Consider the following 71,202-nt stretch of genomic DNA (forward strand, 5'->3'; position numbering starts at 1 on the left):
AGACGGTGTGGAGTTGGAGGGCGTTCCTGGTGGAGAGGAGGGGGTAGCGTGGTGTACGGGAGAAACAACTGGAGAGGCATTGGCTTCGGATTCTGGGGGTGCGGTGGAGATCCCGAAGGTGTCTGTAGTCCCGGGAGGCTCTTCTCAGGTGATGGCTCCTGCTCGGGATGATTCTTACAAGCGTAAAGGGTCTGGAGAAGAGATGACGGGGGAAGAGATGGAGTTTATACAATCTGAGCAGAGGGATAATAAAAAGAACCTGATAGCCAAGAAGAAGAAAAGGGTAAAAGATCTATCATGACGGACTGGATTGATTTCCTTCTCTTTGTATCCGTTATGGTGAGAGTTGTCTCTATCAACACCAATGGACTTCGTAGCAAAGAAAAGCTAGAGCTGGTGTTGGAAGCCTTCTGTGCGGACATATTATGTCTTCAGGAGACTCACTGGACTGAGCCGTATATGGATAATGTAAGACAGCGATGGAATGGACAAATGTACGTGAGTAATGGTACTGTGCATGCATGTGGAGTAGCTATTTTGGTTAAACAAGATGTTGTGACTAATTTAAGTTTGTTATGTGCTGATAATGAAGGTCGAATGGTGGGAGTGGGTTTCACGTTTAAAGATGTGGATTATTTATTGTACAATGTGTATGCTCCTAATACTGAAATTGAGAGAAGGGTTTTGTTTATGTCTATGGGGGGATTATGTGGGAGAAACCGTCTGCTTGTTGGAGATTTTAATGTATGGATGGATAGGTTGGATGCCTCAAGTAGCGCACATTTTTGCTCTGACTCTTCTCGTGGCGCGCTATTAAAGGTAATGCAGGATGAGGATTTGGTGGATATATGGAGGGAGAGGAATCCAGATAAGCGGGTGTTCTCTCGCAGACAAGTGGTGAGGGGAGAGCTCAGGCAGTCACGCATAGATTTGTGTCTTGCTCATAGAGCGGTTGTGAACTTGGTTGTGGGGGTAGAATATTCCCACACATTTTTTTGTGACCATGATGCTCTGCTTTTCCGGCTGGGTGCGTCGAGGGAGGGGAGGGTGGGGGGGTTGTGGTGTCTTAATGCCAGTCTGCTGAAGGATGTGGGGTTTAAGGGAGCAGTGAAGGTGTGTGAATGAGGCCATGTCAGATCCTCTGTTTGAGTCTGATGTGTGTGTGTGGTGGGAAGGTTTAAAAGGGGAGTTCAAGCGGCTGGCAATATCTTTTGCAAGACAGGCTAGTGTGGTAAGAAAGAGGGAAGAGAGGATTCTTAAGTCCCACCTGTTATTTGAGTTAGAAAAGATAGAAAATTGTCCAGGATATGATATTGCAGAGTACCTGAGGCTGCGGGAGGAGTTGAAGGTCTTAGAGAGGCATAGGTGTATGGGGGCAGTGGTGAGGAGTAGAGCGCAGTATGTAGTGGAGGGGGAGAGGAGTACTGCTTTTTTTCTGGGGTTAGAAAGGCAGAAGCAGGAAAGGAGTTTTCTAACTGAGCTTTTAAATGAGCGGGGGGAGAGGGTGACAGATTTGGAAGGTATTTTGAATACAGTGCATTGTTTTTATAAAGGTTAATTTACTTCAGGCGGGGTGGATGAGGTGTGTATGAGAAGTGTGCTAGAAGCAGTGGAGGTAAGGGTGTCAACTGATGATGTGGAGATGTGTGATGCCGATTTTACATTGGCAGAGGTTAAAGCTGCAATCTTAGGCCTGAATTTGAATAAGAGCCCAGGTTCAGATGGTCTTACTGCAGAGTTTTACCGTGAGTTTAGTGACATACTAGCCCCACTGATGCTGCGTGTATTTGAGTGCATGGAGGAGAGGAGGGAAGTCCCAGAATCATTAGCTTTGGGGGTGTTGACTATGGTGTACAAAAGGAAGGGGAGTCGACTGAAACTTGAGAACTACAGACCGATAACCCTTTTGAACTCTGACAATAAGGTGCTTGCTAAGGTAATGGCCAATAGGTTGAAAAAGGTGATGGGTAGCATTATAGCACCTACTCAGGCCTATGGGGTACCGGGGAGGGATATAGTTGACACCCTCTGCACTATCCGGGATGTAGTGAGGCATATGGGGGATGTGGGTGGGGTGGTGCTCTGTCTGGATCTGAATAAAGCCTTTGATCGGGTGGAGCATCGGTTCCTGTTAGAGACCATGGCAAGATTTGGGTTTTGGCCTCGTATAAAAGAGTGGGTGAAGCTGTTGTATGGGTCAGCTTGCAGAGTCGTTAAGTGTAATGGTGTGCTGACTGATCCCTTTCCCCTGGGCAGGTCTGTTAGGCAGGGTTGTCCACTGTCTGCTTTGCTGTACAGCATCTCAGTTGAGCCTTTGGCTGCTTTTGATAAGCGTGATAGAGGAGTGCATGGAGTAGACCTGCCGGGGGGTGGCGTTAGTGTGCTGCATCATTACGCTGATGATACCACCTGTACTGTGCGGGATGGAGGGAGTGTGAATTGTCTGATGAAGTGTTTTGATGTGTATGGGAGAGCTTCTGGGGCTAAGGTGAATGTTGAAAAATCTCAAATGTTATGCGCTTCTGATACAGTTGTGTCTACATGAAACATTCCTTTTAAGACTGTTACGGAACATTTGAGAATTTGGGGTGTGAATATTGGGGTAGATGAGCTGGAGGTCGAGGGACTTTACTTGGACAGGGGTGATTAATAAAATGAAGTCGACTTTGAATTACTGGAAACAAAGGAAATTAAAATTGAGGGGGAAAGTGGTGGTGGTGAATGCTCTGTTGATGTCAAAATGTGTGTATACTTTAGGGGTTCTGGACATGCCTGTATGGGCTCTGAAGAAAATTAATAATGTAGTGTCTGGGTTCCTGTGGGGTGGGAAGGGTGTGAAAATTGCTCGTGATGATAGCAGATGATAGGGGTGGGTTGAGATTAGTCGATCTGGAGGTTAAGTTAAAAGCCATACGGGTTAAGAGAGTGAAACGGTTTTTGTATGGGGAGGAGGGTCAGGGATGGAAGGAGTTTTTCAGGCATTGGTTGCATAGGAGTGGAGGATGCGGAGATTATGGGTTGTTAATGTGTCTAAAGCCTAGCATGTATGCAGAGGTGCCTGCGTTTTATCAGGAGGTGTTCAGGGCCTGGGCAGAGTTATTACCGCAGGTTAGCTATGAGTGTGACTATTGGGGTGATTTTGAATCTACCGGTTTTTATGAACCCATTGCTGAAATCTGAGGGAAAGATACTGGAGAGTAAGGTGCTTATGAGGGCGGGTATGATAAGAGTGAGGGACTTTAGGTATGAGGTGGTGCCGGGGTTCCTGCCTGATCAGGCGATCTTAGATACTGTCTGGGGTGTAGATGAGGATGTCAGGAAAGGGACAGTGTTGAGAATGTATGAGAGGAAACAGGAGTGTTTTCCAGGGGAGTGGGTGAGGCTGCTGGACAATCACATGAGTAAGGGGGTTTTAGAGACCTTGCCTGAGATGCAGGTGAAATGTGGGGAGTCTGTGCAAGCCTTATCCTCTACCCAGGTGAGGGCCTTCTACTGGGCTCTTCTTACCAGGAAGGCTTACTTGAATGTACACATTCTGATTTTATGTTGAGGCACAATTGGGTTTTTACCAAGGTGGTGTTACATCAGGTAGACAGGGCAGTGTCTCGTGTGTGTGACGTATGTAGAGTTATGGATGAAAATCTGATGCACATGATGTTTGAGTGTGTTGAGGTAGCTGGGTTCTATGTGATGTTGAGGGACATGTTAGAAAGGTACTGGGGAGTAGAGTTAATAGGAGGGGTTGATTGGAGGTGTTTGGTATTGTTTGGAGTGTATCAGCATGTGAAGGGAGTGAATATTCACTTATTGAATTTTATGCTGTCACATGCAAGGTGTGCTGTATATTTGAGGAGGAACTTGGCAAGGTTTGAGGGCAAGAGGGTGACAGTGTGGAAGGTGTTTGAAGGTATGGTCAGGAAGGATGTGGGATTGATGCATAGGTCTAGGCAGAAGGATTTTGAGTGTGTTTGTGAAGGATTGTGGATTCATTGCTGTGGGGGAGTATGGTGGTTTGGTGTATGGGTTTTGATGTGCAAAGATTTGGAGAGATATCATTAATCATTTTAAAATAATTGTTTTGATAATTTCTTAGTTTTTATTTGATAAGGGGTTGCTTTTAACCTCTCTAATTTCATGGAATTTGTTTTATCTTAGTCTTGTATGCAATGTTTGTATGTAGTTGGTTTGGTATTTTTATTTTGTTTGGTAGTGGGTAAATTGGTTGCCTACCTATGTTTTAGTCTTGTGTTGATTGAATTGGTTTTGCATATTGAATTGAAAATATTGTAAAAAGATGTTTTATAATAAAAATATTAAAAATTAAAAAAAGGTACGCCCGATCTCGTCTGATCTCGGAAGCTAAGCAGGGTCGGGCCTGATTAGTACTTGGATGGGAGACCGCCTGGGAATACCAGGTGCTGAAAGCATTTTGTCCACTAGGGTGTGCTCTTGCATTATTTCATCAGCAACACTGCCTTGTTGTAAGCATTTAATGATGAATTGACTAAATGCAGCTTCTATGGGCTAGTCTTTCCTGCCCTTTTAATAGGATCAAAGTTCCTTGTGTTGTCAGTTAGCGTCTGCCTTGTATTTATAAGAGAAATAAGAATATTGTTACTGAATATTGTTACTTGCAGTTCTGTTGCTTGGGGGTGAGTTTGAGACTTTTTCCTGATTTCTTAATGACGGACAACATGGCAACGAATAATGGAACGGATAAAGACCAAGGCAATACACAACGGACTAAACATGGACTGGAAGGTGGCTTAAAATACGGCAAGGAACGAACAGTGGCAGTGGAATTGATGGTGGAAGACAAGATAACGACAATGGAATTACTAAGATCAATTAACATGTTGAGGACAGACGTTCCGCTAGCGGAACCCCGTTCCGCCTGCGGAACCCCTAGCCAACAGCCAATGGCATCGCACGGCGCGAAATACAAAACCAACTAAAATACCACAATTCAATTTTCTCAAACAATCAACTATTTTACTCCATTTTAAAGATAAGACTCTTGTTAATCTAACCACATTGTCCGATTTCAAAAAGGCTTTACAGCGAAAGCAAAACATTAGATCATGTCAGGAGAGTACCCTGCCAAAGATAATCACACACCCATTTTCCAAGCAAGCAAAAAGTATCAGATAACCTTAAACATTCTAACTTTCACCCTTACCTTAATAATTAACACTAACCTTAACCCTAACTCTAACCTTAACAGGCAGCCTTGGCCATTTTCTTCAACGACATAAAAGTAGGCCCAGAATGAAGCCTGACCTAAATTTAAGGTGCTTTTGGGTTAAAGCGGCCAATCCGTTGAGGCTAGAAACACAATTCAACCACAGGAATGTTTTTGAGGTCCTCCTTATCTACTCTGATCATGTGAAATTAACTCTTAACAGTGAATAAATTCCAAAATGTACCTTACTTTTCTCTTGACTGCTAGGTCCGTCGGCTTGAAATCTAATGGGACTCAAAACTATCCATTAACCTGTGAGGTTCTAAATATTATAGTAAGAACTTGACAGACAAATATTCTCAGAACCCAACAAACCTCTGTTTAAAATTGAAAACTATCATTTCTGTAATATGTTTAGCCATGCAAGTTTGACTGAAAATGTCAGGTCCTCAAGGGTAATTTTATGATTTCACTTCTCTGTCATTGCACAAAGTAGAGAGGGGGAAAAACATGTGTGAAAGTAAATAAAATAAATATACATCAATACAGTTGCAGCTGTCATCCTGCCAGATGTATATTTTTACTAACGTGTCAAATCGGCCTCTGATTGGGAAGAGAGAGAATGGATTACTCCCTTGACAAGCTAACCTTAAATGCCCAAGGTTAAAAGGCCCAAAGCCAAATCATAGTTATATTATTTTTATAATAATACAAATCTGTCAAGCCCTTTTTACATCAGCAGTTGTCAAAGTGTTTTACAGATACCCAGTCTAAAAATCCAAGACCCATATATGCATATGCCGAGAGAGGATCGATTACATAAAGTTAATATTCATCTGTGATGGCTGAGAGAGATTTGGGTCACATGTGCTGTTTTGAGGGGTTAAAAGGTCACATCCCAACATGGGCCCTGTTGGGTTGTTGGACACCGTCCCGTCCACTAGGCTGCACTCTTGCACATTGATACACGGCATGTCTGGCCACGGTGCTGCTGTTCATCCCAATTGTACCATTGACTTCCCGTGTAGCACGGGGGTTGTGGGACAAGTGCCGTCACTCTGACCCAGCCGGGACAGAGGGGACCACTCCTAACACAGGGCCCGGGTCACTCTGACCCAGCCGGGATAACAGGAAGGTTAAGCACATCGGTTATCAGCACAACAGGTTCACCTCTGTCCCAGTCTAGGTACTTAGTGCAATTGTAATATCCTCGGGTGACGTTTATATCAAATGGGATGAGGCTATTGTCATTGCTCTTCACCATACCGGAACACACTCCTCCCGCCATGTCACCAAAGTAGGCCGTGATGGCAATAGCTCCTACAGTAACTTCGGGTCTATTTAGGGATGATATTAGCTGCTCTTTAGAGACGGAGCCCCACCACCTCTCGCCCAGCCATTCTAACAGTGGAAGCCAGGATCCGTTCAATAGAGGCCAGTTGCCATATTTCTTTTGGTTAGAGACACAGAATGAGTTGAATTGTCTTCTCTCCACATAGGCCATCTTCCAACCCAGTACCTATTTCGCTATATGTGTGTAATTGGTATCATAGTTATTTTGATGCAGCCATTGTAAGTACTAGGAAATTGGAAGCATGCCCCAAGCAGCACACGGTCACCAACCCCATGAAAAGGGCCTCATGTTTCTAACTGTTGCTCCTAATGATTATGAGGACATGTAGCTTTCTCAACAGCTGTCACCTCTGCACCACCGTGCCTAACAGTAACCCAACCCACCGATGGAAAGGTGTTTAACCTGTTGGGGATAGGGGACAGTATTGACACGGCTGGATAAAAAACATACCCGATTTAATCTGGTTACTACTCCTGCCCAGTAACTAGAATATGCATATAATTATTGGCTTTGGATAGAAAACACCCTAACGTTTCTAAAACTGTTTGAATGGTGTCTGTGAGTATAACAGAACTCCTATGGCAGGCCAAAACCTGAGAAGATTTCAAGCAGGAAGTGGCCTGTCTGAGAAGTAGTGTTTCATCTTGGCTCTTTTTATTGAAGACTCAGGATCTGTGCAATAACGTGACACTTCCTACGTCTTCCATAGGGTCTCAGAGCCCGGGAAAACGTTGAACGATATCGAGGCAGGCTCTGGCTGAAACACTTTATCGCTTTTGGCAAGTGGCCACTCAGAGTAAGCGTCCCACCTAGCCCATAGAGGTTAACAGCCAATCATAGACCTCGATCTCCTTAACTCAAGCAATTGTGCATTTCTGAACTGTAATGATGTCAGAGGAGAGAAACTGACAATAGCGAGCTGAGCCCGGTAAGATACATACACACATGATTATATCATACTCTATACACACCTTGTTCATAGACCATGCTAACCATAGGCATTTAGCTTGTACTGATTCTGACACTCATCTCTACTCCACAGGCATCTACCATAACCCTGAACCGTTCTGTAGGTACTCGGACTGATTGACACTGACTATGTTTGATATCCTTTAAATCACTGTTGTAAAATATACCATGTATATGTGATATATATCCCATGCCTTTAATATACATTCAGGAGAGCAATTACATACCATCTTCAGACGAGGAGGGACCTAGGAACCTTGTCTTGGAACAAGCTCCTCCACTGTTGCACCCAGAGGTCCTCAACCATGAACAACCTCAACCTCACCCAGCATTACCTCCTCTTCCCCAGCTGAACAATGCAGAAGATGAAATGGTAGTGTATACTGTGATTACACTTTGGTTGTGTGTATGACTTGTTTGTAATGTGGTTATGTCTCTTTCTTTCAAGTATATGGCCGATGATGAGGATGGAGATGACTAGGTTGCAATGTGTTGAGACCTAACTACACATTTTATTCCTTTTTGGGCAAAATAGAGGGTGTGGTCATTGAAAATGAATGCTGCCACTATGTCCTGGTTGGGTATGGATGTATTGAAATGTAATGTTTGTAATGTAAATGTGTTTGTCAATAAATGTGACCTGGTATTCTTGCTCAGAATATTATTGTCTTTATTCACATAAGGATATGGACATTGAATAATACATCACAAGCACTTTGTAATGGCACATTTACCAAGCGATATGACAGAGATTAGATATGCTCTCCACCTATATCTTTCCTACTCTAGACAGTGTGTCTGGCATCTGGGTGACGTTCCAGGTCTTCATCCCCAAAGATGTGGTTTGTTGGTCGGGCTACAAAGGTTACATTTTCAAGGCAGCCGATGCGGGAAAATACAGATGTGATCTCTGAAAAGCGTGCACCTGTCCCAATCGTAAACCCAAGTTATCAAACGCCTCCTTGAATCTCTTTCCCTTGGCAGTTACAATATCAAACAGGTATCCCAAACTGTCCTCATCCATATAATGGATTGCGGCAACTGGGTTGGTGTACATGTTTGTCCTCATTCGTAGAAGCTCTATCACTTCACCATGTGGTGGGGACATTCCCAAACTGAGGAATGCAGCTCCCTACCATGAGCCTTTCATCACCTTTACCATATAACACATCTCATCCACTATATGTGTTATAGCAAAGTATATGGTGTTATGAGCCATTCCCGTGGGTCTACGTAGCAAGTGTCCTTCTCCCAGTTTACGCACCAGAACTTTCATAATGTCAATAGGAGTTGAAAATAGACCTTGTACCATATCGGTACAGATGTACCTGCCTCGACTAATAACAACAGTAAAGGTCATGACTGAATCCTGTGTCTTCACCGTAATCGAACACACTCCTCCTTGCATACCACCGAAGTGTGCTGCGACGACAATGTCCCCTTTGCGAATCTTAGCTGTATCCATGAATGTGATAATCTGCTCTTTAGAGACTGATCCCCACCAGCGCTCACCCAGCCATTCTAGGAATGAATGCCATGATCTGTTCAGTATAGACCAATTAAGCATGCTTTCCATCTGCTGTTGCTTTCTCGAATCTTCCACAGCTCGAATCGAGTCGTGACCATCTTGACAGTAAACCTGTACCTCGCTACCCTCTTCATCGTAGACTTCGTAGCTGTCCACCACCTCGTCATCGTACACGTCGTCACAGTCCACCACCTCATCATCGACTTCTTCATATTCCACGACAGCGCCGGTGCCAACCTCTTCGCCGTAGACCTCTTCGCAGTACACCACCTCTTCGTCGTCAACCTGTTCACAGTAGAGCTCTTCACTGTCAACATCTTGGATGTGGACCTCGTAGTCTGACACCTCAGAATCGTAAACGTCGTATTCCGCAAGACTATCGGTTGAATGATACTGGGGACTAGTTTCAGCCTCCTCATCTGGTATCCTCCATGTCAGCACCGGGAGTCTCTTGGTTATGTGTATAGTCCTCTTGACAATAGTCATGATAATCATCAGTCCTCGTAGTCACCTGACATTGCCGCTCCCAACTGCTTTCGGAATCAGATTAGTTGGCGCCTGAAGACCTAACTGCTTGTGGTCCCAATCTCATAGACCTTGCAGTAACCATAACAAGACTGAGTCTGAGGCCTCTTGACACAAACAACTGTCTGATAATGGTTCCGACTATTCTCCAAATATATGCCCTGCTTAGACACCTGTAAACCGTTAGATCTGTATTCAATCCAACGGTTGGTATGGTATGTATATATGCTTACACCCAACATGTCTGCTGCGGCATGAATCTTCACTTCGGTTGCCCAACTACCTAGACAGTTCATGTCAGGACAGCGGAGTCAATCACCACCTTCCGGAGACACCTGAAACCCCACCTCTTCAAGGAATACCTGGGATAGGATAAAGTAATCCTTCTAACCCCCCCCCCTTAAAAGATTTAGATGCACTTTTGTAAAGTGGTTGTTCCACTGGATATTATAAGGTGAATGCACCAATTTGTAAGTCGCTCTGGATAAGAGCGTCTGCTAAATGACTTAAATGTAAATGTTGGACTCCGTAATATACTTTGACACTGAACGGTAACACATTCTCAGGATGGTCCTATACGTATGTTGTTTGCTCTGCTGCTGCACCACCGCATTTCGAGTTGGTTCATGGTACTCTTCTGTACCACATAGTGCTTCACTGACCGCTCTGAAGAAACAATTTCCGTCACCTTTTATGTTCACATTCTTACAAGGAGCAACTAACACACCAGATGCAGTATGACTGAGAAACATCTTCTTGCACTGCACCTTCAGCCTCGTGCACAGCAACTGGGCATCTTCAACTGTAACAGGGTTGAACTGCAGCTCTCTGCCTGTGCTGCCACTAACAAAGTCAACGTCTGAGTCGTCGCTACTGTCATTTCCCTTTGCTGTATTACAATATCTGAGTGTATGGAAAGACTGATTTCCCATGTGCCATTATACACTGTATTCTGCTTCTTGAGAGGCATCAGTATAGTCATTAATATATTGCTTTGGGCCCTATTGCCAAAGACCCACAGTTCTGCAGACTGAGTGATGATGGGGCGGGCCTAAAGAACGCGTCATCAATCACACAGTGCTTGACAGAAGCCACAGGAGCCTATAATGGCTTCCATGCTTGCTGACTGAGTCATGATAGGGCGGGCCTAAGGAAAGTGTCAATCACACAGAGCTTGACAGAAGCCACAGGAGCCTATACTGGCTTCCATGCTTGCTCACTGTGAGGGCTTGGGTATGAGGCTGTTAATGACATGTTAACCACTATGCTCTAGGTAATGACTTACATGGAAAGTGAAATGTACAGTTCCACCTGTCAATAGCACCACTACACTAACACTATAGCCATGTAATGGTTTATAATGCTGTTGAATGCAAGTAAAATAAATTATGCTCAAGCAACTGTCAAGTGCTACCACTGTCATTTATTGATAAAAGAGGTCCACATCACCATATTACCAAATTAATGCAATATAACATTTCAACTGTTAGGATTATAACATATCCCCCATACTTTCACGGAGCAGTGTCAGATTCAGTGAGACCGATCCCAGGTCCATCATCCTCACACCTTCAGTCTTCAGTACACTGAGACCCAGGGAATGTAGTCTGGCGCCAGTGTTCACGTTGTATCCGGTACAGTCCACAGGACAGGCTGTGCAGTAAGGACGATCTACCAGGGCTGTTCCGGGGCCATCCATGTATCGTCCAGATGCACAGTTCCACAAGATCTGTAGACCTGCCTTGTATTGTGATCCACTGGCTATTAGAGACTGAGTAGACGTTGTCTTCCAGTTAAACACCACAGAGAACACTGAGACGTCAGGCTTTCCTTTTCCGTAGTAGCACACTAGAGTGATAGGCAGACATGTACCATCAAGTTTATACACTTGGTATGGTTTCATCAATGTCACCCAGTAAGTAACTTTCCAGGTGTCAAATTTCCTACAAATGTTCCTGTACCAATAACCTTTCTCTACCCCAATGAGGTCAGGCATAGAGTGGTCACTCCAACCACCTTGGATAGAGCGGGCCACTCTAGATCTCCCTTGTAATCCGGGTCTGTCAAACTCAAGGCCTCCGTTCACAACCCTGTCTTCTCCGTCAAACTCAGGTCCCCCATCCATACCCCGATATTCTCCGTTAAGGTCAAGTCCCCCATCCACACCCAGGTATTCTTCTTCAAGCTCAGGTCCATCACTGATGACACTGTGCTTTCCGTACAGATGCACACATAGAGACAAGTGCATTGTTGTAACAAAGATGAACAGGTGACCCGTAATAGTCATGCTGGATATAGCTGATACCTCTTCCCAAGTGTTGATACATGTAAACTGTTGTAACAACTCAACCTGACATATAAGTACTTCCCTGTATTAGTAAGTTGGATACAACATCAAGTGTTGGATAACTGAGACGTGGTTGCCTACACTACTGATAGCTGGATGTATTGTCACAGCCTCCACATTCCATGGACAGGATACAACATCAAGTGTTGGATACCTGAGACGTGGTGGTGACTCAGAACTCACAGACTCAACATTCCGGGGCAGGGCACTGTGTGCGAACGGCCCAGTCTGCCCTCCGTACTGCCCTTGGGCCCCGTGTGAGTTTGGGTATGGATTCTAAAAATGCCCCCCCCACTACACTACCTTCCCTTGGTTGTGGATATTGTGCCTTTTGGGTATGGTGGTTGTTCCCCTCTGTCCCCGGGCTGGGTCAAAGTGACCCCGGGCAGCACTGTCCCCATGACCTCCGTGCTACACAGGGAGGACAGCGGTGCATCAATGTGCAAGAGGGCAGCCAAGCGTGCTGGATGGCGTCCAACTACCAAACAGTGCCGAACGAGCAGACAGGGCCGAGCACCACGTGCCTCGTCCATTCGCGTGGCCCCTGTAAGCTGGCCATAGAGAGGCCAGCTTAGGAGGACCCTAACCCTAACCACCCGCGGGAACCCGGCCTAGAGTGCACAAAAAAAATCTGTCCTTATCAGTTTAATATCTGATACGTCCCCCCCATCGGGGGACTACGTATTAAATGGATTTTTCGAACAGGGAGTTGGAAATGGGGCTTGCTCTGTCCGCTCCACGCATCGACTCGGTATAGCAGTACCTCCGGAAATGGTGCAACACTTTTCTCCCATTGTATTGAAAAAAAATACACAAAGCTATGTAAACAGCTAGCGGAAGAAGAGAAAAAAGAAGAGTGAAACGCCCTTCATGGGGTCCCCTGTTTCCCTCCATAAAATATATATTTTTTTTAATAAAAAAATATTGTCAAGGATTGTGTGTGCGTCTGTTTTTGACTCCCCCCCCCAAAAATACAATCACTTCACCAGGATTGTGTGTCTGTCTGTGACTTTTTACCCACAGCCCTCGAAAACTTGGAAGAGTGGGTTCGGGGACCCCCCGCGGGAACCCGGCCTAGAGTGCACAGAGTGTCTCAGGCCCCGACCTCTGACTTCCATACGAATCTGGTTTCTCTTCATTACGCACAAGCCTTTCACCTTTTACTTCTGTGGAGAGGAACACTTACGTATTTTTCCACTCAAAGTAGTCACTTGGGCAATTGAGTTCAAGCCTGACGACTGCCGTATTTGCCGGGCTTTGAACAAATAGTCGCACTAGGCGTAAAGAGCTAGTGACTTAAAGACGCATTTGCGACTTTTTAAAAGAAACACCTGCCTGTCGCAAGGGAAACGTTGGGTGGGGAGGAGCCAACTTTTGTCAAACCACTGAGGTCTGCCGAGACCCTCGGGTGCCCAGCGGGTGCAGGGGTCAATTTGTGGGTTATCGCTTCTCGGTCTTTTGGCTTAGCTCAAGCTTGGTACCGAGGTGCCCCAGAGCTCGCTGAGTCGAAAGGTCGAAGGTAGGTGAGCGGGAAACATTTTCTAGGTGGGGAAAAATGTTCTGTTTACAGTTTATTTTTCTACAGTGGCTTCTGTTTAAAGAGAGCTTATTTTTTTGAGGGAGTGGGTCATTTTTTCTGGAAAAATGGCTCTTATATCACCAGCAAAGATGCCTGGGATCGGGATAGCAAACACGGTGAGGTTTGCCTGGAGAAACAAGGACATGGAGCCGTTCGGGAGGGAGACTTTCGGGAGAACAATCCTGATCGGGATCCTAAAGTTGGAGGTGGGGGATGTTTTGTGCCTCCAGGCGAATCCAGTGGAGGTGGCTTTCGACGTGACGCTCCACAAGGAAGAGAAGTACGAGGAGGTGCTGAAGAAGGCCAGAGAGGTGGGAAAGGACAGACCGATGTGCCATTATGAGGTGACCAGCCTGGGAAAAAGCAATTTCCGGGTGGTCACAGTAAACATGTATAACCCCCATGTGAAGGACGAAGAAGTGAGGACTTTTCTGGGGTGGTACATGGACAATGTATCCTCGGCAAGGCTCTTCAGGGACACCCTGGGCTTCTGGAATGGGAGGAGAGGTTTCCAGGCGCTGCTCAGAGAGGACCCAAAGGGGTTGGGTGGCTACCTCCATTCTCCGGCGATGTTCTCCCTGGGGGCTGACAGGGGGACGTTGTATTATGCCCGTCAGCCTCCGTTTTGCAGGCGCTGAATGGCCTACGGTCACATTCTCACCTCGTGCAGCACAAGAAAGTGCAGATTTTGTGGATCTGGGGAGCACGAGGCGAGGGACTGCGACGTGCCTAAGGCGTGCCACGGGTGTGACTCGTCAGCACACCTGTTGCGGGAGTGCCCGGCTCGTCAGAGGTCATACGAGTCTGCAGCTGGGGGGGAGCAGGAGAGGGGGATGGGGGAAGAAGAGGGGAAGGAAGGCCGTCTGCAGCACGGGCCCAGAGGGGAAGGACGCACGGAAAGAGGAGGAGCAAGGAGCTTTAGCAGGAGGAGAAGGGGAAAGACAAGACACGGGAGCAGAAGAACTGGAAGGGGAGGAAGGAAAGGAGGCGAAAGGAAGCAAGGGAGTGGAGGAGCAAGAGAGAGCAACAGTGGAGGGAGAGGTGGTGGAGGGGGGTGCCGGTGGCAGGGCCTGTGGAGGAGGGGGTGGCGTGGTGGAGAGACAGCATGTCGAGCGCCCTCGTGGAAGAAATGAGGGGATTGGTGGAGGAGCTGGCGGGGAAGGGGGGTGGTGTCTCCCCGTTACCTCCAACACCGAAGAAGAAAGGGAAGAGGGGGCGCTCGACAGACAGTGAGGGTGGCCAAGCGAGTGATGGGGGAGGGAGAAGTTTCTTTGTCCTTGCTGGTTTCCGCAGCCCTTCAGCACTTGGTGGAGGGTGACTCCCAAGGTGTGGCTCAGGGCTGGTCGTCGGGGGGGGAATCTCAACTCCTGTTTGGGGAGACGGGGTCCCCTATTCTCAGCCCGGCAGGCTACAGGGAGGGAGAAATTGAGGTTTTTGGTGGGAAACCCAGGATGCAGGGCACTCAGATGCCTAACACCATGCCTGCATCCTGGGTTGGAGAGATGGAGGAGGACGTGGGGACGTCAGGAGAGAAGACGTCCACGCCGGATGAGATGGAGCAGGGGAGCATCGGGTGAGTCTCCTGTTTTTGTTCTGGGTTTATTTTTGCTGAGGGAGGGTTTTTGTTTTAATTTATAAAGGATATTTCTGTTACTTTTGTTAATTTAAATGTAAGAGGTTAGAGGGATTTTGTTAAGAGGAGGGCGGTTTTCAGTTTTTTAGAGGGGGTGGGTTTTGATGTTTGTTTTTTACAGGAGGTTCACCTGAGGGATGGTGGGGATGTAAATAGGTTTAGGAGGGAGTGGGACAAGGGGGAGTCAGTTTGGGGTATAGGTGGGGTTCATTCAACGGGGGTGGGGATTCTGTTTGGGAATAGGCAGGTGAAAATAGAGGGCACTTTTTTGGGGGTGGATGTCACTTTTAGGTATAGGTTAGTGGGGGTGTATGGGCCACAGGTGGCGGCAGACAGGAGGGAGATGGTGGACTGTCTGGCACTCCTGTGTGTTACAAATAGGCACTTGGTGATAGGTGATTTTAATATAGATTTAGGGGTAGGGGGGATAGCAGTGCAGGCGCCATCACCGGGCTAATGGCTTGCCATGGTCTGGTTGATGGAGGGCTGCACACTACTCCGACAATGGCTGGTCCCACTTGACGCAACTCCCGGGGGGTTGCTCGGAGGCTTGACTACATTTTTCTATCCAGGTCTTTGGGTCAGTTGTCTGGGCGGCTGTTGCCTGTTTTCTTTTCAGATCACGACGGGGTGCTCCTGCAGGTGGGGTAGCCAGTCTGCCTCTTCGGTAGGGGGTACTGGAAATTAGATCAGGATGTGCTGGAGGAGCAAGCTTTCGTTGATGCCTTTTTGGTTTCTTTCGGGGGCTTGAAGGCCTCCGGTCCATGTGTGAGGGGGTGTTAGAGTGGTGGGATTTAGTTAAGGTAAGGATTAGGGTTTTTATAATAGGATATTGCAGGAGGAAAAAAGGGAGGGAGGTTGATCATATCCAAAGGTTGATCGAACTCGAGTACGAGGCAGGCAACCTCAGCGGGTCGATTGACTGGAAGAGATCCGCAGCCCTGAAGGCGCAGCTCAGGGAGCTGCAGGAGCGGAAGGCTCGAGCTTTCCTGGAGTGTGTGCATAATTGCTTTCTAGAACACAATGAGACTTTTTCCACTATGTTCTTCAAGTCAGTTAGGGGCAGACAGAGTAGGAAGGTAATGCATGGGGTTAGGGAAGAAAATGGTAGTATAGTCAGAAAGCCGGAGGAGATGGTCAGGGTGACAACTGACCATTTCCAAAGGTTTATTTAATAAGGAGAGGGAAGTACATTTAATTTTTTTTTTTACATTTTAGTCATTTAGCAGACGCTCTTATCCAGAGCGACTTACAAATTGGTGCATTCACCTATAATATCCAGTGGAACAACCACTTTACAATAGTGCATCTAAATCTTTGTAGATGTAGAGCAGGGAAATGTGTTTTTAGAACACTTGTACCGGCAATTGCCAGAGGACATTAGAGAAGCGATGGAGGCTCAGATTTCCCTAGAAGAGGTTGAGAGCGCTCTTAGGAGGATGGGAAAAGGGAAGGTGCCTGGGATGGATGGGTTGCTGGCCGAGTTTTATCTCAAGTTTTGGGGTATACTTGGACCAGTAGTCCTCGAAGTCTTGAAGGCCATCCTTGAGACGGGGTTCCCGGAGGGATCAATGGCTGTTGGTGTGCTGTCCTTTCTTTATAAGAAGTGTGAAGTAACAGACCTTGGCAACTGGCGGCCGTAGATTACAAGATACTTGCAAAGGTTTTAGCAGACCGGTTGCACACAGCCCTTCCCTACGTCGTCCACGAGGATCAGACGTGCGGGGTAGAGGGCCGCTCTATTAGATGGAACCTACAGTTGATTAGGGACTCCATCGCTTGGGTATAAGATAGAGGGCTGCCTTTAACCTGGTGTGGTATAGGGGGCAGTATTTCCACGGCCGGATGAAAAACGTACCCAAATTAAACAGCCTACTACTCGGGCCCAGAGTCAAATATTTGCATATTATTAGTAGATTTGGATAGAAAACACTCTAACGTTTCTAAAACTGTTTGAATGATGTCTGTGAGTATAACAGAACTCATATGGCAGGCAAAAACCTGAGAGGTATCCAGCCAGGAAGTGGGCACTCTGAGGGTTGTAGTCATTTCAAATTAAGTTCTATTCAAACTACAGTGTCTGTGATGTCATATTGCACTTCCTAAGGCTTCCACTAGATGTCAACAGTCATTAGAACCTTGTTTGAGACTTCTGCAATGCAATTTGATTGAATAATACCCGGAACAGTAAGTGGTCTGGCTGGGGTCACTTCATTATCTCATGTGCGGTCACGAAGGGTTAGCCATTTTCTTTTTCTTCTGTAATGAATGTGCTATTGTCCGGCTTTAATATCGCAATTCTACGTTAAAAACACCCTAAAGATTGATTGTGAACATGGGTTGACATGTTTCTACAAACGCTGAGGGAACTTTTTAACTTTTCGTTGACGGTGGAGAGACGCGCTTCATGCATTTTGGAATGGTGATCTGGACGCGCCAACAAAGCTGATTTATTTCCACATAAATGAAGGACTTTATCGAACAAATGAACATTTCTTGTGGAAGTGGGAGAGTTTTCCGAGTGCATTCAGCCGAAGATAAGCAAAGATAAGAAAATATTTTAAAACATATTTCATAGTTTTGTGGACGCCGTGGCTGGACGGCTAACTATTTAGCTTGGATTGATGATGTGGCTCAGTACTCAGAATATTGAAGAATGTGCTTTCTCCGTAAAGTTATTTTGAAATCTGGGTTGCGGTTGCGTAAAGGAGTAGTTTCTAATTTTTTTATTAATTGTTATATATTTTGTCAACGTTTATGATGAGTATTTCTGTAAATTGATGTGCCCCTTCACCGGAAATTTTGGGGTGAATACATTTTCTGAATGTCACACGCCAATGTAACATGGGTTTTTTGGATATAAATATGAACTTGATAGAACAAAAAATGCATGTATTGTCTAACATAATGTCTTAGGAGTGTCATCTGATGAAGATCGTCAAAGGTTAGTGCATAATTTTAGCTTGTTTTCTGCTTTTGGACGGCTACCCTTGCTTGGAAAAAGCTGTGTTGTAGTTTTTTTGCTGGGGTGGTAGCCTTATTATGTCCTAACATAATCTAATGTTTTGCTTTCACCATAAAGCCTTTTTGAAATCGGACAATGTGGTGTGATTAAGGAGAAGTGTATCTTTCAAATGGTGTAAAATAGTCGTATGTTTGAGAATTTTGAATTATTAGATTTTTGATGTTTTGTACTTCGCGCCCTGCTATCCCATTGACTGTTGGCTAGGGGTTCCGCTAGCGGAACGCCTAGAAGCAAGATGTTTTAACTTCTTTGGTATAGGGGGCAGTATTTTCACGGCCGGATTAAAAAACGTACCCGATTTCATCTGGTTACTACTCCTGCCCAGAAACTAGAATATGCATATAATTACTTGATTTGGATAGAAAACACTCTAAAAAGTTTCTAAAAATGTTTGAATGGTGTCTGTGTATAACAATTTGAAAATTTGTTGTCCTTCTGTTGCATCTCTATCGACATTACAGCATCTGTGCTGTAACATGACACTTTCTAAGGCTTCCATTGGCTCTCTAAAGCCGCCAGAAAGTGGAATGGGGTGTCTGCTGTCTCTGGGCAAAGTACAACAGCAGAGTTTGTAAGTGGTCAGCCTGGGGACAGTGAGACTGAGATGCGCGTTCACGAGACTTCTCAATTTTTTTCTTTCAGCCTTTGAATGAATACAACGTTGCCCGGTTGGAATATTATCGCTATTTTACAAGGAAAATAGCATAAAAATGGATTTTAAACAGTGTTTGACATGCTTCTAAGTACGGTAATGGAATATTTTGAATTTTTTTGTCACGAAATGCGCCAGCGCGTCACCCTTCGGATAGTGACCTGAACGCACGAGCAAAACGGAGGTATTTGGATATAACTATCGATTATTTGGAACCAAAACAACATTTGTTGTTGAAGTAGAAGTCCTGGGAGTGCATTCTGACGAAGAACAGCAAAGGTAATCCAATTTTTCTAATAGTAATTCTGAGTTTAATGAGCCCCAAACTTGGTGGGTGTCAAATTAGCTAGCCGTGATGGCCGCGCTATGTACTCAAAATATTGCAAAATGTGCTTTCGCTGAAAAGCTATTTTAAAATCTGACATAGCGATTGCATAAAGGAGTTCTGTATCTATAATTCTTAAAATAATTATGTATTTTTTGTCAACGTTTATCATGAGTAATTTAGTAAATTCACCGGAAGTTTTCGGTGGGTATGCTAGTTCTGAACAAAACATGCTAATGTAAAAAGCTGTTTTTTGATATAAATATGAACTTGATTGAACAAAACATGCATGTATTGTATAACATAATGTCCTAGGAGTGTCATCTGATGAAGATCATCAAAGGTTAGTGCTGCATTTAGCTGTGGTTTTGGTTTTTGTGACATATATGCTAGCTTGAAAAATGTGTGTGTGATTATTTCTGGCTGGGTACTCTCCTGGCATAATCTAATGTTTTGCTTTCGTTGTAAAGCCTTTTTGAAATCGGACAATGTGGTTAGATAAAGGAGAGTCTTGTCTTTAAAATGGTGTAAAATAGTAATATGTTTGAAAAATTGAAGTTTTTGCATTTTTGAGGTATTTGTAATTCGCGCCACTCTATACCATTGGATATTGGTGAGGCGTTCCGCTAGCGGAACATCTGTCCCTAACAGGTTAGACAGAACAGCAAAAATTGTACTTACAGAGTGCATCAAACATGATTTAGACCTTGTTGATGCAAAACTGTTTATTTCTGTATTTCATGATTGCAACTTGCTGAAAAGTGTCCACAGTGTTCCTATCATTTACTTTAAACAGAACAGCAAAATTGGTACTTACAAAGTGCATCAAAAAATATTTAGACCTTGTTTATGAAAAACTGTTTATTTCTGTATTTCATGATTGCAACTTGCTGAAAAGTGTCCACAGTGTTCCTATCATCTAGTGTACAGCAATACAGCAAAAAAGTACAGCAAAAATGGTACTTACAGAGTGCATCATACATGATTTAGACCTTGTTGATGAAAAACAGTTTCTCTGTATTTCATGATTGCAACTTGCTGAAAAGTGTCAGTGTTCCTATCATCTAGTGTAAACAGTACAGCAAAAATGGTACTTAGAGAGTGCATCAAACATGATTTAGACCTTGTTTATGAAAAACGGTTTCTCTCTGTACTTCATGATTGCAACTTGCTGAAAAGTGTCCACGGTGTTCCTATCATCTAGTTTAAACAGTACAGCAAACATGGTACTTACAGGGTGCATCAAACATGATTTAGATCTTGATTATGAAAAACGTTTTTTTTCTGTATTTCATAATTGCAACTTGCTGAAAAGTGTCCAGAGTGTTCCTGTCATCTAGTGTAAACAGTACAGCAAAAATGGTACTTACAGAGTGCATCAAAAAATATTTCGAATTTGTTTATGAAAAACGGTTTATTTCTGTATTTCATGATTGCAACTTGCTGAAAAGTGTCCAGTGTTCCTATCATCTAGTGTACAGCAATACAGCAAAAAAGTACAGCAAAAATGGTACTTACAGAGTGCATCAAACATGATTTAGACCTTGTTGATGAAAAACAGTTTCTCTGTATTTCATGATTGCAACTTTCTGAAAAGTGTGAACAGTGGACCTATCATCTAGTTTAAACAGTACCTAAAAAATGGTAGTTACAGAGTGCGTCAAAAAATATTTAGAACTTGTTTATGAAAAACTGTTTATTTCTGTATTTCATGATTGCAACTTGCTGAAAAGTGTCCACAGTGTTCCTATCATATAGTGTACAGCAATACAGCAAAAAAGTACATTAAGAGTCTCAGAATAGAAATGTTGATATAGGATCAATTTTGCATTTTGAGAACATAGTAAGGAATATATGGATATTGGGACCTGATCCTATATCAGCACTCCTACTGAGATACTTTTTGAATACAGGCCATAATATGTGTGAAAGTTTGAGTTAGCCAGCTACATTGGGATCTCATGATGGAAAATGTCCGACTGTGATATTGCAGTCATTTTTATTCTACTTGACACACCTCTGCTGTATCATATTCATATTGTTACATGCTTGTGAAATTCAAACATGAGTGCAAATCTAGCATTGACATTGCATGACATACACGAAAGTCTCAGTGTGTCTCAAGTTGGTATTCTGCAAATCCTCTCCATCCATATGTACAGCATCCATGTTCTGAGTCTACAACCAAAACTCCAATATCCTCATTCAAGCCTCCAACCAAACCTAAAACTAGGATAAAAAAGCTTGGCCTGAGGCCTACTATATTATTCAGGTCTGATCTGATCTCAGCTGTGGGCTAATTTAACATGTTGGCTCTAGACTTCCCTGGAAGGGCTAATCTTCCAAGGTTAGATGGGGAATGCATGAGTACGGCTCTGAGGGATACTATCATGCTGATATAATACGAGGAACACTGAGACGGAATGAGAGATAATACATGGAGAAACATAACTCATAAGAGTTAACTCATGGAATTAACTATTTTCTTGTCGATGACAGGGAAAAGGTTTAAATATATCAATATTACCGACACGGAACTAAACCAATTTGTTGCGATCAACAGTGTGTGCTCTTCCTTTCAGCAAAACATGTTGAGAAAAGATCTAAGCTACCGTGTAATACCAAAATAGATCTCCATCTCTATATCTCTGGGTATATTAAATTACAAATAAATCAGACCAAACTAGCCTCAGTCTTCTCTACATCACACAATTCGAGAGCAAAAATAGTACAGTACAAGGAATCATATTGGAGCGTGAAATTGACATCATTCCCATTGTAGACTGAAGGCTATAGAGATGACTCTAGTCTATCCTTTTTGTAATCTATACATTAGTTGTACAGTACAGACCAATTCCAACAGAGATCCTATTAATTGAGTTCCATACCGTATGTAATTCTATGGTGAAAAAAGGGCACAGAATAGTGTGTTGTATTTGATCTAGTATCACATATTGTTCTAAGGGTTGTACTGGAGAAGTCCAAGTTCTTGAAGTAGGGAGGGGAGTTAGGATGGAGGATTGGGGGGGATTTAAAACAGCCTTTTATTATTTGAGCCTCTCCTTCTGCCCTCACACACAAAGTATAGAAACCACACATTGTCTAGAAAGAGATAAAAAGCCATTTTCCTCTTCCCCTGATTGCTATTGATTTCCTATTATCTGTGGTGACTGAAGTTGAGGCAGTGGCTGGAAATTGAACTTTAACAATGTGTTTCATACCAACATAACCTTTTTCTGAAAACTGTCTCTAAAAGCATGTAATAAAGAAGTGGTAATAAGCACCCCATCTCACCAAGCATTCTTTAAATCACCTTTTGTAACCATGAACATTTGTCATTTGATTATCCTAATGGAAGAAAAGGGAGACTCCATTTTCTAAGATTAAATGAATTTTTTATTGGATTTTAGTGGCAATAGTTTCCTCTCTCAAGATTACATTATTAGCAACATTCCAGTTACTGTAACCAACTCACGATAAAAGGCTAAATCAAATCATCAACCTCATTTGACGAGCAAAAATAAATGAACAGGTGAGATGATTTGATCAGTTTGAATGGGGTGATTGTGATAACTTTTTCATTCCTTTTTCAGGCCAGGTGACTTAGCCGTTGTGGCATTCAGAAAAATACCAGCTCTCACAATCAATCAGACTCAGTTCTTGCACATCTTTTGGTATAATACAAGACTATAAAAGGGGACTTCTCCATTCAGTCTGTGAACAGAAAGACTTTGTGGATACACTGAATGGTTGACAGTGCCATAAGGTATGTTTAATGTCATTGTGGTCTTTAAAGGCCAAACAGATGAAATCCTTCTGCATGGGAGTTGAATTGACAAGGTCTCTACACTACCGAGAGTTGTAGTACAGTAAGAGTATGTGGTACTGCTGACCTGAAACACTAAAAACATTGTATTGTATATACTTGTCCCCCCCAACCCACCAAACACAAACACACACACACACACACTTTCTCACATGCACAAACACAGTCCCACCCCTCACCTTCTCAACATCCCCCATCTACACCTCCATTCCTCCATGCACTTCTCCATTTTTCTGCTCTAATTAAATACGTGTAGGGTGAAAGCATTTTACTTTGAAAAGGAAGGAAATAAGAAGGGCGGGGGGCAGGAAGAAGAGGGGGAGTGGGCTTCATAGACAGACACACCTTTTCTCTCTGCTCGGCATACCTGACAGCTCAATCATGATTTATTTTACTTCAGCACCCCATGCCTAACTGGGAGAAACACTGACTGTGAAAACACACATGAAAGAAAAAATGAAAGATCTCCACTCCCATCTGCATCGGAGGGCAAACTGGGTGTTTGAGGGTGAGGAGTGCAAGTGTAATTACAAAAGAAGCAGGTCCACAGAAGCATGTCTTTTCAATTAATTTGCAGAGGTTTCTATCTGTGATTTTGTCAACAGGAGAGGATAATTGACACAAAGTGGAGAGTAAATAATGACTGGGATACCTGAGATGTGCTGGGGAGGCTGTTGTGACGTTCGTGAATCTTGAGCGCACTCCTGTGGTTCATTTTGGTTTCACGTCTTTGAAAAAAAATGTGACCTCTGTCTACAGAAGTGTTTACTGTGGTGTATTACCTTGTTCAGTGACACAATCTTATGGTATGATATAGGAATGGTAGAATGACAAACAGCACTTTCATGCACAGTGGGTTAACTCTGTTTATTAGGTATTAGTCATATCTTGATTGAGACCTATGCACATAATCACAATACATTTTTTTCTATCGTTTTTTAACCAGGGGCCATCAAGGGAGACACTAAAAGAGTGTGAAGCAAAAACATGTTTGCTGAGTAAACTGGCACAAATCATATTGTTGTTGATGCGTAATGCTGTCAGCTATTTATTTTAGAAACGCACCTTCCCCATAAGTTGTTTTGATTGCGCTTTTATGGAGGTAGCACTTTCATTGATGCTGGTATGATTGCTACTTTGACAAATTGCTCCTCTACTCTCCTGAGTGTAAGCAAATAGGCCTCGTTTCATCAACGGTCGTTTCTCTGAAAATCCCCCTTCTCTCTGTACACATACAGTAACATCACACCTGTAGGCTCTCCCTTTGTAACCTCATTTTCTTTGTGCCTCCACCCGAGACAAAATCCATCATTTCTATTTGATGGTGCAGTCAGCCGGGTTTCTGGAGGACGCTGGGCTGACATTGATGCGTCTCATTTCGGCTCTGCTGAGGACGCCAATTACCCTTTGGAGAGTCTCTAAGGTAGGACTATTGTTGTCACTGTACCTGTGTGTGTGTGTCTCAGGGCACGGTGCTTATTTAAACATATGGGGCCGCCATAACCAGACTAGCCTCTCATCCTTTACATAGCTCTAGGGTCGTTCCACCTCAACAAACAAAAGAAAGGATTTTTACACCCACCATCTCACATTGTTCTGAAATCGTTTCTGCAGGAACAGCACCATCTCGGTGGTCAGAACACAGTAATATCAGGATGTCAGACGGAACATAAACCTAACTTCAATTACTAATTTCTCTGAACAGGGGGAAAAAAAACATCACTATATTCACTGAAAATACAGTACATAACATACGATCAAGAAACAATACTCCGAGCCGCAGCTCCATACTACTTGTCAAAAATACTGTATACTGATACTGTATACTCGCTGGGTTGGGATTGGCGTGGGGTGGGGTGGTCCGTGGGTGGCTTTTGACTATTTCTTTGGATTCCACATCTTACTCATTGTTCGAAAAAACTGATGTTAGGTACTATATACAGTATATTGAATATTATATGAATCCTATAAAGTAAAATGGCCAATTTGTGTGCAATCAACTAGTTTGATTTCTCAAAGATCAAATGATATAAACAAAATAATGTTGCAGGAATGCTAATCCTATCTGTTTCCTACTACAGAAACAACTTCAGAACAGTCTGAGATGGTGGGTGTCATGGCTTGCTGAAATGACATGGAACAACCCATCTAGTTCTTCAGACAGCCAAGTCCAAAACAGGTAAACACGCGCACACACACAAAGACGCACGCATGCTTCAGCACACACGGATCAGGATACCAAATGCCCTGAATTCCTACGTCGGTATTCAGAAGTGAGTTACCCCCATACATTATGAAGTGCCACCTGGAGAAACACTGAATATCATTTATTTAAAACTAGAGTCCTTAGTTGCTACATCCATTTTTGGATTTATAAATGAACGGTACCCATTGATTCTTGAAGGATATCACTTTTAAATGCCTCATGAGCCTAGTTAAACTTTTATACCCCATCAGAACCCAAAAAGCTTGCTTTACTCCAATGTATCTAAACGATTTACTAAATAAACTAAAGTTAAAAAAGTAACACAATAAAATAACCAGGCTATATACAGGTGGTACCGGTACCAAGTCAATGTGCGGGGGTACAGGTTAGTTGAGGTAATATGTACATGTAGGTAGAGTTAAAGTGACTATGCATAGATAAAACAGAGAGTAGCAGCAGTGTAAAAAAAAAAGAGGGAGAGAGACTTGCTTCATGGTGTGCTTCCAGGTCTTGTCGACTGCAGTGAAGCGTCGTCCTTCCTCTGGCATTTGGGCCATGATGTCTGGGAAGCTGAAGATGTGCTCCAGGTAGAGCAAGGTGGACTGCACATTCAGCCAATCGTCCAGGATCTTCTGCAACAGCAGAAGCTTGCCTTCCCAGTCCCTGGGGAGGGACAGATGAACACATCAGGATCATATCAATTAGCACACACCGTATCAAAACATTAACAAACAAGTTTTTTGAACAGAAAACAAAAACAAGCCGTTCATATTGGAGGTAGTCCCTCCCCATATCAATCCATTTTCTTCCATTGGGTGCCTAATGAATGACCCAGGGTTCAAAATGACAATACATAAAGTACTGTCTAAGCCTATGTGTACAATTCAATTGGAAAATATTGTACAAAATGCCCAGTACTTTTTAACTGTAATTGGGCACAATAAGATACTGTACAGAGTGTAAACCATTTTTTTGTAGTTGTATGTATAGAGTTAGTCACCTGTACTTTTCCAAACCAACACACAGATGCGACAACATGCGTACACACACAGCAATATAACCACATGTGTGCAATTTAGGTTTAATATCAGGCTGCTGTTGTGTCATATCCTGTATCCTCATTATAGTACTGGGAAATGTATTATGTTATTGTTAAAAACTGTTGAGCACTAGCTGTAAAGGATTAGTGTTGGATGATGTGAGTCGGCAACTCCAAAATACGCTAAAAGTGATTTGAGACCTAATGGAAAGTGCTACATGAATAGAATCCATAATACAATCCATTGTCAGTAATTGACAAAATAATAAATAATTGCATAAATCATGAGGGTCTGTGCTGTTAAAGGGACTGGTCATTAGCTAGCAACATAGCTACAAGATGGCAACAAGACCCCACTAGAAACAAGCAAAACCAAAATACTGTGAAAAAAATACTAATATCCTTTACAGACCGACTTCACTCTACAGTTCATTCGGAAAGTATTCAGACCCCCTCACACTTACCCCACCAGACATGCCACCAGAGGTCTTTTCACAGTCCCCAAATCCAGAACAAATTCAAGAAAAGTATTATATAGAGACATTATTGTATGGAGCTCCCTTCCATATCATATTGTTCAAATAAACAGCAAACCTGGTTTCAAGAAACAGATAAAGCAACTCTTCATGGCACAACGCCTCTCCCCTATTTGGCCTAGATATTTTGTGTGTGTATTGAAATGTAGGTGATGTGTTCTGTTTTTTTATTGATGTAGTTCTGTCCTTGAGCTGTTATTTTCTATTAAATGTTCTATATTAATGTTCTATATTATGTCATGCTTGCAACAGCTAATTGGGATCCTAATAAAATACCAAAACATGGAGGAAGGAGGACGCTCACCCCGGGAGGGAGGACCTTTTTGATGAGCTACTGTACTTGCAACCCGAGTGGATGCATTAGCTTCACTCAGGTCACACAGGGAGAAAGAAGGTACGTGCTCAGGGAGGAAGGAGCAGCATCTTGGATCCTTCCTTGCCTGTGTTGATGTGTGGTGAGCTGCTTGCCCCTTTAGCGGCTGTACTGGCTTCACTCAGGTCGCATACGAAGGAAGGAGGACGAACGCGCCGGGAGGAAGGAGCAGTATCTTGGAGACTTCCTTACCTGTGTTGATGCGTGGTGAGCTACTTGCACCCTTAGCGGCTGCATTGGCATCACTCAGGTCACACAGGGAGGAAGGAGGACTCACACCCAGGGAGGAAGGAAGATGTGAGCACAGGGAGGAAGCAGCATCATCTTGGAGACTTCCTTACCTGTGTTGATGTGTGGTGAGCTACTTGCACCCTTAGCGGCTGCATTGGCTTCACTCAGGTCACAGGGAGGAAGGAGAACATGCACCCAGGGAGGAAAAAGGATGTCAGCGCACTGAGGAAGTAGCAGGATCTTGGAGCCTTTCTTGCCTGTGTTGATGTGTGGGAAGCTTCCCTGGTGCTATTTTTCCCCAGTTCTACCCACTTCTGGTCCAGTCCCCAAGATAGAAATGGCATTTAACTTATTTAAACGTTAAAACAGTGTTACTTCTACATTCTAATTATTTAATTAAAGTGAAAAAAATTATGAGTTACACATTTCAAGTTAATTCCATGTCTTATCTTATCAGGATCCATTGAAAGTGCCGCTGTACTGAACTATGGACCATGAATCTTTCAAAAGGGAATTTTTCCCTCTGAAAAAAAAACCTTGGGGGACGAAACAACTCCTCCTGAGATTCAGGGGGAGACAGTTTGTGTGAGTGCACCAACGGACGAAGAAGAACAAGGATCAGCCTTGTTAGAGAACATTCAGTAATATGGAAATCCAGTTCTTGGAAATGCTGGCCTTGTGGAGATAATTGTAAAGACTCTCCTACCTGGTTAGAAAGTGGTTCGCCCTATGTCCCCCCACCCCTGGATGTAGAGCATGGTGGGGGATTAAGGGCCAGGCTTAATGGGAAATGTCACAATTTCATTATATCCAGCACCTCCACAACATCAACATACAGTATGTGAAAATGGCATGTTTCTATGTTTGTATAAAAAATAAAAAATAAAGTGTTTACATTGACATCGGTGTACATCATGTGATTTTAACCAATTATGAGTAGGCATTGCCAACTAACTGGTTGATGTATTTGCAAACACTTATCTTCCTTTATATTTTTTACAACAAAATATAGAAATGTGCCAGTTTCACATTTGTTGATGTTGGTGCTGGAGATTATGAATATGAAGTTGAAACATCCCTTTAAGGGTCCAACAGATTGGTGTTAGGATGTGAACCCAGCAGCCATCCAGATGCCAGATCAATTCCCTCTTTTTTTACAGCGCCCGGCCCAAGATTCAAAAAGTCAACCTTTTGGCTACAGGTCCAACTCACTAGCTGCTGGGTGACCTACCGCTCCTATTTTTTTTTTAAATTAAATAAAATAAAAAAAACAATACTACACAACACAGAGTGAAACCCTGTATTTAAGTACTGTGGTAACAGCATCATGTTATGGGCATGCTTGTCACAGGCAGGGACTGGAGAGTTTGTCAGTTGTCGAATGCCAACCTCAGATTATTACCATAATCATCTTAATATCAAATTAGTGTGCATGTAAACATACTCACTGTTATTGCACACAGATGGGCTCCATTCAATGGAAATGTTTGCACCTGAACTAATGTAAGTCTGGCACACTTCGTTGCTTTTATGCATTTTGTTTTTTTGCTTTTTGTGCTATTGCTCTGTCTGTGTGCTACATGTTGCTTGTCATATGTTGCTCTGCATGTGCTCACTGCTCATTATTTGTCTTTATTGTTATTGTAATTATTTTTAATAACCTGCCCAGGAACTGCGTTTGAAAATTAGCCGGCTGGCTAAAACTGGCACTTTTACTGAAACGTTGATTAATGTGCACCGTCCCTGTAAAAATAAACTCAAAACCAATGGAATCAAGACATCTTTGTTTTTTTATTTGGAAATTATTTAAATTTAAAGCAAACGTGAAACTGGGCAAAGGTAGTGAATAATTTCATAAGGCACTAGAAAAGTTGATTATATTGCTTTGGTTCGGGACTTTTTTTATGTTAACAAACAAGATTAAAACCCCAAGCCTGTCTTAAAAAAAAAAATAACATTGACATCTACATTTATATAAAGAGTAGTAACATAGTATGTGCAAGTTGGGCATTTCGACTTCCAATAAGTAAAAGTAACTATTTTAATAGCAAATGAATTGTGCCTTTGACCTTTGGTGTGAATCACAGGACAATTCAGACCCTGAGAGGAATGAGCATAGAAGTTGATACTGTAGAGACACTGGTTTTGTTTCCTTACAGTCAGTGTATATATATATATATATGAGGTTGGGAGGATTCAAAGTGGCTATATCCACTGCAGTTATCTTTTTATTGAGAACTACACACACGCTGCACCCATTGATGTGGCTGAGGAGTAATGGTCTTCCCTCTAGACGGTTTTCTTCAGTCTGGGTAGAGTGAGTTCATACCTGTTGGAGAATGTAATGTGGAAATTTCAGGTCACGAAGATTTAGTGTGATTGACATACACTGAGTATACAAAACATTAAGAATGCCTGCTCTTTCCATGAATAAGACTGACCAGGTGAAAGCTATGATCCTTTACTGATGTCACTTGTTAAATCCACTTCAATCAGAGTAGATGAAGGGTAGGAGACAGTTTAAAGAATGATTTTTAAGCTTTGAGACATGGATTGTGTATGTGTGCCATTCAGAGGGTGAATGGGCAAGACAAAAGATTTAAGTGCCTTTGAATGGGGTATCTTAGTAGTTGCTAGGCGCACCGGTTTGTGGCAAGAACTGCAACGCTGCTGAGTTTTTCCCACGCGTAACAGTTTCCTGTGTGTATCAAGAATGGCCCACCACTTAAAAGGACATCCAGCCAACTGTGGGAAGCATTGAAGTCAACATGGGCCAGCATCCCTGTGGAACGCTTTCAACACATTGTAGAGTCCATGCCCCAACGAATTGGCAAACGGGGCGGGGTGCAACTCAATATTAGGAAGGTGTTCCAAATGTTTGGTATACTCAGTGTATATCTAGCATCTTTTTTTATACATTTATTGAATGCACTAACTCCCCTCAATGTACTCTAGGACCAAGAACATTTATTGAAAATATCATCTGAAGTTTCATAATTGTATGTTCGAAATGGGGGAAACAATTATAATAATTCCTGGAAAGTTTCTGTTTTGGCAATGAGGTTTTCATCAGACAGCGACGACATTTAGAGTTCCTGTAAATTATTAACATTTGTTTTTAGAGCTGTTGATAGTGATTGACTCCAGAACTAGTTACTGAAGGTTCAATTGCAGGGACCGAGGACACACTAATGATAAAGAGAGAGGTAGAGGTAGAGGTAGTGGTAGTAGTACTAGTAGCCAAAAGTTGAGAATGACACAAATATTAATTTTCACAAAGTCTGCTGCCACAGTTTGTATGATGGCAATTTGCATATACTCCAGATTATTATGAAGAGTGATCAGATGAATTGCAATTAATTGCAAAGTCCCTCTTTGCTATGCAAATGAACTGAATCCCCAAAAAACATTTCCACTGCATTTCAGCCCTGCCACAAAAGGACCAGCTGACATCATGTCAGTGATTCTCTCGTTAACACAGGTGTGAGTGTTGACGAGGACAGGGCTGGAGTTCACTCTGTCATGCTGATTGAGTTCGAATAACAGACTGGAAGCTTCAAAAGGAGGGTGGTGCATGGAATCATTGTTCTTCCTCTGTCAAACATGGTTACCTGCAAGGAAACACGTGCCGTCATCATTGCTTTGCACAAAAAGGGCTTCACAGGCAAGGATATTGCTGCCAGTAAGATTGCACCTAAATCAACCATTTATCGGATCATCAAGAAAGTCAAGGAGAGCAGTTCAATTGTTGTGAAGGAGGCTTCAGGGCGTCCAAGAAAGTCCAGCAAGCGCCACGACCGTCTGCTAAAGTTGATTCAGCTGTGGGATTTGGGCACCACCAGTACAGAGCTTGCTCAGGAATGGCAGCAGGCAGGTGTGAGTGCATCTGCACGCACAGTTAGGCAAAGACTTGTGGAGGATGGCCTGGTGTCAAGAAGGGCAGCAAAGAAGCCACTTCTCTCCAGGAAAAACATCAGGGACAGACTGATATTCTGCAAAAGGTACAGGGATTGGACTGCTGAGGACTGGGGTAAAGTCAATTTCTCTGATGAATCCCCTTTCCGCTTGTTTGGGGCATCCGGAAAAAAGCGTGTCCGGAGAAGACAAGGTGAGCGCTACCATTCCAACAGTAAAGCATCCTGAGACCATTCATGTATCTGGTTGCTTCTCAGCCAAGGGAGTGAGCTCACTTACAATTTTGCCTAAGAACACAGCCATGAATAAAGAATGGTACCAACACATCCTCCAATAGAAACTTTTCCCAACCATCCAGGAACAGTTTGGTGACAAACAATGCCTTTTCCAGCATGATGGAGCACCTTGCCATAAGGCAAAAGTGATAACTAAGTTGCTCGGGGAACAAAACATCGATATTTTGGGTCCATGGCCAGGAAACTCCCCAGACCTTAATCCCATTGAGAACTTGTGGTCAATCCTCAAGAGGCGGGTGGACAAAACAAAAACCCACAAATTCTGACAAACTCCAAGCATTGATTATGCAAGAATGGGCTGCCGTCAGTCAGGATGTGGCCCAGAAGTTAATTGACAGCATGCCAGGGCGGATTGCAGAGGTCTTGAAAAAGAAGGGTCAACACGGCAAATATTGACTCTTTGCATCAACTTCATGTAATTGCCAATAAAAGCCTTTGACACTTATGAAATGCTTGTAATTATACTTCAGTATTGCATAGTAAAATCTGACAAAAATATCTAAAGACACTGAAGCAGCAAACTTTGTGGAAATTAATATTTGTGTCATTCTCAAAACTTTTGGCCACGACTGTAATATCACATCATTGTAAATGATGACTCCCATACGCACAATTTATCTCTGCACATTGATTGTCAATGTTTCGGTTTGCAACCATCAAGACAGTCAACAGAAATGTTGACAATAAACATCAGCAAAGAGTGTGTATAGGTCCTGTGGGCATGAGTAATCTTTTATGATGAACTGAACTGTTACGGGGCTGTTATTCCCAGAACCAAAAGCAAGAGAGACAGGGTGGTATTGTGCATATTTACCTTTACCGACTATGTTCTGGATTCTTTAGCCAGCATATTTCATATTTTTTTTAATTTCTTAACGATACAAAACATACATATACAAACAACAGCATTGCATGCTGTTTGGGGTTTTAGGCTGGGTTTCTGTACAGCACTTTGTGACATCAGCTGATGTAAGAAGGGCTTTATAAATACATTTGATTGATTGAACAGCATACAGACGCACACACACATCCACAACATCAACCCTGCCCAGACCCACCTACCATCACATGGCCTACAACTGCACAATTTTTTTTCTCTCCGTCGCAGTTGACCTTTCTATTGTGTTAACAATGGAGTATAGGTTGATTTACAGTTAAGTATACATTTTTTCAAGAAGATTGACGAGAAAAGTATTGTCCAACCCATGAGGGTATCTTACTGCACCCTCATATGCCATGTCTTGAAATATGCAGACAGATGGATTAAAAGTACATTTACATTGTAATCCTTCTGACAGCCAACTTTCTAACTCTGCCCATAACTTTTGGACATTATAGCATTCCCAGAAGGCATTATCAACACCCCACACACATTCAATCAATCACAGTTTTAGAAAAAGTATGACATTGTCTCCAATATTTTTTTTCCCATTTTAAATGCTGACCTATCAGGTTACTGGATATACCTCAAGACTCCAGGTGCTACACTGACTCCTTTAGAAGAGAACAAGCACTCAATTGCAGAGCTAAGGGATCAGTCCCTTTATAGCACAGAAAATGCTGACCACACCATTAGATGAATAGAGAAGGAGGAAATGGAGACTGCTCCAATTATAGAAAAGAAGAGGATGAAGTTCATTGCTTACCATTCTGTGAAGCCTTTTACCAGGTCCATCTGAGAAAGATCTATTTGTACCTGTGGACAAAATGAACAGCAGATCTGTTAATACACTCAACAAGATTTGCCTAGATTTATAAAACACAAGATATCGCAATTTTAAAACACGCTATATGCATAGAGGCCTTTCCTTGAAGGCACTTTAACTGGGAAACCGAATATTTTTCATTGTACTCAAATTACATACATGAGCAGACTTCTTGACATTCAGTAAAGCGCGTAATCCCACTTTTCTCAACTATCATCGTACATGTTTATAAAATGGAAAAACATTCCTGAGGAACGTAATGATGGTGTTGGCTACCATCTCCGCTTTTGCAAGGCAGGACAAACATATTTTCACAATTTCACTTATACGTCATCAAAACCAATACATTATAGCACACTTTTGGACTCATTCAGTAGTTTTTACCTGATTAAGAAGAATCCTGTCGGAAAATGTTACCAGTACAATTTATATTCCTAAAACAATTGAATATGATACAGTTGTGTCACGGGCGTCGAAAGGATTAGACCAAGGCGCAGCATGTTGAGTGCTCATCTTTAAATCTTTAATGAGTAACACTTACAAAATAACAAACACGACCAACAGTTCCGTCAGGTACAATAACTAAACGGAAAACAACCACCCACAAAACCCAAAGGAAAACAGGCTGCCTAAGTATGGCTTCCAATCAGAGACAACGAAAGACACCTGCCTCTGATTGGAAACCATACTCGGCCACACATGGAAAAAGAAACATAGAAACAGAAAACTAGAACAAATTCCCCTAGTAACAAACCAACCTCAAAACACACAAAACAATCCCCCTGCCACTCCCTGACCATACTACTATGGCAAAATGACCCTTTTCACTGGTCAGGACGTGACAGGTTGCCGCTTCCTGTTATGATTTTTTTTATTTATAGCCAAGTGGCAAACACTGGTTCAGCATAATCAATATGCTGAAGGCCAAGACATACAAATTGCACCCCCCCCCCCCCCACACACACACACACGTAACACTTGTGTTCAGATGTACTAGTTTAGTAAAATACAGCAAATACTAGTTTAGTAAAATACAGTATTTAGTAAAATTCTTATAAAACTTCTCACATACCAATATTTACCAAGCAGTCACTCTAGACTGGAATTGATTAGCTTGTTCTACTGTAAACAATAGCGCACGCAAAGTAATCAATATTTGTGTTGATTTCAATGGAACCAGGTGTCAAAAAATAAAAAGGTTTTCTATTTCATATTTTTGGCGAATCATATTCTCACATGGATTACTAAATAGAGTGGTGAGGAGGAGGAGCTCCGTGGACCCTTTGTGTCCAGAACTAATTTAGCCATTCACTGTAGCCATTGGTGCTCTGTAGAGTTGCTATTTTCTTGAGTTCTCTCATGTCAATTAACTTGTGACATTGCTGGATTACTCATTATACTAATGAAGTCAAATTTAATCAACAAATATGATAGTCAGTTTAAAAAGGTTAAGGGTACTAGACTGTGTACATATCTGGCTGTGTTGGCAAAATCCCTACATATCCCATTGTGCCAAACGGGGAGAGGCTGACAGTTCGAAGACCATACATTTACATTTTAGTCATTTAGCAGACGCTCTTATCCAGAGCGACTTATAGTAAAGTGCATACATTTTTATTACATTTTTAAATACTGGTCCCCCGTGGGAATCGAACCCACAACCCTGGTGTTGCAGGCGCCATGCTCTACCAACTGAGGTACAGAGTCCCACTCAGTCCCAGTCAGAAACAACCAGCTAACCCTATGCCAATGACACCAGTAGATCTCAAAGCTGAACTTGGATCCGCGTTAAGTAGCAATAGTAGCCTTCGCCACCTTTGTCTTACAACACCACAGACAGCTCACACGAGTCATGACTATTCAACAACATAATAAATAATTTTCAAGATTCTTTCTAGCTAATTTCTTTGTTACATGATTTTATAACTAGCAAAGGAGTTGATGTTGAAGGGGCAGTATTTATGAAGTTGGGTGATGATGAAAACTAGAATAGTTCAGCTAGCCAGCTAGTTCAGCCAGGGAAAACAAGCTCGGGACAGGATATTACTGGGCGCACATGCGCACTAGGGTAATTCAGGACACAGATTGTAGTTTTTATGCCCTGATATCAGGAGCTGGCAGCGAAAAGTTTGATTAGACAATTCAGACACTGAAATGAATACATCAGATTACAAATATTTAAGGAGACTGAATCGATATACAATTCCGAAAATCAGCTGTAAAATTCCGAAAATCAATAGTAAAACGAAGCATAAAACGATGTTTGAGAACCTGAATCCTGAAAATGTATGGTGAATTCGCTTCTGGACACGGTAGACTCCTCCTCCTCACCACTCTATAGTGACAGGAGTTGGCTCGAATATGAGCAATAGTTTGACCCTCAAATCCATGTGTAGTATTGAGGCCAGAGACGTTTGTATTTTTTCTTGCCACCGTGGTCTTGAAAATGACAGAGTTCTAAGTTCTGCCACCGACAAGTGCATATGACACTGGGACTAAACCAAAGATGATGATCTGTTTTAACCTCTACAGGATTGGTGGCTCCCCCTCGGGATGGTCGAGCTGACGTAGGTTGTAAGTAACAAGAAAATTTCCCAGGACATAGACATATCTGATATTGGTAGAAAGCTTCAATTCTCATTAATCTAACTGCACTGTCCAATTTACAGTAGCTATTACAGTGAAAGAATACCATGCTATTGTTTTAGGAGAGTGCACAGTTATGAATTAGAAAAGTTAATAATAAACCAATTAGGCACATTTGGGCAGTCTTGATAGAACATTTTGAACATAAATGCAATGGTTCATTGGATCAGTCTAAAACGTTGCACACACACTGCTGCCATCTAGTGGCAAATATCTAAATTGCACCAGGGCTGGAATAATACATTATGGCCTTTCTCTTGCATTTCAAAGTTGAAAAAAACTACAAAAACAAACGCATGGTTTTTTCTTTGTATTATATTTTACCAGATGTAATGTGTTATATTCTCCTACATTAATTTCACATTTCCACAAACTTCAGTGTTTCCTTCCAAATGGTATCAAGAATATACATATCCTTGCTTCAGGTCCTGAACTACAGGCAGTTAGATTTGGATATGTCATTTCAGGCGAATTTTTTTTTAAAAAGGGTCCGATCCTTAAGCAATCGATTTTGTGTAATCTTGATGACTATAAACTTTTATACTATCATCATCAATCTGAGGTAAAAGGGATGTGTATTTCCTGTAAATAGTGTGTGGTAAAAACGTTAGTCTGTGTAATAAAACATTCTTTCCGGCATAGGGGAATTAGCTTAATATGAAATAATTCAATGCCAAAATAATTCTATATTTTGATTTAGGATGATAGTGAATGAAGCACACTCAGATTTTTTACAACAATTACATATATTTATTATTAATTTAATCATGGAAAAAGTTTAAAAATGCTTCTAAACACAGATTAGACTAGAGTTCCATAGTGACTGTGCAGCAGCCTAAACCTTTGACATCCCTACTATTGCTACCTACCATTCCAATTTCCTTCCTCTCCCGCGTGTGGAACATCCGGTTGTTTTTGACCGCCACATCCAGCTTCCTAGTCCCCGCTTCCTCTAGGGACATGTCAAACTCAAACCTGAGAGATGTAGAAACAACACGTTTGTCAGAGACTCGCATTCAGAAGGGTGCCCTGAATGCATTTCTTAAATTGACAGAGTTTAGATGGAATTGGCCTTATGGACTAGCCTGGAATCCAAACTCATTTGCGGTTTCACTATGCTCGGAGTATCAGCTTGGATTCCAGGCTACCTATGGACACAAAAACGAATGCCCTCTGGTGGTCAAAGGAGGTAAAGCCCTTACTTCTCATTGAAGACAGGAGTCACTGTCTTCTTCTTCACCTGTGTTCTCATGCGATGCTTCCAGGACTGGTCGGGGAGGAGGTAAAGGCGGACGTAAGCATCTGAGCCGTCCTTGCTGCAGGCGAACAGGTTCCTGTGGAATAAAGAGCAAAGAGGGTAAGGCTTGGGTGAGAAGGACCTAGCAGAGTATGGCTCTATATGAAGGAACCAAGTGAAGAGAAGGACGTAGGGCAGAGAACACGTTCTATTCTGAATGTCTGCTCGTCCTAAGGAGTGCCATTCTAAACAATGTTAAGAGTTATCAATTGTATTACAGAGTTAAGATCATAACACGTTTACACAATGGACTGGGTGCTAACATGTCAGTATGTTTGTATCCATCAAGATATGAGATGAGTGAATAAGTGAACTGTCTGATTGTGTGTGTGTGTGTGTATGTATGTAGGGCCATGTACAGACCTTTGGAGGGGCAGGTGGTCAAAGTGGAAAAAAGTTTGTTCTGCTGCTGACATCTGCATTGTAGGTCTACTTAAAAACAGTCTAATTGAATCCTTCCCTGTCCGTGAAAGACGACGTAACATTTTTAAAAAGTACCCAGTGTGCCACCACTCATACTAGCGCTAGGCGCCGGTAGCTTCTGCTTGTGCAGCAGCAGGAGGACGACAAGTGCAGTGCGCGCTCGCACACGCGCAGAGGAGCCGGAATTTTTCAAGATAATTTTTTTTTATTAGCTAGTTTGATGGGCAATTAATTACAGAACAGGAGAGAAAAGAGACCAAAAGAAAAATAATGTATTCATTTTAAAAAAATACTACCAATCTGAAAAGGCACTTTCCTCATAGGAGGGCAAAAGGGTCAGATGCTCAAACACCCCTAGAACCTTATCTGTGCTTGTGCCTGTGTGTGTGTGTGTGTGTGTGTGTGTGTAATGTGATAAAGACAGTACACATATAGAGTGGGGATGTGTGGCATGATAGTAGGTTTCCCAGACACAGTACCTGCAGGAGTTGACAAGGATGATGAGACGGCTCCTCAGGGTGACATAGCGCACGGTCAGCTGTATCTCCCCAAAGGTCCCCTGGTGGTTCATGATGTAGCTGGAGTCAGTGTTAAGGGGACATTACACATTAAAATCACATTTTGCCAGATGTTTCCAGACCTCAAAAGTAGTCTTATGTCAAGATCCCAGGTCATCTGTTTTGTAGATCCAGCAATATCCCACATTCTACAATGAATGGAAAAGAGAAGCACCATGTAATTTCCAGTGCTCATCTTTTCCATTCATTTGGACTGCTTCTGTACAAAGTTAGGACCCAAGACTCAACAATATGTTTGAGTTAGTCTACACCAGATGAGAAACTGTCCAGAATCAAACAAGCACAGATGAGGTGTGACTCTAAAATGGCAATACTTTATTTTTAGTGTACAAAGTCAGGACTCATCACCTAGCTGGTAAATTTCGTAAGAAATACGAACTCACAGCACTGAATATAAAAACAAACAATATACACAAATAGGACTGCTTGAATCTTGAGCCATTTATTTCAATATTATATGTAACTACCAACCAATGACCCCAACTGTGGTGCATTCATTAGTGCGCACCATAGCAAAGTGTAGAAAAACATTTTGCAACGATAACCAATATTTTTTAATGTTAGTCCCTTTCCGTTTCGTCCCATTTGGTTCCGTTTGGTTCCTAAGGAACTGTTGATAGTAAGTTAATGACTCACTCAGGATAGGGGGCTCCTTCAGTCAGGTCAAAACGGGATGAGGCGATGGAGTTCTCCGACAGGAGGCTTTGGGAGTCGAAGCGCCGAATGTGTGCTGGGGTGGAAGGGACTGTCCTCCGGCCATCGGCGGCCAGGAAAGACCCGTGGCGGTCGCGCACGTAATCTCCAGTTCCATTGGTGGAACTGTCTAGAGCTGCTGCAGTAGGGGTGGCGTAAGAGGAGGGGAGCGGGGAGGGAGAAGGAGTAGGAGATGTGGTGGGTGGGTTTTGTAAGGGCTGGGGCTGAGGTGGAGGTTTGAGAATGACCTTTGGTTCTGGTTTCTCCAGGGTCAGAATCTGTGTATGAATAGAGGGTAGGGACAATGTCAAGGACACTAAAAGGCAGACACAGTAAAAATATGGCCATTCGCCACTTACAGCTAGATAGTGTACAGCTCGCAATAGCCCTGTCACATTAGCACATCTCTCGTCAACCACTGTTAAAGCTGAAATCCACATAAGGTGAAACAGCACCACTGTTCACCGCAGCACATACATTATTGTTTTTGTTTGTTGAGGAAAAAGAGGATCATCCAGCATCGTAGTAAAAAATAAATAAATGCAGTACATGCTCTGCTTTTCTAGCATGCATGCAATGATGTCCGAGGCAAAAAATAAAAATAAAAAATGTGCTCGTTGTTTGAAGTAACTTCTTTGTTGTAATATCGCAAACGGACGTGGCAGTCAAAACATGCCCAATCCCTATAATTTGAACCAAAGAAAAAAAGTTAATCTGCAAGAGAAGTGACCTGCATGTCACTGTTCTAGCTCAAACAAGTCCAAATAATAATTGCAGACCACAATATCCACCTGACACCCAACCCAACTTGACACAAATCAAAGACACTGGTCTGAGAACAGATTTCCATACATCACACCCAACCATTCCATGTGAGACTATAGGGCACCAATCCAGCCTAAGCCTGCAACACGCATCCAGTCTCACCTCACATTTCGCCCCATTTACCCAACCCCTGAAGCCACTGATATGTGAGCAGTTCTCCCTCACCCTGAGAGTGGCCTTCATCTTGATCTGGCTGTTGGCCCCAGAGCGCTCCAGCAGGAAGCGCTGGTCCAAGGTCATATCTGACGTGTTGAGGAGCCGGCTGAGAGGCACATTGAGTGTGCCTAGTAACGTCTTCTTATCGTGCTCTTTGACCTGTATAGATATATAATTATACTTTTGTCATTGTATTTTTATGGCCATAAGACACAGTGGCACTCTCACACACAGAAACAAAGGATCAAATCCCATTCCATGTGCTATTTACATTGTGATACGAGCATATAATTACCTGAGTAGCCTACACGTGTCAGAGTGGTATGGAAAAATATCAAAACATTCAGTATCGATCTAAATATTTGACTCATTCAGAATTATTTTTGTTTTAAAAACAATCCCATCACTGATTACAATGGTAATTATGTTCTTTAGTTCTGTTTCTACAGTGCCTTCAGAAAGTATTCACACCCCTTGACTTTTCCCACATTTTTGACCTGTATAGATATATAATTATACTTTTGTCATTGTATTTTTATGGCCATAAGACACAGTGGCACTCTCACACACAGAAACAAAGGATCAAATCCCATTCCATGTGCTATTTACATTGTGATACGAGCATATAATTACCTGAGTAGCCTACACGTGTCAGAGTGGTATGGAAAAATATCAAAACATTCAGTATCGATCTAAATATTTGACTCATTCAGAATTATTTTTGTTTTAAAAACAATCCCATCACTGATTACAATGGTAATTATGTTCTTTAGTTCTGTTTCTACAGTGCCTTCAGAAAGTATTCACACCCCTTGACTTTTCCCACATTTTTGGTGTGTTACAGACTGAATTTAAAATTGATTAAATTGAGATGTCATCACTGGCCTACACACAATACCCCATAATGTCAAATTAATTACAAATAAAAAGCTGAAATGTCTTGACTCAATAGGTATTCAACCCCTTTGTTATGGAAAGCCTAAATAAGTTCAGGAGTAAAAATGTCATAACTTCTTATGGCTTGGGGGCAGTATTTCAACATCTGGATGAGAAGCGTGCCCAAAGTAAACTGCCTGTTACTCAGGCCCAGAAGCTAGGATATGCATATAATTGGTAGATTTGGATAGAAAACACAAAAGTTTCCAAACTGTTAAAATAATGTCTGAGTATAACAGAACTGATATGGCAGGCGAAAAACTGAGGAAAATCCATCCAGGAAGTGGGATTTTTTGATGTGGGTAGTTTTCAATTGAATGCCTATAGAGTATCTAATGGGTTAGGACCCAGATTGCAGTTCCTATGGCTTCCACTAGATATCAACAGTCTTTTGACATTGTTTCAGGCTTGTTTTCTGAAAAATGAATAAGAATGAGGCCTTTCTGTCAGTGGACTGTAGAATAATGCAGTGCTGGTTTACGAGCGTGACCGAGTGCCCGCCCTTCGTTGTTTTTCCTTTCTACTGAATAAGCTATTGTCCGGTTGAAATATTATCAATTATTTTGACAATTGACAACCTGAGGATTAATTATAAACATCGTTTGACATGTTTCGATGAACTTTACCGGTACTATTAGGATGTATTAGTCTGCATGTTTTGACCGCCTTTGAGCCAGTGGATTACTGAACAAAACGCACCAACAAAACAGAGTTTTTAGGACATAAAGAGGGACTTTATCGAACATTTATTGTGTAGCTGGGACTCTTGTGACTGCAACCATATGAAGATCTTCAAAGGTAAGTGATTCATTTTATCACTATTTCTGACTTTTGTAATTCCTTTACTTGGTTGTAAAATGTTTGTATGCTTTTGTAAGCGGGGCGCTGTCCTCAGATAAATCGCATGGTATGCTTTTGCCATAAAGCCTTTTTGAAATCTGACAAAGCGGCTGGATTAACAAGAATTTAATCTTTAAACCGATGTATAACACTTGTATTTTTTATGAATGTTTATTATGACTATTTCTGTATTTTGAATTTGGCGCTCTGCAATTTCACCGGATGTTGTCGAGGTGGGTCGCTAGTGGAACGCCTGCGCCAGAAAGGTTAACAAGTCACGTAATAAGTTGCATGGACTTACTCTGTGTGCAATAATCGTGCTTGAAATGATTTTTGAATGACTACCTCATCTCTGTACCCCACACTGTAAGGTCCCTCAGTCAAACAGTGAATTTCAAACAGATTCAACCACAAAGACCAGGGATGTTTTCCAATGCCTCGCAAAGAAGGGCACATATTGGTAGATGGGTAAAAAAATAAAAATAAAACAGACATTGAATATCCCTTTGAGCATGATGAAGTTATTACACTTTGGACAGTGTTTTGGGGGTATAAAGAACTAATGGAATGGAGGTAAGCACAGGAAAAATCCTAGAGAAAAACCTTGTTCAGTCTGCTTTCCACCAGACACTGGAAGAGGAATTCACCTTGCAGCAGGACAATAACCGAAAACACAAGGCCAAATCTACATTGGAGTTGCTTACCAAGAAGACAGTGAATGTTCCTGAGTGGTCAAGTTACAGTTTTGACTTAAATCTGCTTGAAAATCTACGGCAAGACCTGAAGATGGCTATTTAGCAATGATTAACAAACAATTTGAAAGAGGTTGACAAATTTTGAAAACAATAAAATGGGAAAATGTTGAATAATCCAGGTGTGCAAAGCTCTTAGACACAATTTATATAACAATGTTAATAAAATGTTACTCAAGTTATTACATTGTTAATCGAGAGGCATAAGTGTCACTTGTAAATAAAATATGAATATTAAGTATCTAAGTAAGGAAATATCCAAACTGCTTCGTTGAAACCGACTACAGCCAAGGTACAGGTGGAAAATAATGTTAATTTGTATTCTGAGTAAACTATCCTTTTAAAACTGGTACGTTTGTTTGAAACAAGACAACACTTTATCTGTACGTATGTGTAGTTTAAGGAGTAAATCTCATTGGTTGGTTTGATAATCTACTAGTTTAACTAATCTTAGTTGAAGGTGGCTAATCCAAATGTTTCTGAAAAGTAGTCACTTTGTGCGATCTGTATTCAGATATTTGTAGTCACCTCTAAATGGTAGTAAACTTTTTTCAAAAAAAGATGTTACTATTTACCAAGCATATTTGATACTATAGTTATCCCAGGTCTGCCGTCTACAGTAGTAAAACAGAGAAAAGTAGTAAAAACTAAAAAATATTAGTAGTAGAAAAATAGAGTAGACCTGAAGTCATAAAAACAAAAAATGAAATTAAAGACTACAATTAAAGACTACCATTATATGACATGATCAAGTCTATGTGTGCACCGACTACGACCAGTGTGAAGGTTTCTTCCTTACTTTATCATGAGGGTTGTATACCTGAATATTCAGTCGCTGGTTTGTTATGCTGTGCACAAAGAAGGTAAAGCACTCCTCCCACACAGGGTCTTTGGATGCAAACACCACCTATAGAAGGGAGAGGGGAATGACAATAAAGAGGGTGCACAATGGAGCCCTTTTCTCAATTGGATTTCCTCGACTCCTCATGTCCTCCTCCCCGTCCTCTCCATGCCTCTTTTTGAAAACATCAGAGGGAAGCGAGGAAATGTGGAAACAAATGTGCTTGTAATAAATGACTCTCGGTCTCTCCTCTAGTGTGTCATCAGGCAAATTACGTTTACAGGAGTGGAATCCCAAAATACACTGAGTGTACAAAACCTGTTCTTTCCATGACACCGGTTGAGACCTCTTATTTCCATGACATAGCTTTCAGCTGGATTCATCTGGTCCGTCTATGATCCCTTATTGATGTCACCTGTTAAATCCACTTTAATAAGTGTAGATGAAGGTGAGGAGACAGGTTAAAGAAGGATTTTTAAGCCTTGAGACATGGATTGTATATGTGTGCCATTCAGAGGGTGAATGGCAAGACAAAATATTTAAGTGCCTTTGAACGGGGTATGGTAGTAGGTGCCAGTCACACCGGTTTGAATGTCAAGTACTGCAACGATGCTGGGTTTTTCATGCTCAACAGTTTCCTGTGTGTATCAAGAATGTTATAGCACCCAAAAGACATCCAGCCAACTTGATACAACTGAAGCATTGGAGTAAACATGGGCCAGCATCCCAGTGGAATGATTTCAAAACCTGTTCTGAGGGCAAAAAGGAGTGCAACTCAATATTAGGAAGGTGTTCCTAATGTTTTATACACTCAGTGTACATGTGTGAAGTGGTAAAAATAAAATGTAACTAGCTGCACTATACATTTTACAGATAAAAGGATAAGTAATGTCTTGCTTTTTTAAGATGTGCAAGGTTTTCTCCTCTGAGAAAACAGCTGTTTCAAAGGGGATGTGGCTGATTTCAAAACTCTTCCGTGGTAGGACACACCTTAACATCCTTTGCCGGAGGAGGCAAACAAGGAGCAGAGGAAACTCCTCTGTTCACCTATTAAAGAATTGAAACTCCTACATATGGTTACCACTTATTGGTTTCCGGGTCACGGAGGAGAGGAGGAGTTGAGGAGAGAACAGATTTTTTACCCAATTGAGAAAAGGTCAAAGAAAACATCTGTTACAAAATTGCTAAATTCCAGTAAGCTTTAAAAAAAATCCAAGTTTTCCCAGAAAACCCAGGTCTTAAGATTCCTGGAATCAGAATAGGAGAAGCAGGAAATTCTGAGTCCTTCAAATCAGGATTTCGGGGATTTTAGGGGCCCTACCTGTAAGATACAAGTAACTGCCAAAATAAACGAAACGCCAACATAAATTGTCTCCTGAGTTGGACCACCATGAGCAATAACTGCTTCAATGCACCTTGGCATATATTCTACAAGTGTCTGGAACTCTATTGGAGGGATGCAACACCATTCTTCCTCGAGAAATTCCATAATTTTGTTGATGGTGGTGGAAAACGCTGTCTCAGGCACCGCTCCAGAATCTCCCATAAGTGTTCAATTAAGTTGAGATCTGGTGACTGAGATGGGCATGACATATGGTTTACATAATTTTCATGCTCTTCAAACCATTCAGAGACCACTCATGGCATGTGGATTGTCATCCTATGGGGGCATAGGCATGGTAGCCAAGCATTTTTATACATGACCCTAAGCATGATGGGAAGTCAATTGCTTAATTAACTCAGGAACCACACCTGTGTGGAAGCACCTGCTTTCAATATATACTTTGTATCCCTCATTTACTAAAGTATTTCCATTATTTTGGCAGTTACCTGTATATAGAATGGTTAACGGCAGATACAGTATGTTGAATGATACAATGGACAAAAACGTATCAGTGGGGGGGGGGGGGGGGGGGGGGATATACTATATTTAATTAATAGAAGTCACATCCACCTGGCATGACTATCCCTACAATGCAGCAGCATACAGTATTAACATACCTTGCTTTTCTGATTCTGTTCATCAATGGAGAACTCCACATAAGAGTTTGGATTGTTGTGTCTTCTTGTGAACTATAGATTAAAAGAACATTAACATTGATATAAAAGAGGCTCAGATATGAGTGTGTCAGAGTAAGTAAGTGCGTGCGTCAGTGTACAGTGAGCTCCAAAAGTATTTATTGGTATGGCTCTGTACTCTAGCACTTTGGAATCAAAATGATACAATGAGGTTAAAGTGCATTTGCTGTAAATTTTGGTTGTGTTTCAGATTATTTTGTGCCCAATAGAATTGAATGGTAAAAAATGATAGTGTCAGTTTAATTGTAAATTATAATATATTTCTAAACCAGTGGAGGACAACTCATAATAATGGCTGGGACAGATCAAATGGAATGGCATCAAACACATGGGAACCATGTGTTTGACGTATTTGATACCATTCCACTGATTCCGCTCCAGCCATTACAACGGGCCTGTCCTCCCCAATTAAGGTGCTACCAGCCTCCTGTGTTCTAAACACTTCTAAATTAATGTGGATGCTACCACGATTACAGATAATCCTGAATGAATCATGAATAAATTATGAGTGAGAAAGTTAGACGCACAAATATCATACCCCCAAGACATGCTAACCTCTCACCATTATAATAACAGGGGCTGTTAGCATTTTGGGGGGGATATGAATCATTATTCACGATTCATTCAGGATTATCCGTAACCATGCTAGCATCCACATGAATGTAGAAGTGTTTAGAAACATATTCTATTCACAATAAAAGTGACTCCAAAATAACACAATATATTATTTACCATTCTATTGGACACAAAATAATAACTTTGACTACTTTTATATTGTACAGTATAAGTGAATTTGTCACAATACTTTTGGTCCCCTAAAATGGGGGACTATGTATAAGAAGTGCTGTAATTTTTAAATACCCTCAAATTAAAGCTGACAGTCTGCACTTTAACCTCAGTAATTGTATCATTTCAAATCCAAAGTCCTGGAGTACAGAGCCAAAACACTGTCCCAATACTTTCAGAGCTCACTGTATTTTTAAATTAACCTGCATAATATTCACTTCATTACTTAGGACCTGTACTTGTCCAACTCCAAATCAGAGATTTCAATGTCAGGAACACTCAGCGGAAATACAAGAGATTTCACAAAAGTTAGGTAAACAAGCTTCAGCCAGGTCTGACATGTCTGGTTTATGAGTGGCGGAGCGCTCTGGAATGTTCTAGTTTGCCTGCAGGCAGCTCCCATATAGGTTGCCTTGAGTCTGCATTCCACTCACATGAGAATAATATGAGCTAGGCTGAGCAAACAGAGCAAACAGAGGAATGCATCAGCTCATAAGAGAAAGGGTGCTCTCTGTGTATATACACATACACTAGCTGCTAGCACACTATATGACCTAGAGAGGGGAGCCTATAGTGTTAACAGACTTCAGAGAGGGAAATGTCAATACTTCTTTGACAAGGGGATCTACACTATACTGTATAAAAGGACACTAATGCACAAACATAGATTAAATAATAGAAACTGTGCTACACCTGGCAGCTTGTTAATGTTTTCATGCTTTAGAGAGAGCAGCTCTAGACTAATCATCACAACATACAGACAGTGGAGATTGTCCTCTCACTAACCAACCTTCAGAGAGAGTTCTGCATTACCACAGGTCAAAGACAGAACTCGCTGCCTACGGTCCAGAAAGGGACCTTACTTATGCAAAAGGCATTTTCCACGACAGTGTTTAACACTTTGCCCGAAGAGTGACATCAGCAAAACTGAAGATTCTCACAGCAGTGTCACAGAGTGACCAGGAGGGGGAGCAGAGGAGGGGAAGCAGAATCAAAAAGATCAAGTCAGGGCAGACAAAGCAGGTATGGGAATGAATACAACATGTCACACCCACATGACCTGCCTTCTCCAGAAAAACAGGAAACACTAGTGCTGTACCAGGTACTGTGCACAACAGAAACCGTTTACTCCAAACAGAAAAGAGTTTGTTGGACAAATTCAGGTAGGTCCCGCCCTGTTTCGTTATGTTTTCTGCTGTTCGCTTCCATTTGGTTTCTAGTGAACACAACCCTGGAGTACCAGTAGCAGGCCATTCAACTCTGCCTAAGTCATATTCATTAGGCACCAAATGGAAAACAGACAAACAGGGAGGGACTACCTGGACATGTCCAATAAGAAACTAAACATTTTCGTTTCCATTGCAAAATGATTCAAAATGTTGTCCTTTATGTGCCCTACTAAATACGACCCATGCATGTGGTCACTCTTACCTTGGCATCTTTGGTGTGCTTCCCATCCTTTTTAAAGTGGCTGAACTCACTGTGGTCTTTCTGTGGTAGGCAAATAAATTGATATTAATAGTATACAATAGATATTTCAGATAGAAAAACAAGTACTGGCATATGTCTGCAATAAAGTAGAATGAAGAGCATCTATAGAGCAAAACAAATAATGTAGTGCATGTATCAAAATAATACATTAAGGGCTCTATTTTCATCTGGCGTTAAGCAGTTGTCAAACGCGCACACTTTGCAATTTTGACCTGTTAAAGCCAGCACTCTTCTGTTTTCAAATCCTGGAGCCAGGATTGGTAATTTACTTCTTACATGAGCACGCCTGTGCGGAGGTGGGAGAAGTGATCATATCTGAGGTGTGTCCTTTGGCTCGTGAGACCGCTTTGAAATACATCTTAAAATCACCAAAGCTTTATTAAAAGATCAAGTTTGTGAGTATCACCTTCTTATCTATGTAGGCTATTGTACATTATTTGAGCCAGTTCCTGTTATTATTTTGGATGTGTGTAAAAACCCCTCCATGTAGGTTATATGCCCATCATGGAACGAGAGATGACATGATCTGGTGACACTGGTATTTAGAAACATTTAAGTTATTTTCCTGTAACAATTGCTTGTTTTCCATTTCATTTGATAAAGAAAAAAAAAAGCCCTTACAGGCTACCCCTACCCTACTATAATGAAAGATGGTTCAACAGCAATTAATCTGGTGTCTTTCTTATCCTAGCCATGCATTAGCCAAGTAGGCTATCCATAAAAGGTTTCTAAAATGGTCTACACGTGAGGCTTTTGCCATCATGCTTTTGCATTATTCACAATTCACATAGGTCTACGTTCAGTGCATTGGCTACTCCATTCGGTTTATATACATCCTGATTTCCAAAGAGCGCCTCTTGTATTGAAATTATTCTGTCCTATAACACCATATGAACGGTAGGCCTAGGCTACATCCTGCTTATTGAGAACATGCTTCACACATACAAATTACGGGAAACTAGTATTTTTTATTTGAGGAAAAGTGCGATGCGTAAAGGCCTATACTCGTTGAAGCCATTTACAAATCAAATGTATTTATATAGCCCTTCTTACATCAGCTGATATCTCAAAGTGCTGTACAGAAACCCAGCCTAAAACCCCAAACAGCAAACAATGCAGGTGTAGAAGTACAACAATGTTGACTGTTTTGTTATGTTGCTATTACTTGTTACTGTAGCCTATGATATTTAATAAACTCATAATTTCTGCAGTGAAAATAGCAACAATATTTCTTACACACCCCCAGACCCATAGCCCCATTGCCAGCGCTAATATTTACCATTGCGTTAGGTTTGATAAAATAAAGCTCTAAAATGTTCAATGCAGCAGGCCACGTTTTATGACAGAAAACTTAAGCACAATTGACTTTTCGCTAAGCCCCGCCCCTCTTGGTACTGTTGCAACCTTGGACAACATCTGCAAAATTTGACCGACCACCTTGATTCGGTCTTATGTGGCAAAATTTGAAATTGTGTTTGGTTTTTTGTTGTTGATAAAGGTAAAGACTCAGAGCTACAAAATGGTATATCATACACTGCAGTTGACGAACAATGGGAAAGTAATTCTGCTTTGAAAGTTGATAAACTCCACTTTTTAGAAAATGGCCCTTGAATGTTTTGGTACACCTACTGGAGAGCTCTTCTTTGTCTACACCAATTCGGCATCGTTCACACCCTCTTAAGCCTTAGTCCCACCCATCTCTTTAAGGATTCACATGTGAGGCCATGTGCTAAACAGAGTAATGTAGAGTAGTGAACAACCAAAGATTTCAAAACTAAAAATTGTGAAATAAGTAACCTACAATAAGGAAAACGCCAGATAAAAATACACTTTATCTAGTCCTTGGCCTATATCCTAATCTGACTTCGGTGCAGGTCAAGTTGTTCTTCACATTACAGTCTCTGGTTAACACACTATATCAAATACAATCAAAATGTATTTGTCACATGCACCTGATACAGCTGTAAACAGTACAGTGGAATGGTAAACTTGCATATTTGCATAGTAGCAAAAACACAAATAGAAAGGATCCAGATAAATGTTTTTATAATTATTAGATGACGCTTCCCGAGACACTTGTCTAAATTGATGGGTCATGTGAAAGAAATGCTATAACCCCCAGCCACATCTAACTAAGTAGATGGGTCACTATTGTCTAGACATGTACACATGTTCATGAAATACAATAGATGGCTGTAAAATCACCCCCAAACAGTACAAACTGATTGTCATAGCTAGCCACCATGAATGAAATGAAAATGAATTTAAAAAAAAATAATAATTTAAAAAATTCAACAAAATTAAAAAAAAGAAGAAAAAAATCAAAAAATCAAAATAATAATACATTAAAAAAAACATGCATGAAATGCAGTAGTATGAATCTGCAGGTAGCTAAAGCTAACCAACTAGGTTCAACGTTTGGTAGCTAGCTAACATTAGGCAATGCAAATGGGTTTCTGAGATAGAAATAATATTACTACACAGATCATACACGTAACGTTAGCTAGCGAGCCAGCAAGCTAATGTTTGCTAGCTAGCTAACAGTACGCTTTAGCTTGAAATGAAAATGACTTTCCGACAAAATTAGAAATGTATAATTTCTGAAAATGTAGCTAGATTCTTACCCGTATACATGGATCAACGTTTCACGGCAGACTGGAACCACTTTAACTAAGTAAGACGTCTTGTGTACTTATATATAAAAAAAATACAAATAAAAAGAGAGTGACATACGCCTAGCTTCCTGAAATGGGTCACATTTTCCAGGGAAGCCCAATTACCCATTCAATCACTGGCGAAATCCCCTCACAATGATTTCAAACTGCGTTTCTAATATACAATGAAATTAAAAACACAGACACCCAATAGTTTCCTGATTAGCAGGGGGTATGTTGTGGTTGACTGTCATTACAATTGCTTCACAGGAACCTGGTAATGTTCTGTTTGTAGTGTAGCTCTGTTTGTAGTGTAGCTAGCCACTGAATGGCTCTGAATTCACTGTCAGCATGCAGTCAAAGCTATAACAGCTTTTAGAGATAACTAGTGCGCTCAAATCGTATCCTAATGCTGACAGCAGATGGGAGTTGTATTCATAACATTGCTAACTTAGGTAGCTAACATTCATTTTGAGAAACAGAGCCAGTTAACCAGCTGAGCTAGCAAACAACGTAACAAAGGTCTAATTTCAGATTAGAAAAATACTCCATCAACAAGCTCTGCATTTCAGGAATCATAGTAGCAAATACTTCTGGTGCACTGTTCAATTATTTAGCCATTTAAACATGAATTTTTTGAAGAAAATTGTCAGTATTTGCCATAGCCCTCACTGGCTTTCATGCAATTTAAATGTGAGCTTGTCCGAGGTGTCAGACTCGACGACAGTTGTTAGCCATTGGAGCTCTGTGATGGTTGCCCAAAATTCTGAGACAGATCTTTGCGCAGGGTCAATTGTGATGAGTTACGAATGATGGTACTGTTGATGATCATCTTCAATAAGGGGATTACATTGTAACATTTATATTTGATTGTCATTGGCCTATCACATGATGTTTATGCAAAATTGCTAACTCTTTGTTATAAGCATGTGCTAAGGCATCCTGGGGCATTCAGATTGAGTGGAGAGTGTCTTGTTTGTGCTCAGAGAATGTGTACTAATGTTTTCATAACTGAATAAACTTGGTTCTCGCATCTTATATTCACATCGCAGACTGTTTGTGCTAGTTAACATGTGAGTCTCCGTGGCTGTACAGGCTTGACAGAGGTACTTACTGGTAGATTTGAGGCATTGTCTAGGTACACAGCAAGCATAGCACAAGCACAGCCATCAGATGTCTGTAACGGAAAAATAAAAGAAATACACAATATTCGTCAAAGGTTGTATACGGTTAATAAGCACATTTGTTGTTTTCCTTTAGCGACCCGGGCTGTGCAGTATGAAAAGACATATCAGAGCTTCCACAACACGGTTTGGGTGAGTCGGCTCAACTGCTTAAGAATGCTTATAAAACTGCTTAAGAGTGGTTATAAACCGCTTAAGAGCGCTTACCTCCACAAGGAGTCCCGGGTCAGTTTGTAGAGAGAGCCACTGCAGTTTGAGATGAACCTCTCCACTCGAGACATCATCCAGGGGGAACCACTATGACAGCGAAATGGGAATAGTTTATTCATCTGAACCGAGATGTTATCACCCTCAGAACCTTTCAAAACAAGGCTAGTCAACTCCAGGCATGGAGGGCCACAAGTTCTGTTAGTTTTCTTTTCTACCTGATAGTTGATGCATTGATTTATATCACTGATTGGTCAGAGAGTCTTCTCATTCCATTCTTTAGATACCAAAAGGTAGAAAACACACTGAAACCAGGAGACTACCTTAACTAATAACAATCATTTATATTTGTATCCACATTTTAAAAATGTGTTCCATTGTGTGCAGGGCCATAACCAGGGTTTGAGTTAGTGAGGTCCTCCCTGGACATTTTTTGAAAGTTGAATTTCATTTACTGCATTTCTACACAATTAAAAACTTTAAAACTCTATTTGGAGAACAGCAAAAATGACCCCAGCCATTATCACCTTGGCTGATGTAGGTTCATTCACCTCAGTTGATTAGAGGTAGAGAATGAAAAACAAAAGTATTTTGGCCACGCAGAACCTGAGTTGCCTATCCCGCTACTAAAACATTCAATGTGACCTTCCCACCTTATCCATCTCTTTTTCCTTCTTCACTTCTCCAAAGTCCAGGCGAAACCTACGATGGATAAATAAGCCCTCAATTGGTCAAAGTATCTAACCAGGGACATGTTCAATAGGCTTTGTCACACAAATGTTGTGTAAAATATTGCAGATAGATAACGTCATGAATCGAGCCGGCATGATTCCTTACTCTACATGTCAGAGGCATATGTTCTACATGACATATTTCTATATGAACATTCCACAACCTACTTGTGCACTACTGAATGTTTGACATGGGTCAGCAGTCAGTGACAAGTGGGCATAAGAAATCAGAATGGGGAGGTTGTGTCTATTCTCGTGCACATAGTAAGTGGTTTCCTCACTTTCCCAGGATGTCATCCTTGTCAGTGTCCTCGTCAAACACATCCACCTCTAACTCCTGCCCAGGGGCCTCGTGTACCACAAACTGGAGTTGACAAAAAAGGGGATAAAAAAACAACAGAGTAAGAAATCATATATTCAAACATATTTTATATAAGTTTGTATAGACAAAGGGGAGAGAGAGTGGGTTGACTGCACGATTGTGAGTGTGTGTGACTACTTTTACAGTAGGAGGATTTTCAGGAGTCCCTACCTCATAAACCTCGTTCCAGCGTGGGTGCAGGTTCTCCTGGATGGTCTTGCTTTGGAAGTGGATATTGCCGACCCTAAGCACCGCGTAGGGGTCAGACTTGCCCTTCACCATTCCCATCATATAAGTGTCCTTTGCTATCAGATCCCGGGCCTCCAGCAAGTGTACCCTCACAACTCCCTAAAACATCAAAATACTGTAGTTACAAAAAAAGTACAAAACACAACAAGATCTTACTGCACACACCCACAATACAAATTTAACAGAACTAGCATATTTTTAGACCCACAAAATATGAACACAAGTTAGCCAGCAACACCAGATTTGATTAACAGATTTTTAGAGATATAGAAATATTTGAAGATCCCATTAAACCAATGTTTGGTGTCAAATCTTGTTCTGACATTTCATAGAAAATTACAATTTAATGGAACCACTTCCAATCATTGGAACTGTGCCATAGATGTGCCATACACTCAAATTGTGTCTATCCATCCTCCTGTGTTGTCCGATCAGAACACCTACTGTACTGGGCCCTTGGCACTGACACAGGTCTCAACACAGTGGAGTATCAGTTTACTGTACTCACATGAGGCAGGGGGAACCTCATCTGGTCCACTTTGACCTGGTCTATGAGGGGGATACACATGCGGTTGGGCAGGACCATAAGGGAAGCGATGATGTCCATGATGGCTGGCTCAGACAGGTGACTGTGGAGGTGAAGGGTTAGGGCAGAAGTCACTTCAATCTGAAATAGTGATTTTGAAACTGATAGATTCTGACCTAAAAATACTGAATTTGTAACTCTTTTTCAAGGAAAAAAATGCAAAATATATTTTGTACTTGTATGTAAAAAAATAAATAAAAAAGAATGTATAAAAGAATGAACATTACCTTAGACCTGGAGTGTCTAGGAGGTTGGTCAACCCTGTCCAGTTGATTTGTAGGGTCTGAAAATTAAACCATTTCGAATTTGATAACTTTAAATGAAACATTTCATCACTCTTAGTATCCTACCACAAGGATGCCGATGTCCTGGTGGGGCACAACAGGTCCCGTACTCATTAGTGACATGGTAGGGTTTAAAAAGTTATAGCCTATACTACTAGCATTGGACCTCCTGAAAACAAAAATATATAACATTTAGTTAGATTAAGGTTAATAGAGGGTGAACGAAGGTAGCTAAAGTTTTTTTTTTTTTTTTTCACATCTCTGGGTGTCATAGGTTTAAATAACAAACAGAGCCATCTTTCAGAACCCACCGGCCGACGAATGAAGAACATAGTGACTCCTCCCACCAACGGGGCATTTCCAATCAGAGGTTCCAGAATGACACGCAACATGCCTTGAAGCTGAAAAATCAAACATTCTGACATGATTAGAAAAGGGCTGATATAGGTCAATTTAAAGATCAAAACCAGTTTTAAAACAGTTCCTCAAGAGGGGCAATTTCTCTGCAAACCAAAAAAGCTAATTACACACAATGCAAATTGAACACACGGCTTGATGTGAGAGGAATAATGTGACGCAACCTGTTTGCCTAGTTGGCCATGATAACAATGTTCAATTTTGAACCACAGTCTTCCTAGGCTAGTATAGGATGGTTGTATGTGCCAGTAGGACATGGAGCCAAGCTAGATGCCACACAAGAACATCTGATGCCTACCCGAATACTTTTGACCCCAGCAGTGATGGGCGGCTTCACCTCTGTGTCAATGTCCACATCCCCATCGTAACTGTGAAGCAAAAAGCACTGTCAACAGCACAAACATATCTGGGACCAGGCTAAATCCAAAGCCCTAATAGTTTACAGGGAGTCATAGAACGGACGCCTACAGTACCTTGTTATAGATTTTCTGGGACAATAAAACTACTACTTCTGCTGTACTACTAACTACAGTACTACTAGCCATTGTGTCTTTATTGTGCTGTACTGTGTTATTGATTTGATTTTGACTACTACTACTACTACTACTATTACCTTATGTGCAGATCCATAACCACCTGCCTCTTGTCCACTTCATGGGTGTACACTTTAAGTCCAGTGATTCGGAGGGGCTGAAATTAGGAGAGAATATATATATATTTTATCACCAGGTGCATAATTTATCTAAGGTGCGTGCGCACCAAAAAATATACGCTGGCTGTGTCCGAATAATCATACTTGTGTTCTAAATAGTAGCAAAAATAGAATGTTTTATAGTATGGGAATTTGACAAATTGCTTTGCATGCAAATATAGTTTTTTGGGGAAAATGGAGGTGTTTGTTGACATGCACAGAATTAATACATAACAATGGTAATAAAAAAATATGAAAAATATGATAAAAATATGCCTTTGCTGTTAGCAAGGAGATTGCATAACTGGACGTGTAGGCTTAATATGTATATTTCATTGTGTAAATCATATTCGAATTATCTCCTGATTGGTTTATTCCCACTACTATACAACAAATCGTACCATTCATTAGGGATGTGCATCATTCCCTTTCAAGATGATTCGATACATATCAAGAGACATGCATGGCCTCTGATACGATTCAGGAACAATACGTTTTAGTTTGAAACAATTTGGTGTGATTCGGTTTGATTAGAGAACGAATCGATGGGATGCACTAACATGTTGCATAAACACATTCATTTTCCATTCTAAATTAAAATCTGCTGCTGATGAAGGGTCATGAGCTGGGCCTTTCTGAGCTGGATCTGTCTGAGCAGACTTCTCTCTATGGGTGTGTGTGTGTTTGAGAATGATGTATGTCTATGGGGTATGTACTGTGTGTGTATGTGTGTAAATTATGTATGTCTATGGTGTATACTCTGTAGGCACCTGATTTGAGCCATAAGGGAGACTAGGCATCTACCACCCCACTTCCACTATCAGATTAGGGTGGGCCCCGCACTGAGGTTCTAAAAAACCCCTATCGCCCAGTAATTAACTTGTCATTTTTGCGGATTAAGTGTTTGAGCTTGTAATGTACTAATATTTATCGCTTACACATTAGCCATGACAATACCAATGAATATATAGCACAATTTTGGATTTCACCCCAATCCCAAAATCGAATGGTTTTGAAGTTTAGCAGAGAGGAAGAGGAGAAATGAGAGGGATAACTGGCCACAAAATCCATCTTCTCCAGCAGGTAGCGTTTTGCACTCACCAAGCAAGGAGTTTTTGTATGGAGGTCAATGAGAAAGTTTCAAATTTGGTTAACAAAAAAATGTAACCGCTTATTTGCTACATGTGGCTTTGATCAGAAAAATGTGATGAGAATACAAATCCTATGATCTCCACGTACGCCAACATTTCGTGAGGAATTAAGTACGGTTGATAAATGAGGCCCCAGGTACTAGAATTTATACAAACCTAGAACCACGAGGTGAAACTTGATATGCTAACACAACAAAAGCTCTCTCACTGTATGACCAAAGTGGACTTTTGTGAAGGTGAATGTTTTGAGGTATGGGCTGGACAATCTGATGGATGGCTGGATCTTCTCTTTGAGGAGCTTCTCCATGAACATGCCAAAGAACGGCCACGCCTGCAGCAAAATCTAAAGACATACAGACAGACATATGACCAAAGAACGACAGGAGAACTAGTTGCGATCAGCATGACCAAATCATTGTGTGAATAAACAAATGTAGAGCATAACTTTGCGAGGTTGTGTATGTGATATGTCATTGAAAACAATGTTGTTTTGAAAGAGTTGTGGGCAACATGTCATGAACTGCTTTAAACATTGACCAGACCCTCCCCAAGACTACTCTAAACAGATCCTTTTGTGCTGTCGGGCCAACTCCATTGCTGAGGTGACAACAGCACAACGGACAAAGAGTGACCAGCATGAATGGAAAAAACATTTTACCTTGTTGAGCCAGTCAACCTTCTCAACTTCGGGAAAGTGTACCTTTGGGAAGAGAAGAGACAACTTTACAAGAGAGTTTGATTGACACAAACCCTTGTGATTCTGTGAGTTGGCAGGAGTCCAGATAATGAAGATGACCCATCCTCATTTAATAGACTTACTTTTGAACTTTGAATAGGTCTACATTGTATGCAGGGAGATGGACATATTAGACAAAGAAACCAATCAGAGGCACATTTTATTTGACATAGTGCCTTCAGAAAGTATTAATACCCCTTGACTTATTCTACATTTTGTTGTGCTAAAGCCTGAATTCAAAAATGATTAATTATATTTTGTCTTACCCATCTTAACACAATACCCAATAATAAAGTGAAAACATGTTTTCAGAAATATTTGCACACGGTGGATTGAACAATATTTCCATATCATTTTAAAAATTCTTCAAGCTCAGGCAAAATTGGTTGTTGATCATTGCTAGACAACCATTTTCAAGCAGATTTAAGTCAAAACTATAACTCAGCCACATTCGCTGTCTTCTTGGTAAGCAACTCCAGGGTAGATTTGACCTTGTGTTTTAGGTTCTTGTCCTGCTGAAAGGTAAATTCATCTCCCAGTGTCTGGTGGAAAATTAATCTCCCAGTGTCTCTTGGAAAGCAGGCTGAACCAGGTTTTCCTCTAGAATTTTGCTTGTGCTTAGCTCCATTCCATTTATTTTTTATCCTGAAAAACTCCCCAGACCCTAACGATTACAGGCATACCCAAAAACATTATGCAGCCACCACTATGCTTAAAAATATGGAGAGTGGTACTTAGGTGTTGTATTGGATTTGCCCCAAACATAACACTTTGCATTCAGGACAAAAATGTATTGATTTTGCCACTTTTTCTTTTTCAGTATTACTTTAGTGCCTTGTTGCAAACATGATGCATGTTTTGGAATATTTTTTTTCCGTACAGGCTTCCTTCTTTTCACCCTTTCAATTAGGTTATTTTGCTCCATCCTCAGTCTTCTCCTCTCATAGCCATTAAACTCTAACTGATTTAGTCACCATTGGCCTCATGGGCAAATCCCTGAGCAGTTTCCTTCCTCTCCGACAACTGAGTTAGGAAGGGCACCTGTATCTTTGTAGTGACTGGGTGTCACCATGCTCAAAGGGATATTCAATATCTGCTTTATTTTTACCCATCTAGTAATAGGTGCCCTTGCGAGGCATTGGAAAACCTCATTGGTCTTTGAGGTTGAATCTGTGATCGACTGGGGGACATTACAGATAATTGTATGTTTGGGGTACAGAGATGAGTTAGTAAATAAAAAAAAATATGTTAAACACTATTATTACACACAGAGGGAGTCCATGTAACTTATTATGTGATTTGTTAAGCAATTTTTTAGTCCTGAACTTATTTAGACTTGCCGTAATAAAGGGGTTGAATACTTATTGACTCAAAACATTTCAGCTTTTCATTTTTAATTCATTTGTAAACATTTTAAAATACATAATTTCTCTGACATTATGGGGTATTGTTTGTAGGACAACAGGAAAAAATATATATTTAGTCCATTTTTATTTCAGGCTATAACATAACAAAATGTGGAAAAAGTCAAGGGGTGTGAATACTTTCTAAAGGCACTGTAAACTTCCCTTTTTAATATTTTTTACATTCCATTGCCTTTTTTTTGTGTCAGAGTAGCCTGGTACCAGATCTGTTTGTGCCATACTGCCAACTCTTATGACCATTGTAATGCCAAACAATGAATATGAGTTGGCAAGACCACACAAACAGATCTGGGACCAGGCTACTGTCAGAGTGGTTGAATATAGAACTGTGTCGTCTTAATCTACCACAGTGTGGGGTTTTGATATTGAAAGGAAAAAAATACTGGTTAGGCAGGACCTGATGACTAATCAAGTGATTGTAATTCCAAACCTTGTGGGAGAGCAGGAGATGAAGGTCACACCCCCCAAAAACAAATACAAGCACAAAAACAAAACCGGTACATTGTGAAATACAAAATATCCACTATATTGTTTTAACTATGACAGCTACTGCTTCAACTTTACTCAACATGTTCACAAAATACTATTCTAAATGTACAACAGCCTCAGCAGGGGCACTTTATTATCTTTGTCAATGTTTCCTATTAGGCATGGGTGTGGTAAGGCATGGATGAGTGAAACCTCCTGCAACATAATCACACAACTACGACGTCAACACTTCGAATCACCAAAAATATTTCCATGATGTCTCTAAATATTAATATGTCCACAGGAATGGATTAAGAACACTGCTCTACAGTTATTTGGGGACACAGTAGTCAATGTGGCACTTACGACTGCCTTTGGCAAAACACAGAGGCCCAACATTCACTGCAATTTGGCAATAAACCACAGCTTGATTCAAACACAAGAAAGAATAAAGGGGGTGAACGCTTCTTCACTGCATATTACACTCCCAAACAATACAGCCACTGCCACTACTTTGTTATTTCCCAATAATGGAATGCAATGTTAGGTCTTACTATTATTGAGGCAGAAAGTGGCTGGAAGATGATGACAAATGACGCTTCTACATGTTTGACTATAACACTATATTGCTATAACAATCATACAAGGAGGCTAGTGCTGAGCATCTGGTCTTAGTGGGTCATTTGTATGCTCATACACAAGTTTAAAATAGGCCTATGCAGGCTCTATTCTTAAGAGTGCTTTGCTTTAGCTGTGTTTCCTTTAAGTCACACAAAACCTTCCAGACATGAACTCCCCCAAGGACATGAACAGCTGTAGCCTAGATGAGTTCATTCATTATGTAAAATGTGTAGAAACGCCTACTGATCCAGCAGGACAAATTTCATTTTGTGTGTGAGTGTATGTGCATATTTTTCATCTTATGTCACCCAGAGTACCACGTAACATAACTTTATTTCCACATATGGGGAACAACCTCTGTCTACATCAACAGCATACCAATACATACCCAAGTTGCCATTTTCAAGGTTTTCAACTCGTTGTGGATCACTTGTGTTTCGTTATCCAGAAAGTTCATAGCCGTTCCAATTCGGATATCTTTCCACTTGCGGTTTTTCTTCCACCAAATGATCAGCATCATACACAAGAGGATCCAGATGACGCTGAGTCCGAGGTACCCTGTCAAATACACAGGATAAAAGACCAATAGCGCTCTCCCGAAGTACATCAGAAATTCCATCAAGAGTTGGTTGACCACGCTCGGGCTCAACGTCCCCGTGCTTCCCGGGACAGAGCGCTCGCCGAATCCTCCTCCCTGGACGGTTCCTTTGGAATCGCCTGAATACATTTTGTCAGTAGGTGAAGCTCTGGGTGCAGTAGTAGTCGGTACGGGTAGCTGTTCGGCCATATGTGCCCTACTGAAGTCCTTTTGCGCTCCTAAAAAATGCGTTACGCTGCATTGCAATGTCCATGAGCTGACTGTTGAAGTCAAATCAGATCTATTGATTTGGTAGCATTGGCTGTTGACTGATATCTGAGTCAAATCTAGTAGTTGGGAACTTCCGTATTTGTACCTGTACAGGTGGCTACGCCCAAAAACCTCTCCTAACCTGACACCTCTTGAGGCATCCTATGGTGCGTTCAGTTCGCTTGAAAGTTTGATACGTTGCGGAACAGTTTGTATTGAACGAGACGTTTTCCCCAAAAGTTATTGAAAATACTTTGATGTATGTTTTGGTGGGTGTGGCAAGGTGTGTCTTGACGCAGTGAGTGACGTAATTAAAGGGCAGTGGCCATGCTGATAGCGTTCCCCAACCCCTCCCCGTTTTTCAACTGGTCGATCAGTACCGCACCATTTACGTTAAATTTGAACGTTTCAAAACGTAAAAACGTACTGAACGCAATCCAGCTGATGCCCCTGCAGCCAGTCATTAAAACTGACCCCTGTCTAAAAACACAGCTCTTAGATTTCACTTGACAAAGAATGTAGTAAAACTGGTTTTCCATTTCAAGAGACCTCTCTTTTCTGCAATGTCTAATCTAGGTAACTATGTCTTGGCAACATGTCACACTAGGGCTGTGCACAGACCTTTTGGGGGGTATGTGCTAAAAAATATATAAAAAATACTGTGGCCTACCATTAATATATCCAACCCAACTCCATTTGTTTCCACTATCATGTATGGGTAACAATGCTTCGAGAGTCGCTGTTGTCGATGTGTGCAGAGGGTTCGGGGCGAGGAGATGGATGGAAGCATGCCCGCAATTTCTACAGCCTAATGCCTCGATCACACCGACAGAGTTATTACATTTTGGTACACCAGAAGTACATTAATTTCCAATGCAACACTGTGTTCGCCTTGCAGCGTTGCAGAGGCAGTTCTATATGTTCTATATGTAACAGTTTAGCTTCCGTCCATCTCTTCGCCCCGAACCCTCTGCACACATCGACAACAGCGACTCTCAAAGCATTGTTACCCATCGCTCCACAAAAGCCACAGCCCTTGGAGAGCAAGGGAAACAACTACTTCAAGGTAAGTGACATCACTGATTGAAACACTATTAGCACACACCCCACTAACTAGCTAGCCATTTCACACTGGTTACACTCCCCCCCCTTTTTACCTCCTCCTTTTCCACAGCAACCAGTGATGCAGGTCAACAGCATCAATGTAACAATTTAGCTTCCCTCTCCTCACCCCTAACTGGGCTTGAACCAGGGACCCTCTGCACACATTGACAACAGCCACCCTCAAAGCATCGTTACCCATCACTCCACAGAAGCCACGGCCCTTGCAGAGCAAGGGAAACAACTACTTCAAGGTCTCCGAGCGAGTGACGTTACCGATTGAAACGCTATTAGCGTATTCTCTTTATCTGTGCCATTTGACTCGTCCCTCTGATTATCCTCTCAGCTATGTTTTCAGCTGTGCTTTGCCCTCTCACATGGCTGACTTCCCTAAAAGTAGAAGCAGTCACTCCTCAAGGAGTGCCACTCAGGCATTTCACTTGGACTTCTTGTGGCTCCTTCAATCGCATGTGACTGTGACATAGACACAGACATAGATTTCAGGTGTAACTGCTCTTGATTGGTTAACACATACAGTATGCATGGTCTGTTGCCCTTAACTGGTAGCCCTGTTGTGGCATTTTGAATCAAATCAAATGTTATTTGTCACATGCGCCAAATACAACAGGTGTAGTAGACCTTACAGTGAAATGCTTACTTACAAGCCCTAACCAACAATGCAGTTAAACAAATTTAAAATACCCCAAAAAATAAGAAATAAAAGTAAGAAATAATTAAAGAGCAGCTGTAAAATAACAATAGTCATCAGATATGTCATCAGAGCGCACAACAGAACATTGTACTATCTACACTCGGTTTGTTGTTTATATTAAAACCTTTTCATTAAATCAATTTTAATCTGAACTAAAGTTTTGTTGCTAAGGATTCCACGACGCGGTTAGCCTTTACGGCTGGGACTGCAAGTTTGTGTCCCTTTTTTGCGTGGATTCCGCGAGTGCTAGCTGGCTGTACTACAGACACCTGTCATCGTCGTGGGAAAGACTCATTGTTATCTTTTTGAAAAACAACTGGTTGCAGTAAAGAGCCAATCTGGATACTAAGGAGATCCTGAGGGAAATCGACGAGTACCAGCAGCTTTATGCTATGGAGGAACAACATACTCCATCATGGAAAGCCAACCACCTCACAAAATAACTTTAACCCAACAAAAAAAAGAAAAACAGATAAATCTACAGACACGGACGATTTACTTACCATTGAGGTAGAGGCTAGTGCTCTGGCTGGAATCCATGCAACACTGGAAAAGTTGTGTGAGGAGGTAGCAGGGCTGAGGGGGAGTTTGGAGTTCAGCCAGAGTGAAATTCTCATGCTCCAAAGAGAAAACAAGACACTCACAGCCAAGGTAACAATCCATGATTCCAACATGGATTGTCTACTCAGGGAAAACAGGGTGATGAAGGAGTCGCTACTAGACATACAAAGCCGTAGGTTGCGCGAAAATATTTTTTTCTGGGATTACTGAGGACGCATCCAATGATCCAGAGGGCGTGATCAGAGAATTCATGGAATCCGCCTTGAAACTTCCTATAGAGACTGTAAACAAGGTGGCTTTCCACCGAGTACACAGACTTGGAGCTCGGAGCAACAAGACCAAGGGTCCCTGACCGATCATCGCAAAATTTGAACAATTTGAACACAGTCTCAATTACCAATTTCCAAGGGAGATAAACGAACGTCGTAAAGAGACTGTATCCGGTACAAAGACAACAAAGGGAGAATGGTAAGCATGCCTTTACCCTTATGGACAACCTCTTTATAGATGGACAGCTATTCCGAGACAGCTCCATAACACTGTGGCTGTACTAAATTCAACAGGGACTTCAGGTTAGGAAAAAGGTAGGTATGGGAACTGTAAAAAAATATCTGAACATTATGAAGTGGATATGAACACACACGTACTCAATTACATGCTTGCTTATACAAACGGACTTATACATATACACACACACCTGATCTCGCTCTCTTCTCTCACTCTCTCTTTCTCTATTTTCTCTTCTCTCCCTCTCTATTGTCGAGAACTGTTTTATAATTTAATGTGTTCATTGTTTGTCTATCTTTTTTATGTTTTTGTCTACAAGTTTATATATGTTTACAACAAGCAAGGGGAAGATATCAGAATAGGGGCATTGGGGAATAATAACATATTGTACGGAATACATTTGTATTGTAGTGAAGCCGTCTCTAGAGTAATGCAAGGTCTCTTTCATGAACATGTGAAATGTCAATTGCTATGGAAATGCTGGGATGTGTTTTTCAATTATGTTAAAGGTAATTATGATGCAACTATGATGGTGATACAATATGGATTACAATTATCATCATGAATATTAAGGCTATACTCACTACATGTTACACAGATAGACACTCAACGATGCAAATTGGCAGTTATTATTTATTTGGACATCACACATTATAGTCTTACTTTTATACAGACATTGTACACACTCTCACTATATCACATCCAATATCATACACATCAACCTACTCAGATTTGCTACACACATAATATCTTGTCTCAAGTTTCTAACATCTGTGGCATTGGCTCACAGGCAAACAGGCAAGGGAATAAAACAAATATTGCTAGAACCTATTTCTTGAATTCTAAATATCAGACATTTGAAAGCTCTAGTTTTGACCTTCATAATACCTCTGATGGCAGTAACTTTACAAGCGCTAATTATGTTCAATTTAGACTGAGAATAGTATCTAGTTATCCTGTTGGGGGTAGGGGGCAGTATTGACACGGCCGGATAAAAAACGTACCCGATTTAATCTGGTTACTACTCCTGCCCAGTAACTAGAATATACATATAATTATTGGCTTGGGATAGAAAACACCCTAAAGTTTCTAAAACTGTTTGAATGGTGTCTGTGAGTATAACAGAACTCATATGGCAGGCAAAAACCTGAGAGGATTCTGAACAGGAAGTGGCCTGTCTAACAAGTTGTTGTTCATCTTGGCTCTTTTTATTGAAGACTGAGGATCTTTGCTGTAACGTGACACTTCCTACGGCTCCCATAGGCTCTCAGAGCCCGGGAAAAAGCTGAATGATATCGAGGCAGCCTCTGGCTGAAACACATTATCGCTTTTGGCAAGTGGCCGATCAGAGGACAATGGGCTTAGGCACGTGCCCGAGTCGACCCCATGCTTTATTTGCTTTCGTCTGTTTACCTAAATGCAGATTCCCGGTCGGAATATTATCGCTTTTTTACGAGAAAAATGGCATAAAAATGGATTTTAAACAGCGGTTGACATGCTTCGAAGTACGGTAATGGAATATTTAGAATTTTTTTGTCACGAAATGCGCCATGCTCGTCACCCTTCTTTACCCTTTCGGATAGTGTCTTGAACGCACGAACAAAACGCCGCTATTTGGATATAACAATGGATTATTTGGGACCAAACCAACATTTGTTATTGAAGTAGAAGTCCTGGGAGTGCATTCTGACGAAGAACACCAAAGGTAATAACATTTTTCTTATAGTAAATCTGACTTTGGTGAGTGCTAAACTTGCTGGGTGTCTAAATAGCTAGCCCTGTGATGCCGGGCTATCTACTTAGAATATTGCAAAATGTGCTTTCACCGAAAAGCTATTTTAAAATCAGACATAGCGAGTGCATAGAGGAGTTCTGTATCTATAATTCTTAAAATAATTGTTGTGCTTTTTGTGAATGTTTATCGTGAGTAATTTAGTAAATTCACCGGAAGTTTGCGGGGGGTATGCTAGTTCTGAACGTCACATGCTAATGTAAAAAGCTGGTTTTTGATATAAATATGAACTTGATTGAACAAAACATGCATGTATTGTTTAACATAATGTCCTAGGTGTGTCATCTGATGAAGATCATCAAAGGTTAGTGCTGCATTTAGCTGTCTTCTGGGTTTTTGTGACATTATATGCTAGCTTGAAAAATGGGTGTTTGATTATTTCTGGCTGGGTACTCTGCTGACATAATCTAATGTTTTGCTTTCGTTGTAAAGCCTTTTTTAAATCGGACAGTGTGGTTAGATTAACGAGAGTCTTGTCTTTAAAATGGTGTAAAATAGTCATATGTTTGAGAAATTGAAGTAATAGCATTTCTAAGGTATTTGAATAACGCGCCACAGGATTCCACTGGCTGTTACGTAGGTGGGACGATTTCGTCCCGCCGGCCCTAGAGAAGTTATGGTAAGGGGTGAAATAAGTATAGGCAGTTATAATTGTAATGGTTTAGCAGATTATAAAAAAGAAGATCAGTCTTTACATGGCTAAAAGAAAAGGAATATAACATATACTGTTTACAGGAAACTCACTTTACATCCTTAGATGAAGCTGCGTGGAAAAAAGAATGGGGTGGTGAAATAATTTTCTGTCATGGACAAAGGAACTCAAAAGGTGTGATGATATTAATTAACAAAAATGTTGATCTGAATGTGCAAATAGTCAGGAATGATTCGCAAGGAATGTGGATCCTTTTGAATATGAAAGTGGACAAAAAAAAGAGATTTGGCACATTAATCTATATGGTCCAAATCAGGATGATCCACACTTCTTCGAAAACATTTAAACAATTGTATTGAACTTACAGGCAACAAATGATCTAATCATTATGGTAGGAGACTAACACAGTGTTAAGTACCTCAATGGACCGTAAAGGTAATCACTCTACAAACTATCATCACCGTGCCCTTAAGGAAATTACAAATATTATGGAAACATTAGAAATAGTGGATATTTGGAGACTAAAAAACCCCGACCTAGTGAGATATACATCAAGCTAGTCGTCTTGACAATTTTCTTGTCTCTTTCTCTCTTGCATCAAAGGTTAAAAAAGTTTTAATAGGAGACAGAATGCGATTGGATCATCATCTAATTGGCATTCACATACAGTGCCTTGCGAAAGTATTCGGCCCCCTTGAACTTTTCGACCTTTTGCCACATTTCAGGCTTCAAACATAAAGATATAAAACTGTAATTTTTTGTGAAGAATCAACAACAAGTGGGACACAATTATGAAGTGGAACGAAATTTATTGGATATTTCAAACTTTTTTAACAAATAAAAAACTGAAAAATTGGCCGTGCAAAATTATTCAGCCCCTTTACTTTCAGTGCAGCAAACTCTCTCCAGAAGTTCAGTGAGGATCTCTGAATGATCCAATGTTGACCTAAATGACTAATGATGATAAATAGAATCCACCTGTGTGTAATCAAGTCTCCGTATAAATGCACCTGCTCTGTGATAGTCTCAGAGGTCCGTTTAAAGCGCAGAGAGCATCATGAAGAACATGGAACACACCAGGCAGGTCCGAGATACTGTTGTGGAGAAGTTTAAAGCCGGATTTGGATACAAAAAGATTTCCCAAGCTTTAAACATCCCAAGGAGCACTGTGCAAGCGATAATATTGAAATGGAAGGAGTATCAGACCACTGCAAATCTACGAAGACCCGGCCGTCCCTCTAAACTTTCAGCTCATACAAGGAGAAGACTGATCAGAGATGCAGCCCAATAGGCCCATGATCACTCTGGATGAACTGCAGAGATCTACAGCTGAGGTGGGAGACTCTGTCCATAGGACAACAATCAGTCGTATACTGCACAAATCTGGCCTTTATGGAAGAGTGGCAAGAAGAAAGCCATTTCTTAAAGATATCCATAAAAAGTGTCTTTTAAAGTTTGCCACTAGCCACCTGGGAGACACACCAAACATGTGGAAGAAGGTGCTCTGGTCAGATGAAACCAAAATCGAACTTTTTGGCGTAAAAGCAACACAGCTCATCACCCTGAACATATCATCCCCACTGTCAAACATGGTGGTGGCAGCATCATGGTTTGGGCCTGCTTTTCTTCAGCAGGGGCAGGGAAGATGGTTAAAATTGATGGGAAGATGGATGGAGCCAAATACAGGACCATTCTGGAAGAAAACCTGATGGAGTCTGCAAAAGACCTGAGACTGGGACGGAGATTTGTCTTCCAACCAGACAATGATCCAAAACATAAAGCAAAATCTACAATGGAATGGTTCACAAATAAACATATCCAGGTGTTAGAATGGCCAAGTCAAAGTCCAGACTTGAATCCAATCGAGAATCTGTGGAAAGAACTGAAAACTGCTGTTCACAAACGCTCTCCATCCAACCCCACTGAGCTCGAGCTGTTTTGCAAGGAGGAATGGGCAAAAATTTCAGTCTCTCGATGTGCAAAACTGATAGAGACATACCCCAAGCGACTTACAGCTGTAATCGCAGCAAAAGGTGGCGCTACAAAGTATTAACTTAAGGGGGCTGAATAATTTTGCACGCCCAATTTTTCAGTTTTTTATTTGTTAAAAAAGTTTGAAATATCCAATATATTTTGTTCCACTTCATGATTGTGTCCCACTTGTTGTTGATTCTTCACAAAAAATTACAGTTTTATATCTTTATGTTTGAAGCCTGAAATGTGGCAAAAGGTCGAAAAGTTCAAGGGGGCCGAATACTTTCGCAAGGCACTGTAACTCTTATAGATTTTTGATGTGGATGGGGATATTGGAAATTTTATCAAAGTTTACTGGAGGACAACTTATTTTTAACTAAGAAAAATGCATTTGTAACTGAATTTTTCCAGTATAATATAGGTTCAGCAAATCCCCTTATTGTTTGGGATACCTTTAAATGTACCTTCAGGGGTCATTCAATTCAATATTCATCTGTCACAGTATCCACAGAAGGTGGCGCCCCTCCCCGGTCGGGCGGCGCTCGGCGGTCGTCATCGCCGGCCTACTAGCTGCCACCGATCTATGTTTCTGTGTTGTTTGGTTTTGTCTGTCTAGGTCTGCACCTGTTCCTTGTTTGTAATTAGTGTGGGGGTATTTAGTTTGTCCTTTTTGTTCAGGGTTTCGTGCGGGATTGTTTTGTGTCTTTATTAAGGGCTGTTCATATTTACGCTGCCTGTTAGTTCAGCATTTTTGGTGGAGCTGTCTATTTATTATTGCCGGGTTGCGCCCCGTTCACTTTATTATTTTGGAGCTGTGCTCCTATCGGGTGTTTAGGCGCACCCAGTATTATGAATGCCTATTTTTCCATACGGTGTGAATAAACATCTGTGTTTTTGGACCTCCGTCTCCTGCCCTTGACTCTGACCCTTCCTGCTACACTGATAGCCGTGACATCATCAATAATAAAAAAGCAGTTTCTGGCTAAAGATATAAGACTAACAAGCGAAATCCATGAACTAATAGTACAGGTAGATAGCAATAAAAAAATGATACTACAGAGATACAAAATAAGTTAGAGGAAAAACAAAAAGAACTTGAGGAACTTATTGAAGAATGATCTAATGTAATCTATTACAAAAATAAAGCGAACTGGATGGAATATGGAGAAAAATGCACAAAATTCTTCCTGAATCTCCAATACAGGAACGCTAACAAAAATAATTTTCAGAAACTCGTTACTGAAGACGTAGTCATCTATGATTCTCCGAAATATATTTTAAAAGAGGAAGCTAATTATTTTAGGCAGATGTTCTCTTTTCCGTCTCATCCTTTCTCACTGAATGAAGATTATCCTCTTGAGGATACCGTAGGATAGGGGGCGCCACAGCGCATTTTGAAAAAAAATCGTTCCCATTTTCAACGGCCTACTAATCAAACTCAGAAGCTAGGGCATGCATATACTTATTATATATGGATAGAAAACACTCTAAAGTTTCTAAAACTGTTTGAATGGTGTCTGTGAGTATAACAGAACTCAAATGGCAGTCAAAAACCCGAGACCGATTGAAACAGGAAGTGGAATTCTGAATTGTGGACTCGACTTCTCATCTTTCCTTATTAATCACACCGTTAACAATGGTTCAGTGAGCACTTCCTATTGCTTCCACTAGATGTCGCCAGTCCTTTCACAGTGGTTTGAGCCTTATAGAGTCAAAACTCAGTGAATGACACGAGTTTGAAATTGGTCACAGGGGATGGGCCATCACCATTATGACGCCGGCGGCCATGTCTGCCCCCACCTTTGGATACGGTTTTAAAGGCCATGACATCATCCCCCTCGAATCTTATTGGCTCTCTTGGTGTTACAGGCCCTGAAGATTTATTTTATACAACGTTTGACATGTTTGAACGAACCTACATGCGGGAGCATTGCATTTTATTCGGAACTTCAGCCCTGCGCTTGGAGAGAGCCATAGGACGCACTACCAACATCAGGCTAATGGAACGTGAAGTATGGACTTTTTGACCGAAAATACATCTGTTGTGGACCTGGGATGCTTTCTGATGAAGACAACTAAAGGTAGGCGATTATTGACAATATTATACAAGATAAGATGTGACATGCGATTGTTTCAAAGATGGCGCCGAGCTCTGTATATTAGCTAATTTTCTGAGTATCGCATCTCCTTTTATCGCAAAGTGTGATTACCCAGTAAAGTTAATTTAAAATCTGGTATGACGGGTGTTCTCAAGAGATATTCATCTATAAATGTTAGATTGACAATATACATTTAAAAAATCGTTATAGGATAGTAATTTAGGGAAATGTAGCATTGTTTACCGGGACGCTTTTGAGGGGAAATTATGTAGTCAACCTCAGACAGAGATGTAAAATGCTGTTTTTATATATAAATATGACCTTTATTGAACAAAAGAATGCATGCATTGTATAACATGATGTCCTAGGGGTGCCATCTGATGAAGTTTGTAAAAGGTTAGTGCTGCATTTAGCTGTTTTTTGATTATATGTGATGCAAGTGGTTGGTCGGAAAATGGCTATGAAGCTGCTTTTTACGATGGACTCATCTAATATAATCTAATGATTTGCTTTTCCTGTAAAACCTTTTTGAAATCGGACGACGTGGGTCGATTCAGGAGAGGTGTATCTATAAAAAAAATATATATATATATTATTATTATTTTTTTTTAAATTATGATTTTTTTTTAATGCTAATTGGCGATATGATTTTTCGCTGGATTTTGATCCCGGTGACGGGATGAGACGCTGAAGAGTAAGGAATTCTTTCCAAATAATATAAAAAAATTGAAAATTAACAAATGTACAGAAAGATCAGTGTGAAGGTCAAATTGCAGAGGAAGAACTTTTTGAGGCTATTAAATCCTTTCAGTCTGGAAAAACCACAGGGCTTGATGCCATACCGGTAGAGGTATATCAAGCATTTTTTGATATGCTAAAAGCTCCATTGTTAGATTGTTTTAACTACTCCTATAGAAATGGTAGTCTGTCAGGTACTCAGCAGGAAGGTCTTATTTCATATTAAAACAAGACCCAGATCGGAAATATAAAGACCCAGCCTATCTAAAAAACTGGAGGCCCCTTACACTTCAATGTTGTAATGCAAAAATACTAGTAACATGCATAGCACTCAGAATTAAAAGGGTTTTACCAGGTATTGTTCATCCTGATCAGACAGGTTTTTTACATGGACAATACATTGGAGATAATATACAACAAATACTAGAAATAATAGAACATCATGAAACATATAAGAAGCCAGGAATGGTATTTATAGCGGATTTTGAAAAGGCATTTCATAAAGTAAGACTGGATTTTATTTATAAATGCCTGGATTTTTTCAATTTTTGTAATTCTCTTATAAAATGGGTAAAAAATAATGTATAGCAACCCCAGGTGTAAAACAGTAAATAACGGCTACTTCTCAGAGAGTTTTGAATTGTCAAGAGGAGTCAAACAAGGGTGTCCACTGTCACCATATCCCTTTGTTATGGCCATCGAAATGCTAGCTATTAAAATCAGATCCAATAACAACATTAGAGGATTAGAAATCCAAGGCCTAAAAACAAAGGTGTCCATGTATGTCGATGACTCAAGTTTTATATTAAGTCTGCAAGCTATATCCCTGCAATGTCTCATTGAAGATCTAGATAACTTTTCTGTA

General features: G+C 41.2%; 1 protein-coding gene and 1 non-coding gene across 3 annotated transcripts; one reads left to right on the forward strand and one right to left on the reverse strand.

Moving 5' to 3' along the window:
- The first annotated feature begins 12,508 nt into the window (after nucleotides 1-12,508).
- LOC123731887 (U2 spliceosomal RNA) lies at nucleotides 12,509-12,690 on the forward strand. Its single transcript, XR_014382091.1, has one exon. It is a non-coding gene; the product is annotated as a U2 spliceosomal RNA (small nuclear RNA).
- A 16,412-nt stretch (nucleotides 12,691-29,102) lies between these two features.
- esyt3 (extended synaptotagmin-like protein 3) lies at nucleotides 29,103-60,463 on the reverse strand. Of its 2 annotated transcripts, none has more exons than XM_045704421.2 (23): nucleotides 59,743-60,463; nucleotides 56,764-56,805; nucleotides 56,314-56,448; nucleotides 54,877-54,953; nucleotides 54,562-54,631; nucleotides 54,158-54,247; nucleotides 53,790-53,845; nucleotides 53,485-53,605; nucleotides 52,899-53,075; nucleotides 52,648-52,730; nucleotides 52,289-52,337; nucleotides 51,636-51,725; nucleotides 51,359-51,421; nucleotides 47,531-47,590; nucleotides 45,236-45,307; nucleotides 43,193-43,300; nucleotides 39,875-40,024; nucleotides 38,828-39,162; nucleotides 38,093-38,191; nucleotides 37,096-37,227; nucleotides 36,763-36,868; nucleotides 33,188-33,237; nucleotides 29,103-29,659 (listed from the first exon to the last, which is right to left on the reverse strand). In XM_045704421.2, the coding sequence occupies exons 1-23, from the start codon at nucleotides 60,139-60,141 to the stop codon at nucleotides 29,620-29,622; spliced, it is 2,604 nt and encodes an 867-aa protein (XP_045560377.2). In that variant the 5' UTR covers nucleotides 60,142-60,463; the 3' UTR covers nucleotides 29,103-29,619. The 2 variants fall into 2 exon arrangements, with proteins under 2 accessions (XP_045560377.2, XP_045560378.2); XM_045704422.2 differs by having other exon boundaries at nucleotides 43,214-43,300; nucleotides 59,743-60,462.
- Between the last annotated feature and the right edge of the window lie 10,739 nt (nucleotides 60,464-71,202).

The sequence above is a fragment of the Salmo salar genome, chromosome 21 (assembly GCF_965601325.2).
Source record: "Salmo salar chromosome 21, fSalSal1, whole genome shotgun sequence".
Classification (NCBI taxonomy): Eukaryota; Metazoa; Chordata; class Actinopteri; order Salmoniformes; family Salmonidae; genus Salmo; species Salmo salar.

Bases quoted from the DNA above. Each gene is read 5' to 3' on its own strand.
- esyt3 (XM_045704421.2), bottom strand. From the start codon at position 60,141: ATGGCCGAACAGCTACCCGTACCGACTACTACTGCACCCAGAGCTTCA. The intron at 51,726-52,288 runs GTGGGAAGGTCA...TCGCTGTCATAG, and splicing joins AGGAAAAAGAGATGGATAAG to TGGTTCCCCCTGGATGATGT. The intron at 38,192-38,827 runs GTGAGTCATTAA...CACTGACTCCAG, and splicing joins GAAGGAGCCCCCTATCCTGA to CTACATCATGAACCACCAGG.